Source organism: Cajanus cajan, chromosome 3, assembly GCF_000230855.2.
Source record: "Cajanus cajan strain Asha chromosome 3, NIPB_CcT2T_4, whole genome shotgun sequence".
NCBI classification, from domain to species: Eukaryota; Viridiplantae; Streptophyta; class Magnoliopsida; order Fabales; family Fabaceae; genus Cajanus; species Cajanus cajan.
Window position 1 is genome coordinate 5,340,290 of NC_138519.1, and position 72,089 is coordinate 5,412,378.

General features: G+C 32.3%; 5 protein-coding genes and 1 long non-coding RNA gene across 8 annotated transcripts in view; 2 read left to right on the forward strand and 4 right to left on the reverse strand.

Moving 5' to 3' along the window:
- Positions 1-20,486: 20,486 nt before the first annotated feature.
- On the forward strand, positions 20,487-21,272 carry LOC109802309 (uncharacterized). The gene has a single exon (XM_020363623.2). It carries the CDS (start codon positions 20,487-20,489, stop codon positions 21,270-21,272), a length of 786 nt encoding a protein of 261 aa, XP_020219212.2.
- A 6,000-nt stretch (positions 21,273-27,272) lies between these two features.
- LOC145955474 (uncharacterized) lies at positions 27,273-31,831 on the reverse strand. 3 transcript variants are annotated; one of them, XR_014432093.1, is made up of 4 exons: positions 31,246-31,830; positions 30,962-31,131; positions 28,550-28,724; positions 27,273-28,382 (listed from the first exon to the last, which is right to left on the reverse strand). It is a non-coding gene; the product is annotated as an uncharacterized LOC145955474 (long non-coding RNA). The 3 variants fall into 3 exon arrangements; XR_014432092.1 differs by having other exon boundaries at positions 27,275-28,382; positions 28,550-29,679; positions 30,962-31,087; positions 31,246-31,831; XR_014432091.1 differs by having other exon boundaries at positions 27,276-28,382; positions 28,550-29,679; positions 31,246-31,831.
- An 8,988-nt stretch (positions 31,832-40,819) lies between these two features.
- On the reverse strand, positions 40,820-43,804 carry LOC109802324 (glyoxylate/hydroxypyruvate reductase HPR3). The gene is made up of 2 exons (XM_020363645.3): positions 43,300-43,804; positions 40,820-41,752 (listed from the first exon to the last, which is right to left on the reverse strand). The coding sequence occupies exons 1-2, from the start codon at positions 43,801-43,803 to the stop codon at positions 41,162-41,164; spliced, it is 1,095 nt and encodes a 364-aa protein (XP_020219234.2). The 5' UTR covers position 43,804; the 3' UTR covers positions 40,820-41,161.
- A 15,030-nt stretch (positions 43,805-58,834) lies between these two features.
- LOC109796136 (glyoxylate/hydroxypyruvate reductase HPR3) lies at positions 58,835-61,697 on the reverse strand. The gene is made up of 2 exons (XM_020355793.3): positions 61,199-61,697; positions 58,835-59,571 (listed from the first exon to the last, which is right to left on the reverse strand). Exons 1-2 carry the CDS (start codon positions 61,646-61,648, stop codon positions 59,038-59,040), a joined length of 984 nt encoding a protein of 327 aa, XP_020211382.1. The 5' UTR covers positions 61,649-61,697; the 3' UTR covers positions 58,835-59,037.
- A 4,087-nt stretch (positions 61,698-65,784) lies between these two features.
- On the forward strand, positions 65,785-69,104 carry LOC109798262 (glyoxylate/hydroxypyruvate reductase HPR3). Its single transcript, XM_020358472.3, has 2 exons — positions 65,785-66,438; positions 68,388-69,104. The coding sequence occupies exons 1-2, from the start codon at positions 65,809-65,811 to the stop codon at positions 68,904-68,906; spliced, it is 1,149 nt and encodes a 382-aa protein (XP_020214061.3). The 5' UTR covers positions 65,785-65,808; the 3' UTR covers positions 68,907-69,104.
- A 2,548-nt stretch (positions 69,105-71,652) lies between these two features.
- The window catches only part of LOC109796130 (Nucleotidyltransferase family protein), a 4,803-nt gene continuing 4,366 nt past the window's right edge, over positions 71,653-72,089 (reverse strand). The window contains exon 6 of the mRNA XM_083070263.1: positions 71,653-72,058. Within this exon, the coding sequence (XP_082926389.1) occupies positions 71,848-72,058 (211 nt within the window). The 3' untranslated portion in view covers positions 71,653-71,847. The remainder of the gene's footprint in view (positions 72,059-72,089) is intronic.

A 72,089-nucleotide genomic window follows, 5' to 3' on the forward strand; every position in this document is an offset into this window, starting at 1 on the left:
TTATTTTGCTTAAAAAAATTCTTATGACAAATATGTAGTTAGAACGGCCCGTTCCGAATTCAGAACGGCCCGTTCTGGTTTAACTAGTCATGTGTTATTTTTGAATCTGGAACGGGCCGTTCTGATTTCGAGGGTCGTTTTGATCCATTTGTCATGTGTTTTTTTTCATCTGGAACGGCCCGTTCTGATCCATTATTCATGTGTTATTGTTTCATCTGAAACGGCCCGTTTCGAAATCAGAACGGCCCATTCCGAACGTAAATAACAGTTAAGTCTGTGCATCGTAACACGTGCTTTTTTTGGATAATTTAAAAAAAAGAAAATAATTTCAGTAAAAAATTCAGAAATTTTTATCTTGTGTGATAGGGTGCATAATATTGTATTAGATTAGATTGATCTTATAGTTAATATTCATGGTGCTCCCATATACCACTTATATAAGTGGTCCTTGAGAGAATTCACCCGTAAATCCGTCCCTGTAAAATCGAACTCATTGTTTGGGCCTTTTAGCTGGAATGAACGCTAATACAAACATTCTTTAAGGCCTATGATTGGTGAAAACTAATTACTATTTGTACCTGTCTGATGGGTACACTAAGTCTTCTAGTAGTCCAAAGGCCGAACGAGAACTCCAATCCGATACGCTAGTGAAAGGGTTGGTACCTGCAAAAGGCACTCCAACGCTCAAGTCAGGACAAGCACGAATATCTAGGGTAATTAATGAACAGTGACGTTACCTTTTGACCTGAGCTATTTATACTGACAATCGTGGGCCCTGGACCTTATGGGCCCTGTAAAAACTTACCGTATCAGGTAATACTTCTTAATCAGCTAATTAACCTTTAATGATTTATTAAAGATAATTAATAGAGATAAGCCGAACCAGGTGACCGATTGGCAATCGGCCACCTGATTCGGTCTCTCGATAACCGATAAGAGGGTGGCTAAACGCCCCTACCCGTACACTATTATTATTGTATAAAACTGACATAGACTGGCATAAAAAACACAATTTACGTCTCTATATTTTGTTAAAAAAAATAATAATTAAAGCTAAATATGTGTGAGTAGTTCATAATTGTGGACAATTCGTAGTAGTTATTTAAAGGATGTGAAGAGTTTGTGTACCAGTAGGTAAGTAATATCTAGATACGGTCGGATACATTTTTTCATGATCAAATATGGCATAAAATAATGTTTGATAATTACATGATATAAAAGAGGTTCTGAATGCACTTAAATATTATATCCAATAACGGTAATATTTTCTTTTATATATATATATATATATATATATATATATATATATATATATATTCTATTCAATTTTGCTAGAAAATCAGGTTGTGCATTGTCTTTTCAATAAGAGACCATATAACTCTCTTTGTTCATGTATTATATATACCCTGCTAGGATATTATAGTTAGTAGATAAACTAGGAGTTGATTTATAATTACAAGCAATCATACAAATAAGAACAATCCTTCACAATTCAAAGTTAAATATAAATGATATGTGTATATGATATTAGTAGAATTATGACAAGTTAAGAAATATAATACTAGTAAAATTTGTAAACAATAAGCACCCAATAAAAAAAAGTGGAAATCAATTTTTTCTTGTTAAAATTTCATGTGAAAGTTTGAGTATTAGTATTTTTTTCTTTTCGTAAACTTGTAAAATTTTGACTAATTAATCACTAATTTTTTTTGTGGAATCAAAATTTCCATATGATAGGATGATGAAGTTTGAACATGAAAAGACTAATTTTCTCAAAGAAAGAAAAGAAAATAAATAAATAAATAAATTTAGAGGTAGTTATGAGCTCATAATAATATATAGCTCCTATCAGATAAATTCACCAAGAGTACATGACAACAAACACAATACCCAATCTATTTGAATTCATAATAACAACAAATAAATGATCTTGCATTTCCTTAAACAATTCCGTTCTCAAACCCTTCAACAAGATACCATGAAAATGAACTTCACTATAGTAATAAAAGTCATAATCTCGAGCATCCATTTCAACTCATGGGAGGATCCATTTCATCTTGAGACTACAATAAAGAATGAAGTAATAAATTAAAATTAAGTGGATTAGTAAGCAAATCTATAAAATAGAACACTTGACTCCTAACATAACACAGCACAAATCACCATAAACAAATTTTTCTAATCCCATGGGAAGTCATTGCATATAAAAATGAAACAAATGGTGATTTTAGTTACCTTTGAAATAAGTTATAGAGGAGACTCAATCTTTATATCTACCAATAATCATAAGTGAATAAAGATAATAAAATAATCAATCTAACTGGAACTTCATGATAAGTACCTTGTTTCAGCCGTAGTATGATCCATTTCATTATATCTTTCAACAAGTATTGAAAAAAATTCAAGTCTTACATCGACTAGAAATTAGACAATTATATAGTATATAAGTAAAAAAATAACCCTTACCTTACAAGTTAATTTTGTAGGGTTGAGTTAAGCTCAAATCCACTATTCTAAGATGGTATCAAAGCCATCATAGATCCTTAACAAGAGTCACCTATCCTAAATCATTAAAAAATGGTCACTCACCATTTATCCACGTACCAAACCCAATAGTACTGGACATGAGGAGGTATATTGGGAAAATCTAAGTCTCACATTGACTAAAGATTAGACAATTATATAGTATATAAGTGGAAAGCGACTTTCACCTTACAAATCGGTTCGTAGAAGCTTCTACCGATTCTTGGTAGTATATTATACAATCTTGCATTTCTTCTCTACAATTAAAAAAAGTAACAAAGGTAATCAAAATGTTACTTAGAAGAAAACCATTTCTGTGCAGAATAAAATTGAATTAAAACTTATAGAATAAAAATCTTGGGAAGCACAATAGCTCGAATAACAGAAATCGTTGTTAAGAATAATGCAATAATTTTTTTTTACTTTCTTGTTCAAGATTTGGAGGGTTAACATATTGGAGACTACTTGTTTACTTTCAAAATTTTGCTCCCTCATGTCCCTAGTGAGATAAACAAGTAATAAGAGATAGAGGTGTTCAATATGTCAAAATGTGAAAGAAAACTTTGCAGAAACGTTGCCTTCTTCTTCTGTTATTTTTTCTACAACTTTCCATTTTTTTAGAAAATAATAAAATAAGTTGAAGATATTTACTCTAAAATTATTTTAACTGAAAGGCCATGGAGATGAAATGTTGTGCACCTCCTCTGTTAGTTGACAGATTAGGTTACCATGTTGAAATTGTATAGATTTTTTCACGAATATAATGCAGTCAGATCTTAATGTTAGCCAATTCAAAAGTAACTGACCCTAATAGAAATGTATTCTGTTTATTTAACTTTTAACATGACAATAGACATAAAATATAAAATAAAAGAAACAAAAACTAATAAAGACTTCCTATTATAATAACTGTATATACATGAACAGAAGAACTTTAAATGGATTAACCATACACAGCAACACTCATAACTTCAATGAAGAAGACCTAATACGTATTGAAGCATAAGTTAGATAGGTATTAAAATTTGGAAAACGTAAAAATACAATATAAAGAAAAAAAAAAAAATGAAGCTAATTGAGGAATGCTTGAAATGTTGTATAGGTATTAATGCTTGAAATGTTGTATCACACTCTTTCAACCATTGAAATTTTTGTCTTTTTGAGTAACTTCATAATTAGTTTTACTCTTTTTGCTAATTGAGGAAGAAAACGTGAAAATGATGTCAACCTTTTTGCTAATTGTTGAACTTCCTTCAAGGTCCTCAGACTTTGCATTTTTAATATTGCATGGGAATTGTAGGGATTAGCTTGTATGCCTTGGGTCGAAAGCATAAAGCCCAAAATCTTTCCTCCTCAGATCCTGAAGGCTTATTTTTTTCTGGATTATTCAACCTTATTTTTTGTTTCCGAACATCATGAAACACTTCTTCTAAATCCTTCACATGTTTTTTTTCCGCTATTTTACATATCATCTACATAAATTTCAACGTTTCTCTTAATTTGTTTGTCAAACACTTTGTTCATCAGTATTTGGTATGTCACATTAGCATTATTCAAATGACATTACTTTATAACAATAATTAACAGACTTGGTTATAAATATTGTCTTCGATTCATTCCTTGGATACACCTAAATTTGTTTATACCTTGAATAAACATCCAAAAAACTAAATATTTGATGTCTTTCCACGTCGTCCAGCAATCGATCTATGTTCAACAACAAATACACATCTTTCAGATAAGTCTTATATTGATCTATATAATTTGAGCACATCCTCCATTTGTCATTAGATTTCTTTACAATTACCACATTTGCTAGCTATGTGGTTTAATTTACTTCTTGAATAAATCAAGCACTTAACAATTTTGCAACTTCTACTTCCACAACCTTACATCTGTCCTTTCCTATTTTTCTCTTTCTCTAAGCTATATATCAGCCTAGCTTCTTTACAGATGACCAACTAATAACTAATAACTCAAATCTATCCCAAGCATTACCACAACTATCCATGCAAAGAGCTCGACATTTTCTTTCAAATTTTTCTCATTTTTACTTTAGTTGACTATATCAAGTTGAGATCCTATATAAATGTTTTGTTTATCTACCTTCCCCAGTTGAAAATATGTCATTTCCTCATCAAGCTCCATACGACATTCTCCACTCATATCCTACAATCTAATTCTAGAAATTTGCTAACCCCTCGACACCCGAAGCAATCATATTCACATCTTTATATTCTCTTATTTTCTTATTGGTTTTAGTTTCAAACTTTCCATGTAAGATTCTCTTGTTGTCTTTTGGTTAGCATGTATGGTGATAATCCTTCAAGATGCAAAGGGAAACTTCATAGCCAGGTGGAGTGTTGATATTATCGCACATAATGCATTGATTGATGGACATCCGGTGAGAATATTGTATGAAGTATTTGCATGTACTACTATTTACATGACCTTTACTGTCCTATGCTCTTCATAATCAAACCCAAAATAAATATGCAAATCAATACATCTTATCGTCATCATCATTTTCCCCCAAGAACCCAACCAAAGGCTCATCGTAGAGCATTGGGTCTTCCTCAGGTATATTCATTTGCTTAAAAGTTTTATAATATAATATGTTTGTTGAGTTACCATGATATATAAGGGTTTCCTAAAAATACAATTGGTAATCTCAACACTAATAACCATAAGATCATCTTGCATTGGATCAACTCCTTCAAAATCAACATCAGTAAAGGTAATACTAGGCATTCTTGACTTTCTTTTGACCCCAATTGCATCGAAAGATCTAACTACGCTAATATGCATTTTTTTAGCAAAAAAGGTAGATCATCCTCCTATAAATCCCTCGGTTATAGTGTTAATTACCCTTTTTGGCTCATCATGTGAGTTATCATGAGAATCCACCATTCTTTCTCGTGACTTACTATGCTCACACTCAGTTTTCTTTTCACCTCTCTATTTCTTATCCTCGAGATGCATAGCTTTCTCCTCAGCATTATTCCTTCCCTTTATAACTTGACTCATTCTGATACTAGCCGACAAATTTCTTCAATTGCCTTTGTTTAATAAGGTCTTCAACCTTGTCTTTTAGAGTTGCATACACCTTAATTGAATGTTCAATATTCTGATGATATGAACAAGATTTGGAATGATCAACACAGGTGGTGTATAAGCTCATTTAGGGATAGTTAATGTTCTAAAGTTAGTGCCTATTCAAAGAATTCTTACATCATTTAACAATGCATAACTTGTATTTAGGACCTTGGTATGGATAACTTCTAGATGAATCTCCATTCTTATTCTTTTAAAACTATTATTTTTCTTTTCTTTATTCGAATGAATAGTCTTAGACCTAACTTGATTACAAGATTCAACCAACTTTTCCATCTGCCTATACTTCTCAACTCTTCATCTTAAAACATTCATGTCGATGGATAATTTTGTTTTTTACACAGACTATTTACTAAAGGCCTCAATTTTAACATTGTATTCAATCGATCCATTGCTACAATTGGGCTTAAATTCTTTATGTATTTCCATATCATTGTTATTGAATCTATCCATGGAACACTTGAGACTCTTGGTCTTGCTACCTTAGGTTAGCTAAGGCCAAGTTAGTTAGTTGATAGGGTCGGCTTGTTGCAAACTAAACTATGAAAAGGGATGGCTAATCATTCAAGAAATCAACTAAGCCAACAAGCATTTTGGCAAACCAACTTAGAGCTTCACCTTTCAAAGATGTCGGGAAAATACGACACAAAGTTACTTTGTATTGTGTGGATAAAATGACTTGCATTAAGTATGAGTCAAGACACTACAACGAAATATTATATATAATGACATACAAAAGGTGTCACTATAAATACAATATATGTATGTATGTATAAATTTATTTGACATATAACTACCCATAATTTTAGTGTTGATTTTGAATGAGATTCAATAGCATATATTGTATATCACTATAGTTTATATCTACACTTTTTAATAATATATAAACATATATTATATTTATAGTGTAGGTAAGTTATTTTTAGTGATATGTATTGTGTCATATAAGATGTATTAATACATGACATTTTTTTGTAGTGAGGTGCTCATTAGGGTTAATCAAACTGTCATATTTCTCCAGTGGAAAGCTCTTCCAATTTTTCAAAAAAGAAGCACTCATAATTCTATGTGTGAAAAGGTGTCTTAATTGCCCCACCACAAGTGAAGGTGTTTGTTGTTGATGAAAATAATGTGGAGGTGGAGGAATTTGCTTAGGCATAACCAAATGTTGCACAACATTAATTATTTGTACCTGGGTTGTTGACATCAATGTATGCTAAGAAGATACTTCATAATTTGACTGGTTAGAGGCAACCTAAGATTGGTTGAGACTTTTCAACTTAGGGTTGAGAGCTCCCATGCATCCCTTTCTCTCATTTGACATATAGTCATCATCTTCTCCTTTAGCAGTCGTACTACTTTAGAGAGATCAATTTCATCTTCGACCACTACATGCTCTAGGTCCAGTGCTAGTAATGATAATCCAATATTCCTTTTTCTAGTAACATCTTGTTTCCGAATCTTCCTTTATATCTGTTAGAATAGTGGATTGAAGCCTAACTCAACCCTACAAAACCGGCTTGTAAGGTGAGGGTTGCTTTCCACTTATATACTATTCAATTGCCTAATCTCTAGTCGATGTGGGACTTGGGTTTTTCCCAATACACCCCCTCACGTCCAGCACTATTGGGCTTGGTACGTGGATAAATGGTGGGTGTCCCTTTTTAATGATTTAGGATAGGCGGGGACTTGGGTTTTTTCCCAATACACCCCCTCATGCCTATGGCACATGCATCAATGGTGGGTGGCCCATTTAAAGTGGATCTAAATGGCTCTGATACCATGTTAGAATAGTGGATTGAAGCCTAACTCAACCCTACAAAACCGGCTTGTAAGGTGAGGGTTGTTTTCCACTTATATACTATTCAATTGCCTAATCTCTAGTCGATGTGGGACTTGGGTTTTTCCCAATACCATGTTAGAATAGTGGATTGAAGCCTAACTCAACCCTACAAAACCGGCTTGTAAGGTGAGGGTTGCTCTCCACTTATATACTATTTAATTGCCTAATCTCTAGTCGATGTGGGACTTGGGTTTTTCCCAATAATATCTCCTACAAAAAAATGAAACGAGGATCTTCAAACTAAACTCCATGGTAGGCACTAAAATGTATATACAAGAGGGTAAAAAAGTAATTTTATTATTGCCCTTCGTACTCCTTGTCTTTGTTTCCATGGTTTTCGGGCTTGCTTACCTAAGAGTGAAAAGAGTATACCTACAAAAAGTCATCGCTCATGTTATTACTCTGCCTCAATTGAGATGATGTATTAAATATTGTAATAAATATGATCTAAAAGTGTCAACTTTCCATCTTACCAAAGGTAATTATTTATACTATACACTTATTAGGCATGGGCCTTGATGATAGCGCATTCCATCAACATGTGATCATAAATATACACATTACACAACACATGACAATTATATATATAGAACGTGCCAAAAAAAATGTACATAAAAGAATATCCAAGGATTGAAATAACTACCGGAATAATTGAATCCGTTTGTTGTACATTTAAATAATCAATTAATGGCAGATCGTAATATATCAATTTAGTTGATGAACTTTTATTTATTATATATATATATATATATAATGATTTATTAATTTATATCTACCTATTTTTTTAAAAAATAATAAGTTAGTAAATTATACCAAGATAGATTTTAAAGAATAATATAGTTTTAACTTACTATATATTCCTAAAAAGAGAAGCAGTTGAATGTTAACAAACCACGTAAGATTGTTAGGTTACACTCATTTATTATTTTAAAATAAGTAAGTTAGTCAGTTATATCTAGATGTATTTTAAAAAAATGATAAATTATATTTTTAATCCTTTATCTTATTTTGAAGATTCATTTTGATTTTATATCTTTTAAAATATTTATTGTGGTCTTTTATTTTTTAAATTAGAGTTGATCTGGTCTTTTGGAAACAAGGATTGTTTTTTAATTTTAAGACAATTTTAAACCATTTTTTGACTGATTTAAAACTTCAAATTTATTTCATTATATTCACTTATATGAAAATTATTAAAAAATTTATTTATTTGATCACAAAAGAGCCTTATACAATAAAAATTGTGTGAAAAGGAGTCCAAGCAACAACTAAACGTTAAAAAAATATATATAATTTTGAATTATTTTTTAGTTGCTCGTGTGATATTTTTTTTCATGTTATTTACACTATATTTATTATTCTTTTAGGATTGAGTGTCAATTGAATTTCATTTTCATATAGGTGAAGATAATGAGACCAATTTTGCATCTTAAATAAGTCAAATAAAGATTCAAAATCATGTTGCAAAATTGAAAATGATGACTTTTAAGAAGACCAAATTGACTCGAATTTAAAAAGATAAAGGACCAAAATGAACATTTTAAAAAATAAAGGACCAAAATGAATCTTAAAAATAAGATAAATGACTAAAAGTATAATTTAGCTTTTAAAAAAATTGTAGTTATAACTTACTAACTTCTAAAAAAATAAGTGAATGTAATTTAGCAAATATGTGTGTGTAATATATTTTTATCCCTTCAAATTTAAGATAAAATTTGTTTTTGCTTCCTCACATTTCAAGTTTAATATTTTAGTACTTGTAATTTCAAAAAATATATATTTTAATCTCTCAAAGTCACCAGTAGAATAATTGATAGTAATAGATTGATATATTTATGCAGTATCAATGAATTTAATGTGTTCACTTATAAAGACATCAGTCGATACATTGTATGTGATAGACTTAGTAATATATGAGTTTTATTTTACATATTTACTTACAACATTTAAATAGAGAAACTAAATTAATATTGCACCCCCTCTATTTAATAGTGACTACAATTTAAGGTTTTTATACACAGATTAAGAATAACAATAAATATATCATTTTTATACAAATTTATTAAACTATTTTCACTCCCTCAATAAATGTTTTACTTTTAATAATGGTGTTTGAATAATTAATGAAAAATAAATTAAAAAAATTAATTAATACAACATTGAAAACAAATGAGTAAATTACACTAATATATCTTGAGATTTTTTGAAATTACAAATATATCATTTGCTTTATTGATTTTTATAATAACATCTATTACATGATGTTATAGTATAATTTTTTTCAAACAATTGTTGTTGTTGTCATCTGAATTTGCAAGTGCTCAGGCAAAAGGGATGATGACATTCACTCTCCAGCATCGACAGTATAAATCACCTACAAAGAGATTATGACGCTCAAGTTAGAGAGTCTAGGAGGTAGAATGTGAGTTAGGATTATAGTGATATTTGGTGTAACATCCCACTTTTTATAGTAAATTAATATAAGATTTTTCGTTAATTAACTAATAGAATATTATATTTTGAGTGATATTTTATGATTATATTGATTATTGTTCAGTGGGTTATTTTCAAAAAAAATGAGGAATAATTAATTGGACTTTTTGTCAATGGACTACGCAAGGGTTATCATTTTATTTAAATTTGTTACTAGCAATAGGGTAGCCTTACTTCACTTATTCCTAACTTGTGCATCTTGTGATTTGAGGAAGGTGGAGAACAAAAAGAGCTCGAAAACCCAAATCCATATTTTAGCATTCATCAAGGTAAGGGGGGTAAGAACCTCATTTCAGAGTGTGATTATCTATTGGATAGCAAGATTAACCATTAATCCCATAGGTTGAGTGTGAATGTATGTGTGATGGATGAAATTCAAAATCTTGTTAATGTGCTCTAAATCTATGCATATGTCTCTATTTATTAATTTGAGTGCTTGTGAGTTCTGTGAGAACTCTAAAGAAGCACTCTTTTCGTATGAATCAATAGTTATTAGAGAAACAATTTCAAACTTGAACCCCTTGATGAAAAAAAATTAACTAAACTATAGATGCACTCTTTTCGTATGAATTCATGTAGATTATAGAACCCATCGAATGTGAAAATCGCAAATTTTGCATAATTGAAATTGTTGATACCTCGTTAAGTGCCATATTGGGTTCACCGGGTGTAGATGTCTAAAATGTTTGCAACATCATTGACGTTAGGTGTGAACTTGGTCTTGTCGGGCATAGAAACTCCAGGTGGCACCATGTTGTGATTTCACTAGGCATCATCCTTCTAGAGGCTCGTGACCTCAATTGTGTTGGGCACAAGGCACCTCACGTTGGGCATTGTCCTATATCTAAGAGTGGTATATTTAAAATTATGCTTTTGATTAAATTAGCATTAATTGATGAATCACATGAATAAGTTGAATGAGTTAGTGAATTACATGTGTAATAAGAGTAAATGAATGGTATGTGATGTGTCTAGGGATGAGAATTGAGAACGTATGAGAAATATTGTAAGCCTATTATATTGTGAAACGTGAATTATGTGATATATATAAGTGATCTAGTGAACAAGTTTAAGTATAAATTAACAATGAAGAGAATTGTGAATGGAGAGACTATTTGGATATCATTTTCGTGTCCATACATGAAAGTTTGTATGTCATTCATCATTTGCATAATTATGTTTTAATGTGATGGGTACAATGTGAAATGTTCTGCCAAGGAATGTCTCCTTTGTGTAAAAGCTTGGAGATTCCATGACCATAAGGATAACTAGGTTTGGGACTTCCAATCCTGTCACTTCGTGTTCATGGGTGAAACTCGATCAACATAGTTATCTTGATGCGCCATTGGTGTATTTTTCTAATGTAAAGTAATGTGATGGTTTGAACTGACGTGTATTCATAAACTACTTAGCCTTCGAGATGATAAAGTATTTTAATAGTATCACATGCATGTAGTTAGGAGAGTCTTGTCCTTGCATAAGCATAACATACCTTTTTCTATTGACTAATGATGATATGTGGTGTGATAGGATATGAATGAATGTTCATTCTTTTACTGCTACATTGTTATGGATATATTATTGTTATTGATTATATATATATATATATATATATATATATATATATAGGGGAATGCTAATATACTCCCACCTATTTTTTAGTGGGAGTATGTTAGCAACCTACACCAAAATTTTAGGACAAAAAAACCACTCATTTCTTTTGATTTAGTTAATTTGTATAAAGGATATTATAGTAATTTAATTTAATTTTAAATAAAAATTAAATATTTTATCTCTTATTAATTTCTTTCACCAATTCATTTATTTTTTCTATTAATTAATTTTTATTTGTTTAGAGAGAGGGGGGAGGCATCATGAGAGATGAGAGAGAAATGAGAATAAGAGAGAGATAAATAAATTAGAGAAAGAATTTAATAGGAAAGAGAAATATGTTGGAGAAGGAATTTAATAGGAGAGAGAAATGACTTGGTAAAAGAAATTAATAAGAGAGAGAAAATATTTAATTTTCTTTTAAAATTAAATTAAATTACTATAATATCCTTTATACAAATTAACCAAATAAAAAAAAATAAATGATTTTTTTGTCCTAAAATTTTGGTGTAGGTTACTAACATACTCCCACTAAAATATAGGTGAGAGTATATTAGCATTCCCCATATATATATATATATATATATATATATATATATATATATATATATATATATATATATATATATATATATCATGATATGTGTTTTGCTTATGCGACTACCTGGCCATTTCCTATGCTGATAACTGAAGTGAAATATATTATCACTTCCCGTTGTCTTTTGTGTCTTGTTTTTTGTATGATTATATGTTGGTGACTTTAACTTTGGGAGAAATTGAATTATTGATAGGATTGTCATGATAGGATGTGGCATTGGGACTTTAGTATAAGAATTTTCTTTTTGATTTATTGCATTAGGGATTTTAGTTTCTTTTCTTAGAAAACATTTATGCAACATTTGATATTCCTTATTATTTTGGAAGAATTTTGGATGTGATATCTTTTACCCTTAGTTTTTAATTACTAGGTAAAGTAATTTTTAAACTATTATTTTATGATATATATGCATGAAGAGTAGAAAATATCACACTTGGTGTCTCTTATATATAAGTGATTAATTATTATAATTAAACTTGAGATTAGTTATTTAAATAAAGAAATATCTTATCGATTAAGGATATTTTTTAACTAATTAAGCAAAAAATAATATATTTGATTTATGACAATCTCAATTCATGGTGATGATTCAAAAGTCCATTGTAGACGAAGAAGAGAGAGTAACTCAATCTAATCAAACTAAATATTACATGAATTAATATAAATATTTAACGAGTGTGACATTGTTGATGTAATATTATTTTGATAAATAAAGTAAAAAGTGTAGGGTATTAAAGAAGTAAGAGACTTAGTGCAATTTAAAAAATGTAATAATTTGTCCATTGTTTGATGTTAACAAATGAGATCCCATGTTAATAAAAGTCCCACGTGAAGGGAGGAAAATGGGTACTTATAGTGATAATTTGTCGACCACATAATTAGAGGTGAGTTGTCATAATTGTATCCAATAAGTACGATCATAGTTGCACCTAGCGTATCAAAAGGAACAACTTGCTTCTCAACTTGTTCAGAGACAAACGGGTTGGCTATGAGTTAAACCACTTTTTTCATTATATCCAATAATCCAGATCTTGTCTAACAAATTTTAGACTGCAAAAAGTTTAATAAAATTTTATTTCCAAATAATTGATAACTTTTTGTTTTAATTTTTTTTACAATAAAATTATTAATTAAATTTAATAGTTAAAAAATTTTAACATCTCACTTAATGATAATTTATTTAATAACTATTTTGTAACATAGTCTCAAATTAATATAAAAAATAATTTTAAAAAATAATTATAACAATACGTACAAATGCTATTTATAATATTCTATAAATTAACATATATTTTACGTATTTAAAAATAATTTTTAATATAGCTTAATATTTGTAATGAAACACTAATTTGTTTGTTAGTATTTTTTAGTAATTTTAATTTAGAGGAAAAAAATCATAATCTCTAATAATACAATTTTTTTAAATCTTATTTATTGTAATTCAAATAAAAAAGTTTCAATTTGATTTCATATTTTAAAATATTTTTAAATAAGTTGTGAAAAAAAAATAACATAATTTGACATTTATTCAAAATAATTAAATTAGAAAAATATTTTTTTTATAAAATTAAATAGAATTAATCTTTAATCAGATGTGTTATCATTATATTTATTATCATTTTTGTTATTTTTAAAATATAGATCATAATATTTTTATAAAATTTAATCTTTATATCCATCACAATAAAATAAGTCTATCAATAAAATAAATTAATAATAAGATAAAAAATAATCCTAATAAATAACAGAAAAAAGCATGTAAGAAAATATCAATAGAATAAAAGCGTAAAGTAAATGAACTAACTTAATGAATTAAGTGAACATCTTAACCTCATCGATAAAATTCTACTCAACCCGACATTTAACATTCTAGAATTTAGGAGTGATAAGGGTGGTCCAAGTGGCTTGGGGGGAGGGACATAGGGTTGGAGTGATAAGGAGGGTGTGGGTTCGAATCCCCCCACTAACAATTAACAATTAACATTTGCTGTTTCAAACAAAAAAAACAAAAAAAAAAAAAAAACATTCTAGAATTTTAGATTGACGAGTTATATATAGATCGAAAAATTGACATGTAAAACAAGATCCAACTTATTAAATGAATTATGAGGATCAACCATGGGGCTGAATTCATTGTAACAGTCCTTGTCATTGCAATTAATGAAACTCATAGAACAAGTATGCAATTAATGTCCCATGGACATTACCACCTTTCTACTCAATCTCAGCTTATAAGTGATCGTTTATCGTTTTGCTAGAGTCTAATAAGTGATCATATTCATCCAAAAAAAAATAAAAAAAAGATAGGTTATAAGTGATCGTACATTATATATTATTTGGATTGAATTATTGTTGATATAATGATTCATTTTGACACCGATGTTAATAGTATTATAGTAGTCCCACGTGGAGAGAGGAAAAGTGGCTGATTTGAGGACCACATAATTTGAGCTCAAGTGTCACAATTTAATTGAGTATGAATGATCACATGAGATGAGAGGACCACATACTATCTACCTACTTTCAATAATGCTCAATATATAATAAAACAGATCACGCGCTTATTACAATCGCATGTAAGATTTTGGTCTTGCAAAATATTTTTTAAAAATTTGTGAATATTATTTTTACTATATGTAGAATAAGTAAAATTTAGTTTTAATTTGTAACGTAATTAGTAGACTGGAACGGGGCGTTCCAAAATTGGAACGAGCTATTTCAAACTACTAAAACAAGAGTGATTTAGTAGCCCAGAACGGACCCTTCTAGACTATTAAATAAGCGTGTAAATCCTAGTTGAGAAGGGGTCTTTCCAACTCCAGAACGGGCTGTTCTAGTTTAAGAATGGATCGTTCTACATGTGAGTTTTACACATGATGAAGGGGTGCAGAACGGGCCGTTCCGGATTCGAAACGGGTCGTTCTAGCCACTCTAGACTTCTATAAATAGGCCAAAAGCGTGCATTTGAGGAGAAGAGAAGAAAAGGGGAACTTGGAAAGAAGTTTAGAGAGAGAGACTCTGGACTAGGAAGCTTGCTTTTGGAAGATTGAAGTTCTCGGGTTGAGCTTCGGAAGGAAATTCTAGTTCTTCTCAGTTCTTGGCTATTTTTGAGCCAATCTTCAGGTTAGGGAAACTTTATGCATTGTGTTTTTTTGTTGAAATGGTTGAGTTGTTGGGTGTTTAAGTTGATTTAAGTTGTTTACATTGTGTAAGTTGGCATGATAGATGAATTTTAAATATGTTGGTTGATTTGTAATTTGTGTCGAATATGTTGTATATTGTTGAAGTTGTTTATAAGGTTGTAAAGTTGTTAAGTTGCCTGATGAAGATGAGTTGAGTAGTTGTTGGCTTAAGTTGTTTATATGTTGTGTGGTTGATGAAACTAAGTTGTTTACATGTTACTTATCGTTGAATTATTAATAATTCGAGATGTATAAGTTGAAGTAGATTATTGTTGTAAAGTTGTTAAGTTGCATTAAGTTGATTTAAAGTATCAAGATGACTATTATTGTCGAGTTGAATGAAGGGTCTCTATAGTTGTGTAGTCGTAAAGTTGATATTTTCATGACTAAAGTTGCTTATTGTTGTAAAGTTGTAAAGTTGTCTATTGTTGTAAAGTTGAAAAGTTGGGGACATATGGTGAAGATATATGTCCTATGTTGAGATACATAATACTAAGGTGATGAGTTGAAAGTTGTTTTAAAGTTGAATCCCTTAGTACTATGTGGGCAACATGGAAGTACTTGATCAATGTCCTAGTTGAATGACCAATTTGAGTAAGGTATCTAGTTAGAGATGTAGCCTTTGACTAGGTACCGGAGGGTGCGTGGTACTTGGAGGGCAGTAGGTGGGCTAACTCCATACACTATAAGAAAAACTCAAATTTCCGATGGAAAATTTCTGACGGATATGAATCCGTCAAAAAATCTAAATTTTTTGACAAAAAATTTCTAACAGATATTTCTGTCAGAAATTTCTGAAAGATTTATATTTCTGCCGGAAATTTCTAACGTAATTTTCCGACGAAAATTTTCAAAAAAAATATAATTCTGTCGGAAATTTCTGACAAAAAATTTACAATGGAAAATTTCGTCAAAAATATAAATCTGCCGGAAATTTCTGACAGAATTTTTCGACAAAAATTCTGTCAAAAATTTTCGACAGAAGATTCTGTCAAAAACTTCTGACAGATTTTTGTTTCCATTGAAAAATTTTAGACCGTAGCACACTTCCTAATGTCCCTTGTTCGACCTTCGGGAATCCGATGATCGTTTTTTTGAAATTTATAAATATTATTTTTAATATTATAAAATGAATAAATTTTAATTTTAATTTTAAAAAATATTTTTCTTCAATTTTATCTTTTAAAAATGACTTAAATATGTTTTTAATCTTTATAAAATTAATAAGTTTTGATTTTAGTTTCTGTAAAAGATTTTTTTTTTCATTTTTTAAATATGAGGGGGGTTATAATTACACTGGTGTAAATTTTATTAAGTATTACACCGCTTAATAACTTTATATTAAATGTGAATTTTGTAAATCCAACCGTTAAATTGAAAAAATTTTACTTTTAAATCATATATACAAAATGTTATATTAATCAAAGATAATTTCTTATAAAACAAAATTAAATCTATCGGAAAATTTATATTTTTGATGAAAAATATTTTTGTAGGAAAAACTATATTATTGATGGAATATTTCCGATAAATTTATATTTGTTGAAAATGTAAGAACTGATTTTAAATTTGATATGAAATTATTATGATATAATTAGATAAAATTTTAAGTTAGTATTTTATTAATGGTTGATAATTAGAAAATAAAACAAGAATAAATACATTTTTTTGAATTTTATATGTTTGATTTAAGATAACTTACAAAATAACTCTTGGAAAAGTTATTCCACTCAATAACTCATGGTGTGTGTTGAATTTCATCCATCCAATTAATTGTTAAATTAAAAGTTATTAAATTTTACTAATAATTAATATAAAAAAATTAATTAACTTTAGAATATATTATTTGCTAATTAACAATATAATTGAAACATTAATTATTTTAAATTATTTAACTAAAATCTTATTGACAATTTACTATATGATCGTAATATTTTTGTATATTAATATTAGATAAGATTTTAAGTTAGTATTTTATTAATGGTTGATAATTAGAAAATAAAAAAGGATAAATATATTTTTTGAATTTTATTTGTTTGATTTAAGGTAAATAAATTTATTAAATTATTTAATAATTTACTTAAAATGTTAAAATTTAATTTATAAGTATATAATAAATAAATATTTATAATTTTATAAATTATATTATCATTATAAATTATAAAATTAAATAATTTAAATTATAATTATAAATAGAAATAAGTAGATGTTAATTATAAAAGTAAGTACATATAAATAAAGAATAATTAAATATATTATTATTATTATTATTATTATTATTATTCGTAATATAAAATTATTATATTATTATTATAGTACAAGTATGAGATTGTATATTTGAGGATGACTTAAATGAATTAATTTGTACAAGTTATACACTGACAACATACATATACATTTCGGTAGCTTACTCATCAGAACTTCACAGTTAAGCATGCTTGACCTGGTGTAGTATATGGATGGGTGACCTTCTGGGAAGTTTCCCAGAAATTGCGCAAATAAGGATAAAACACGCTAAAAAGTGAAATGTCGTGAAATAGAACCCTTGAGAGGCCAAATATGAGGGTTGTTACATTAATAAATTTATTAAAATTAAAATATATATATATATATATAATTTCTGACGGAATTTTCTGTCGAAAATTTTTTATGGATTAAATTATTTCTGACGGATTTTTTATTCTGACACCACTTTTTCCGACAGATTTAAATCCGTCGGAAAAAAAATGTAAAAAATTAGCATTTTTCTTGTAGGGATATGTAGATTGGTTATGCAAGCCAAGGTCGTGGTAGGCCCATACCCAAACCCTTCTACCTTGACAATAGTACTGGACCTCCAAGTCTAAGTGGTACACTTGAGTAATCGCCTATTGTTGTCTATACCTTGTTCTCTTCGGAGTTCCTAACGTTGCCCTATACTTGACCTGGTTGAGATAGTTCAAACATTGGTTTCGGTACGGTTTATGCCACCTAGACTACTCAACCTCAATTGTAGGAGATCTCCTAGTTGTATATGCGTGACGACGCATTAGTTGATGTTGCGTGGGTTGTTGCATTCAAGTTATATATAATGTTGTGATGAGTTGTTGATCACTAGGACTAAAGGAGAAATTTTCAAAGTTGCTCATCCCATTGTGCAGATTGAGATAGTTGTGGTGTTCTAAGAGTCCAATTTGTTTAAAAACCCTCCTTGGAAAGTTGTCCTTGGAGTGGATGATGTGTTATTCTCCTCTACGACTTGCTTAGTCCCGTGTGTGGGCAAGGTCGAGGCACACGTGTATGAAGCGACCACGATATAGGGGTCAGGCCGAGTTATACCGATTACAAGTGATCAATTTGAGTAAAGTACGATTTGGGGATTTTGATGATGGATGGATGCATGTTGTAAAAGCTGTTATTTTCGGGTTGTTTGATGAAAATGTCATGCTTTGAATCGTTTGCATGTGGATTTTCTATAAGTTTTTGCAGGTTTTGGGGCAAAATTTCAAACTTGATAGGTTGCTGCTGAGCCTCGCGTTGAGCACTGTTCTTCGCGCCGACCGCGTGACAACCTGGGGGCTCCTTTTAGACAAGCCCGCTAGGCGCAAAGATGTGTGCGCTGGGCGAGCTTGAGAAGGTGAGCCTCTGGTTGGCCCATGCCTGGCGGGTCAGGGATCGCGCCGAGCGTGCAGGCAGTATGTGACTTGTTTTTGGGCGGTGATTCTGCGCTGACCGCGACCCTAGTCGCGTTGGGCGCGAGACTCCTTGGGAGTCTCTGCCAATAGGGCGCTAGCGCAATTCAAATTGCGCTGCGCGCGATACCAAGGGGAGGTCTCTGCCTTCCCCACGCTGGGCGCAGGCCTAGGCACGCTGAGCGCGTGAGACTCCATGGAGTCTCTGCCTGGCAAGTGCTGGGCCCAATTCTAAATTACGTCAGGCGCGTGAGGGGTCACGCCGGGCGCGAGCAGTCTTGCGCTGGGCGTGCTGGCCCCTGGTGCCCTTTGGATGTGCCACGCCGGGCGCAACCATGGGTGCGTTGGGCGCGCATGGGGATGTTGAATTGGTGTGCTATTAGCTGTTAAACTTTGCTGAAATTGCTGAGGGAGGTTGTTTTATGCTGAACTAAGCTGAAATAGATGTATAATACTATGCTGAGCTGGGCTGTTATTGATGATTTTAAATGTTGTATTATAATTGATGAATATTGTTGTGTTCTAGAATGATGAGCTAAGTTGTGAGTAGTAGGCTGTGTTGAATACTACTAGCCGTGTTGTATGCTGATTTGTTGTGCTGTGCCGTGAAATGCTGAGTTGTATGTTGTGTTTGGCCACTATGGTGGTGCTGTTCTAGCCGCTATGTCGGTGTTGTTATTAGCCACTATCGTGGTGCTGTTATAGCCGCTAAGTCGGTGCTGTTATTGTCGTTAAGCGGTGCTGTTATAGCCACTTAAGTGGTGCTGTTATAGCCGCTAACTCGATGCTGATATTACCGCTAAGCGGTGCTGATGTTGCTGAATTGCTGTGGTATAGTATAAGCTGTGCGGATGTGCTGATAGCTGTAGCTGTTTTCTATCATATTGTTATATATGTATGTTGATTTCTTTACACTAGCTTACCCTTTGTTGTTTCCATGATGTTTGAAATGTGATGATCATACTATGTATGGGAGCAGATCAGGGATAGGTTGGTGGCTAATGGTGAGTCTGTAGCGGGCATGCGGAGTTGATCCTTTAGATCTTTTGTTGTTTAGCTACCCAGTAGTGTAGGCTTTGATGTATTTTGTACACTTTAACTCTATCCATACTTGGATCATGTATATGTATATATTCTAGACCCTATATGTATACACTTGTTCCTTTCTGTGTGGTGTTTCTAGTGTGTCGTGCCGTGTTTAGTGACTAGCCGGGTCGTTACACTTTAGTGGTATCAGAGCAGTTCGAGTCTAGTGGACACTCTTTGGGGGTGGTTCCTTTAAGCTTTTGTTGTGCTGAACTCTGTGTTGTGCTGTCTTGCTGTGTTGTTGTTGTGCTGATTGATGTGATGTTTGTTGTTCTGTTGATTTCTGTTTGGTCTAGTTATTGTGTACTAAAGATGTTGTTACTTTTGTAGACAATGTCTAGAGCCAACGAACAGATAGCCCTGCCATGGAGATGATGGCCATGGCTATGCAGCAACAGAATGCCTATTTTGCTAGGGTAGAGGCGGATAGAGCTGCGGCTGGTGCAGCAAGGCCCACTGGGTCACTGGAGAGCCAGGACCTAGCCGAGTTCCGGAAGTGCCATCCTCCACAGTTCAGAGGAGATGCAGATCTAGAGGTAGTTGACCACTGGATTCGTGAGCTGGAGAAGATTTTTATAGTGCTGGGCTGTTCACAGGAGAGGAGGTTGACATATGCTGTATATATGCTGGTTGGGGAGGCAGAGCATTGGTGGAGAGGTACCCATCACATGCTGACCGCCAGAGGGGTGGTTGTTGACTGGGAATGCTTCAAGAGGATGTTCCTGGAGAAGTATTTCCTCGAGAGTGTGAGGCATGCCAAGGAAGCTGAGTTCATGCGGTTACACCAAGGACGGATGACTGTTTCTGAATATGCGATGAGATTCGAGCACTTGGCTCGTTTTTATTCGCAAGGTATAGCTGAAGCCTGGAAATGTCGGACGTTTGCGGAGGGTCTGAAATATGATCTGAAGAGGGTGGTGGTGCCTATGGCCATCACAGAGTTTCCAGCCTTAGTGGAGAAGGCGAAGATAGTTGAGCGGTTGGAAGGTGGTAACTGCGGGGTGAAGACTGCTGAGGGACTAGCTGGGTCCAAGAAAGGCGGGAACCAGAGGAAGCCGTATGATAGGCCCCAACCTCAACAAGGGAGTCATGTTATTAGACAACCTTCTGGTGCTGCAGGTGGAGGGAGGCAGGGTGGAGGGGAAGGGTAGAGCTGCTGGTAAGGATGTGATGATTCTTTTTGACTCTGGTGCTTCACATTCCTTTATATCTTATGCATGTGCTGCTATGCTGGGTGTGTAGACACCCAATTTCGTCCGGGGGGCATACAAACGAAGAAATAGACGTCTATTATCGAGAAAAGGAGCTCCCTATCATGGAAATAACAGGACATGACATCAGAAGGCTAAAAGCTCAAAAAAGCTGGTTTTAGTAGCCCGGAACGGGATGTTCCAAAACTGGAACGGGTCGTTCCAATTTACAGAAAAGAGCCTAAAACCCTAAACTGGAATGGGTCGTTCCAAAATCAGAACGGGCCGTTCCAGACTCTTTAAAAAAAAGGCTAAAACATACATTTGGAACGGGCGGTTCCCAAATTGGAACGGGCCGTTCCAAATAACAAAAAAGGCTTAAATCCTTAATTTGGAACGGGCCGTTCCAGAATGGCATTTATGTGTTAAACGTGACTCTGGAATGGGCCGTACCGATTTCAAAACGGCCCGTTCCAATACACTAAATTAACACGTAACGGCCAGATCCAGAACGGCCCGTTCCGATTTCGGAACGGGCCGTTCTGGACCCTGTCTGAAGCCTATAAATAGACAGCTTGGGCACATTTCTAAGGGACTCCAAAAATTTCGTCTAGACTCCCTAGAGCACGAAATTTCTCTCTTTTTCTTTCTCCCCCTCTCTTTGTATTTCTTGAGATTTTTGTGAGGCATTGTAGTGTGAAGGGTTGCCAAAAAGCACCCAAATCTCCATCTTTGAAGATTAATAGAGCTCGTTCAAGAGGTATTTCAGCTAATTTTCTTCTCTCTCTTTTATTTCTTATTTTTAATAAATATTATTTATAATAAAAATAATCATGTAGACATTTTAGGATTAATTGTATAATTTCAATTTCAAGCATGTAAATAATTATTAATAAAAGGGGATTTAATATTTATATTATTATTATCATTTATAATGCTAACTTCATCATAGGGTACCAATTAAGGGCGTTGTATGGGTGCTTAATACCTTCCCTACACGTAATCGACCCCCGAACCCAATTCTGGTTATCAAGGCCATTATTGGATTTTTTAAATAAAATCTTTTCTTTTTCCAATGTTTTGAGTAAAACATTGGTGACGACTCCATAAACTCATTTTTAAAACCATTAATTAAGGATTAGTCTGGTGTCTGGGCATTCCTTAATTGATGAGACTTTTAAAAGGATGTTTAAACCATTAGTCGCGAGATCGGAAATTTTCGGGTTGCGACAGATGGCGTCTCCGCTGGGGAAGTTTTAAGAGGGTCAGGTCCATTTAATTGATGAAGTTAATAAAATAAAAATAATAATTTAAATATTTTTCCCCTTTACTTTGTTTGCTTTATTTGTTTGGCTTTAATATCTATTTGCTTGTTTAAATTCTGCACTTTTTGAGATAAAAATTGTACACAATCCTTTGCACACAACAGTTCCCCCTACACCCGGGGGCATGAGGGTAATAAACATAGGGAGTGGTTGACGTACGACCGGCCCAAGTTTGGCCTTGGAGCCTGCGAGCCTTGTTGGAAATCACACTCAAGGTGATAACCGGTTACTCTAGCCCGAAATACTGCGACAGACCTTAGAGTTTGTCAGGTGATGGCGACAGAGATACTGGATCCCTATAATGGGGGCACCTTGGGGGCCTTAAGACCAGTGAGATTAGAACTGTCCTATACAATGCACTTTTCTTGCAGGGACCACAGACCAAGGATTTAAACGTGACTGTTCGTGGGTGTATATTTGTTTGAGCATATGTGTGTTGCATTTGTTTGTGTTTATTTATTTCAAATGGATAAGAATTACAAACAAATAGATATTAATAATAAAAAAATATGATAAAAATTTTAACTCCCTTCTGTATACCCTAACTCTAAAGCATCATATAGGGTAGTTTATTTATAAAAAAAAAAAGTAAAAACAAAATATAGCAAAAATCATGCATCATTCCCCTTTAGTAACAAAAAAATGATAAAATTTAGGCAAAAACAAATATCATGCATCTTTCAGTTTAGCTTATACATTCATTAGAAAATGGAAGGCACATAGTACGTAAAGATTTTTGAGAAATGAGAACATTCTTAAGTACAAGATTCGTGTGCCCTTATATTAAGGAGGCCTACTATATTTTGGATTCTCGTCATCTTTTCAACAAAAAGCAAAGTCTACATCTTCTCAGACTTCTTCCGATTTAGAAAGATGTCATTCCGCAACTCAAATAGGAGATTATTTGAAATTTTGAAAAGGAGGCACGCAAAAAAGGAAATTGAAGCAAAAACAAAAAACAAAAAAAAAAGAACAAGAATTTGCTTCAAAAGAACATAGTTTGGGAAGCTAAAGAAAACTCCGCTGATGAACGAGAAATCATGAACCTATGGAGTTTAAAAAAAATTTGATGATAAGCACCCTTACACCTCCAATTCATTATCAAATCACTCCAAACCGCATCTTTCTTCTCTGACTCATCAAACTCGTCAATAAAGATGAAAATTTTGGCAATCACCAAAATAGTGGGGAACTCGAAGATCCTATTGACAGTTACTTCTGATTGGAATAGCAAGAAGAGAATCTAAGAAGAAACGAAGATTAATTGCAAGTCAATGAACGAGCAAAGATGTCTATAGGGATATCATTCAAGCATGAGCTTCTGTACCCTGCAACAATATCATCAAAGTGCACCAAAAGATCTTGTACAAAGAATGTTCTCTAAACAAACACATCAATGAGAATGATATTTGTTGAATTTCTCAATCATCTTTGCATCCTATTTTGCACTTCAGATAGATAATATGTCTTCCTTTTAAATAATAAACAAGAATAAAAAGGGAAACCGAACCTGTGCATGTTAATCAAATAATGAGATCACTGGTAATCAAGTGCAAACTCGATACATCAAATTGAAAGCACTTAAAAACCAGTAATTGTGCAAGAAGACTGGGGGGCATAACACGCCCAAATTGACGATTCACACAACGAGAGTTCCCCATGCAGAAATGACAACTGTTGGGATAGGAAGAATGATCAAGAATGAATGAGTCCTTGCTTTTAGAGAATCACAACAAAACCCAATTGAAGAATAAAGGCATTGCAGGACAAAACCCACTAGGACGAAAATTCGTAAAGGGCGTCCTAGGCAAAAATTAGGGTAAAGAAAAAAGAATCAAAATCCCGATAGGATACGTCCTATGCAAAAGTTAGGGATACATAAAAAAAAGTAATGCCTGCTTGAGTTGAAAACTGAAAGGCAACTTGAGTATTCTCTTTAGAAAGCAAGAATTCATAAAGGTTTCACTCCGAAGACGAAACACCCATATTCAAGCAAGTGGGAATGCATTCCTAACGTAGTTCAACCAATCGTCAACCATGCCTCTCTAGGGGGCAGCCTCGGTTAATCTCTCTGTGTACGAATCACGAACTCGGGGCATGCCCGGGCCTTCGAGCTTTGCTAAAGGGGCATGTTTAAATCGAAAGTACTGTTTTAAATGCCATAACACTCTTTCGTTTCTCTTCTCCCTCTAAATATCCACTCTAGGCCTCATCCATCAACCCTTAATAAACAAAATGTATTTGCAACAAAGACGTTACTCAATAATAGCATGGAAAGGATAACAAAGGAACAATCAAGAATTCAAACATGACTAGGGTTTGATAAAATAAAGACATCCCATACCTCATGAGTGCTGCAAAAAAAAATGAAGGCCCGGCAGGAAACCCATTAAGGGGGCTGCGCAAAAGTTAGGGCAAGATCTGCTAGACAACCCACAAGTAAAAATGGGTAACCTAGGCAAAAGAAAAGATCAAAAGAAAAATGTCCGCTAGGGAACACATCTCAAGTGACCTAGGCAAAATTTAGGACGTTAAAGCAGCAATCTGAGTTGAAAACTAAAAGGCGACTCAAAGAAATCATCCAATTAGAGTACGACCCCGAGTCATCACTTCACTTTCCAAAAAAAGCTAAACACAATGATAGCTTCTTTGTAGCAAATATGCTTTGTTTAATAGCCATAAACACTAAAGCCCACCTTGGCCAGCCATTCTTCTAAAAACCCTTTTTGAAAAATCCCTTCTAACAACCCTTTTGAAAAAAAAAATAATAATAATAACATTCCTTCCTTCTTTTCTCTTGACCCTTATGGCATTAAAATAGCACTGAAAAGATACACAGAAAATGCACAGTGAATACTCACAAAGGGAAGGCCGAGATGTCCTCAAACAGAGGTTAGAGACGCTTGACCACACATCGACTGGATAGTCAAGGAGCCACTGAAGCTTGGGCTCAAAAGAACATATCCCGACAGTAGTCAAGATTGACATGGATAGAAAGAAATCGTCAACATTAACCTTAATGCATACAGGTTAATTTCCCGACATAAAAAAATTGAATTGCAACTTTAGGAATAAACACATGAACATAAACTGCATCACATACATATGAGTTAGGGGCATATGGAAGTGCGTTACACAAAAAAAAAATAAAAGAATCATTCTTGTCTTGCATTTTCTTTGCATCTATGCATCCATGCATTCTATTTGCTATGGGTCAGAAGGACTCATCAGGACAAAGCACTCGTAAAAGCTCAATAGCCAAGCATGAGTCGAAGCTGTGTCAAATGGCAACCCCAAGTGATTCTATGTGCCCACTAAGCAAAGACATATCAATAGTGGAATAGAATGGAATCAACCAAATAAGCAAACCCATAAGCATGAAGAGGCCATCGCGCCCTACTCCTCAACTGAATGAAGGATGATCCAAGAGAATGCCAAGACCAGGAATGCTTTCCTTACCAAAGCCAGGAGTGGCTTCCAAAATAATACTTGTCAATAAAGATTCAACAAATAACATCATGGGAATAGATCCCTCCACTAATGATTACAATAAAAAAGCAAAAACAACATGAGAAAAAGGCAAGCTTCGTAAATGTTGAAAAAGTCGAAGCATTTAAAAAAATAATAATAACAAAAAAAAGGGCAAGCTTCAAACATAAAAGAGCCGAAGCTAAACAAAAATGAAATTCAGAAAAAATCTACCAAAAGCAGGCGCCTGGAGAGGCATCACAATACTCAAGCGGCAGGGGCCATATTGGAATCCCTGCCAGTCATCCATTCTCTACCCACCAACACAGGGGCACATCAAACATCTCCTGCCCACCAACACAGGGGCACATCAAAACGTCTCCTACCCATCAACCTGGGGGTAGTCTTTCATCTCACAACACCAACAAGAAGATATCAAGTACAAGATCAGTAAGGGTTGCTAGATCCCTAAAACTAGTACAAGATCGCAAAAGGTTGTTAGATCCTCAAAACTAGTACAAGATCAGTAAGGGTTGCTAGATCCCTAAAACTAGTACAAGATCAGTAAGGGTTGCTAGATCCCCAAAACTAGTACAAGATCAGAAAAGGTTGCTAGATCCTCAAAACTAGTACAAGATCGGTAAGGGTTGCTAGATCCCTAAAACTAATACAAGATCAGAAAGGGTTGCTAGATCCCTAAAACTAGTACAAGATCGGTAAGGGTTGCTAGATCCCCAAAACTAGTACAAGATCAGTAAGGGTTACTAGATCCCCAAAACTAGTACAAGATCAGTAAGGGTTGCTAGATCCCTAAAACTAGTACAAGATCGGTAACGGTTGCTAGATCCCCAAAACTAGTACAAGATCGGTAAGGGTTGCTAGACCCTAAAACTAGCAGTGGGCCGGCTGAAGCCCTAAATATCAGTCAAGCTTGGAGAGGCTAAGCTCAGAATATACTCCCATCTTTAACAAGCCACAAATAAAGAAACACACTACCATGAGACAAGCAGAAGCAGTAGGAAGCATCTACATCAAGACCAGAAGCTTAGATGTTTCGGTTTACCATTCTTATCACCCGACGGAGCATATAAACCAACACTCAGTTGCTCTTAGGGACAAGGATATAGGTAAACACCATCTACCCGAAAGAAATGGTGTGGGGGCATCTACACTGCTGAAGTAAAGGAGAAGATTTGGACATACACTACAAAAAAAAAGGATTTTAGCGACCAACAAAATCGGTCGCTAAAATGCTTAAATCGGTCGCTATTTAATTTAGCGACCGAATTAGCGACCGATTTGAAGTGGTTGCAAAAACCCTGGTCGCAAAGTTTTTTAGCGACGGAAATACGGTTGGTCGCTAATTAGCGACTGAATTTTCGGTCGCTAAGTGGTCACTATGATTATGGTCGCCATACCATATGGGGACCAATTTAGTGACTGAATTATACGTCGCTAAATCGGTCGCTAAATGTATAATTTATTTTTTATTTTTTTTAAAATGATTTTCCTTTCCGTCGCTAAGTCGGTCGTTAACATTTTTTTTAAAAAATCATTTTTCATTTCGGTCGCTAAAATCGGTCGCTAAAAATGTTTTTTTTTTTTAAATTGATTTTAATTTTGGTCGCTAAAGTGGTCGCTAAAAATATTTTTTAATAAAAATTTAATTTTAATTTCGGTCGCTAAAGTAGTCGCTAAGTGTTGTTTCTTTTTTATATAATTTAAAGTTTGGTCGCTAAATTTTATTATTTTAAAAAATAATTTTAATTTCGGTCGCTAAATCAGTCGCTAAATATATTTTTATTTTTGAAAAAAAAAATAACTAACTTTTTTACAGTCGCTAAAGTGGTCGCTAAGTATATTTTTATTTTTAGAGACAAAATATTGGTCGCTAAGCTTACTTTATTTTTAGACATGATCGTTAATTTTATAACAGAAATACTATATATTTTATTTTATTTTAATTTTCATTTTGAACCTGTTTAACAATCAAACAATAACACTAAAATTGATAATGCATATATAGTCCTAATATCACAATAAAAGTAATTAAAATATATAATATATAATACAATCTACAAAATCACAACTAATAAAAAGAATCCAAAAAAGAAATGAAATTTAACTGATAACTAATAGTAAAAATCAAATAAAGTATTCTAAACCAGAATTAATATAAAACATCCAAAATAAGTCTTCAAATATACACATCCCTTTTGTGCCTTCTTAAACCTACTTGAGCTTCTAAGAAGCTGATCAATTCACATCCCTTTTGTGCCTGAAAAGTTGCCCAAAGTATAATTTAGAAAGAGTACACAGTAAAGGTAAAGTAAAGCAAAGAAACAAAGATACAAAAAAAAATCCAACTATCCAAGATGGAAAAAGAGAAACATAGCTACAAAACAAATGTACCACCAACCAGAAAATTTTTACTTAAATGTTTACATGAGTCAGAATAAGTCTAATTAGTAAACAATCACTGATGATTGGTTTGTTGGTTGGAGAGGCTGATAGAGTGAGCAATGATGCAGTTGCATACTCCTGCAGATTTGGATTTTGTGATGTGAGGAAACTAACTATCGGCTCTAATGCACCGGCTTCCACAATGTTAATTTTGTTCCTGTTTGTTAGGAATAGGAATGAATTATGTTGAGCCATATTAATTACATAGCAGAAACTTAAACATCATTGAATCTAAAGCATTTGATAAAGGAAGACTAAGTTTTTAGTGCATGTTTAACTGCTTGAATAATCCTTTTATTTTTCCAATTAGATTATCAGATTTTCTTCAATCACAAGCTGGAACATATTAAAACAGGCATCAGATGCAAGATTAACATTAGATCCCCTGATTTACTCTCTTAATCTTATGATGATGGCTAGAGTTTGTAAATAATTAATTCCTTGCTGAAGTTGAATATGAAGATATTTTCTATGATCATAGCTCATTTATGGACCCGACAATCTATCTATTATTAGATAAATTATAAGCCTCAAAATCCCTACCCACCCCAGGACCCAAAAAGAGAGAGAAGGGAAATTTGAATATAGAACACATAAAAGTATGGTCTTCTCTTCTCAAAAGCGTTTAATATAAAAGCTAATTAGGAATCAAAACACAACCCAAAACTAGAAATTTTTGGTTATGCTTTTTTGACTACATGGAAAATCGAGGCGTGAAAATTTTAAATACTTCAAACTTAATGATACAAAAAAGAAGGAAAGAGAGGAAAAGCTTAAATGATTCACATCCCAATATAAAATGTTGGCCACTCTTACAGGCTGAAAGTGAGATATGAAAGTGATTTCACCAGGCAACAATTAGTAAAACCAAAACATTCTATTTTAATATTTTTTTGTCTTTCCGTTCCATCTTTATTTTCCATTCCACCTACAACCACAAGCATAACCTTAATGAAAAGAAGAGTACGAAAGTTGAATAAAGCAATTCGGTGATTGAACACCTAAATCATATCTCATTTGTTTGAATTCTGTTTTCTATTTGCTAACCTGTACAACTTTTTGCAGACTCCTCCTAGCTAATAGTATTTCGCCAACAAATGATATCAGGTTAACTTCATGAAAAGAAGACAAATCTAAAACGTTAAAAAGGTAAAGTGGACCATTTGTACCAAATAAAAACTACCCTACAATTGGATCAGAATCTACTGTTAAAGCATCCAATTATTTCTTGTTAACTAGTTTATGCACGCATCCAATCCATAAGAAACAACGATAAATACAGTATAAAAAAGTGAAAAATATTAAAATTGAAAAGTATGACAAGCAAATACTCAATCATCACCTCAATTTTTCTCTTTTCCTATCATTCTGACTTATTCTGACTCATGTAAAGTTACAAATTACAAATTTACTGAAAAGATACATATGAACAGCACAAGCAGATCAAGTACACATTGACACCTTCACAACAATTAAATCAAAACAAGTAGACAATTGCAAAGCATAAAGCAAGTCCAAGATAAAAAAAAGTGCAGTAACAAAACGAATGATATAAAGACCAAATCAAATATGAAGTATGTATATGATAAAGCCATTGATGCCAGTTGTACTGGGATCAAGAAAGCCCAAGTTTAAGGGGAAAATGTCTAAAGTGTTTCCGTTACCCTCCAGTCAGTGTGCTCTTTTCTCACAACTAAGCTTGTGAGTAGCACAACAATCTTTCAGCTACGAGCTTAACCAGTTAAGTAAAGATTACCAAGAATTTCTTTCTTCAGTTAAGTAACCTTATTAATCATTTTTTAAATAAACAATGAAACACAATAGCTTTCTAAAAAATATTATTAGAAGGTAAGGTAATATATATTGCATTAAAATAAACTAAAATGAAACTTATTTTTCCTTCTTACACAACACAACACTTACTGTGAAATGGAATAAATACAACTTAATACACAAGTAAGCACCAAATTTTAAAGAGTAACTTCTACAACTACAAGTGAAGATATTCATTTACCAATAATATGATGATCGATAAGCAAAATGAACCACCTAAACTTAATGGAGTGTGGTATAATACTTTGCTTCCAGAAGCCTCCTATTTAAGATTTCCACCTTGTTTTTATTCACCAAAACAGATATAATTTCCAAACATAACCAATGCAAACATGAATATGAAAATTAACCCATCCACCTCATCTCTCTCATCCCCAACCACCTAAAGGTAAGCAAAACAATTTCTAGTCACATGCTAATGTACTAAGAATCCCAAAAGCATAGCAAGCAAATTCCAAAAATTAAAATAGGCAAATATGCGTAATACAAGCTCAATCTGCATATCTGTAAAGGCAGTGACATATTTTAGTTTCCAGTAATAGAGAATCTTCAATGGTTTACCTCAACACGTGGCTGTCCAGGAAGCAGCTTTGCAACTGCAGTACCTACCACAGCATGACCAGCCTCATGTCGTGCAACTACAGCCTTCTCACTTCCTCGTAACTTGGCAGTCTTCTTTTCTATGCCCTAAAACAAATAATTTGGAACTAAGAATTTCTTTAGCAACCCGCCTGAATGTAGCATAAACAAGAATTTCTTTCTTTAGTTAAGTAAAGCAACATCAAAATTCAAAGCAGAGCAAAAATGTTGGGAGAAAAAGCAGAGCAAAATGTTTGGAGTCGAACCCCTTTTTCTTTCTCAGCCACCGAATTCCAAGTTCTCAGAATCCCGCCATGGATCTACAGGAGCAGACCGAAATGTTTGGAGTTGAAAATGAGTGACAATGGCTGAAACCCTAGCGGCGCGAATATAAGGAAAGGGAAATATTAGGAGGGAGTGGCGTTTTAAAACCCTTAGCCCTGGGTTGCTCTGAGTTTATGAGCCCGAAAGTAAAAAAAAATTATAAAACATTATAACTCAAATTATAATAAATATTTTAATATTAAATTTATTTTATTTTAAAATTAATTAAATATTTTTATCAAAGAAATTACTATAGATTTTAAATTTTATTTACTATGTTTTATAATAAAAAAAATTTAATATTATATCAAAAGATAATAAAAATTATAACTAAAATCATAATAAAATATAATATTGAAAATTAATTATATTTTATCACTTTTTAATAAAGTGAGTGAATAATAATGAATTAATTAAAATTCTAAAACATATTTTATTTAAAAATATTTTTTTAACAATATAATGACTAAAAGTATTATAATAAATAATAAAATTAAATCTTATAATAGTTATTTTTTTAATGATACTAAATTAAATATTATAATTATTTTACAATAAATTAAAATAAAAAGATAATAAAATATTTGAACTGATAAGGCATTCACATGGATCTTGAAGCCTAGATGTTTCAGTTCACCATCCTTGACAGCTAATAAAGCATACAATCCAACACTCAGTTGCTCCATGGGGCAAGGATATAGGGGACACCGTCTACCCGAAGGAAACAATGTGAAGGTATCTATTGTCAAAACAAGAGTGAAGATCCAAATTTTCACCTCACTATCACAAGAGAAACAATGGAGCTTTTACTCAAAGACTGAAGATCAGGTGTACAGTTTGTCAGCCTTGTTAACCAATAGAGTACGCAACTCCTCTAAAGGGTGAGGACACGAGCAAATACACCTATCCAAGGGAAGCAACGTAGAAGCATCACACAAAGAGACAAAGAGAAGACCCGAACGAAATGTCTACGTCTTTACTTTCCTTTGGAAAAGCAACACATAGCTATTCCAAAGGGCAAGTAAAGAGGGGCAGCTGTAGACACCCAATTTCGTCCGAGGGGCATACAAGAAATGGACGTCTATTATCGAGAAAAGGAGCTCCCAATCATGAAAATAACAGGACATGACATCAGAAGGCTAAAAGCTCAAAAAAGCTGGTTTTAGTAGCCCGGAACGGGCTATTCCAAAACTGGAATGGGTCGTTCCAATTTACAAAAAAGAGCCTAAAACCCTAAACTGGAACGGGCCGTTCCAAAATCGGGACAGGCCGTTCCAGGCTCTTTAAAAAAAAGGCTAAAACATACATTTGGAACGGGCCGTTCCCAAATTGGAACGGGCCGTTCCCAAATTGGAACGGGTCGTTCCAAATAACAAAAAAGGCTTAAATCCTTAATTTGGAACGGGCCATTCCAGAATGGCATTTATGTGTTAAACGCGCCTCTGGAACGGGTCGTTCCGATTTCAGAACGGCCCGTTCCAATGCACTAAATTAACACGTAACGGCCAGATCTAGAACGGGAGTTCCGATTTCAGAACGGGCCGTTCTGGACCCTGTTTGAAGCCTATAAATAGACAGCTTGGGCACATTTCTAAGGGACTCCAAAAATTTCGTTCAGACTCCCTAGAGCACGAAATTTCTCTCTTTTTCTCTCTCCCCCTCTCTTTGTATTTCTTGAGATTTTTGTGAGGCATTGTAGTGTGAAGGGTTGCCAAAAAGCACCCAAATCTCCATCTTTGAAGATTAATAGAGCTCGTTCAAGAGGTATTTCAACTAATTTTCTTCTCTTTCTTTTATTTCTTATTTTTAATAAATATTATTTATAATAAAAATAATCATGTAGACATTTTAGGATTAATTGTATAATTTAAATTTCAAGCATGTAAATAATTATTAATAAAAGGGGATTTAATATTTATATTATTATTATCATTTATAATGCTAACTTCATCATAGGGTACCAATTAAGGGCGTTGTTGGGGTGCTTAATACCTTCCCTACACGTAACCGACCCCGAACCAAATTCTGGTTATCAAGGCCATTATTGGATTTTTTAAATAAAATCTTTTCTTTTTCCAATGTTTTGAGTAAAACATTGGTGGCGACTCCATGAACTCATTTTTAAAACCATTAATTAAGGATTAGTCTGGTGTCCGGGCATTCCTTAATTGATGAGACTTTTAAAAGGATGTTTAAACCATTAGTCGCGAGATCAGAAATTTTCGGGTTGCGACAGGGTGTGCCTGTGTGTGATTTGGGGTTGAGACTGCTAGTGTCAACGCCCACTTCTGCTTCGGTAGTTGCTTCTGAGCTGTGTGCTAGTTGTCCGACTGTGGTGAATGAGAAGAAGTACAAGGTGAACCTGATTTGTTTAGCTTTTATGGATATTGACATAATCTTAGGGATGGATTTGTTGTCTGCCAATCGCATTCTTATAGATTGTGCCAATAGGAGGTTGATTTTTCCTCAGGTAGAGGATGAGCTGTTGATTTCAGCTGACCAAGCTGAGGCATTGCTGGGAGTTGGAGCAGAGTGTTGTCTTCTGCTTGCTACGTTAAGTGTTGAGACCGAAAGGGTCATTGTTGAAATTGATGTGGTGCGGGATTTTGCTGAGGTGTTCCTGGATGAGGTGCCAGGGTTGCCTCCTGTGAGGGAGATGGAGTTTAGCATTGACTTGGTTCCAGGTGCAGGGCCAGTGTTGGTGGCTCCCTATAGGATGGCTCCTATTGAGCTGGTTGAGCTGAAGAGTCAGTTGGAGGACCTGCTGGAGAAGCAGTTGGTGCGGCCGAGTGTATCGCCGTGGGGTGCTCCTGTGTTGTTGGTAAAGAAGAAGGATGGAGGTAGTCGACTGTGTGTTGATTACCGGCAGTTGAACAAGTTGACCATTAAGAACAAATATCCATTTCCCCGGATAGATGACTTGATGGATCAACTGAGGGGAGCATCGGTGTTTTCTAAAATTGACTTGAGGTCAGGCTATCACCAGATCAGGGTGAAGGAGGGTGACATACCGAAGACTGCCTTCAGGACTAGGTATGGTCACTATGAGTATGTTGTGATGCCGTTTGGTATCACCAACGCCCCTGTAGTGTTCATGGATTACATGAATAGGATCTTCCGGCCGTTCTTGGATAAGTTTGTTGTGGTGTTCATTGATGACATCTTGATTTATTCAAGAAACCCGGAGGAGCATGGTGAGCACTTGAGGTTGGTGCTGGAGATTTTGAAGGCGAAGCAGTTGTATGCTAAGTTTTCAAAATGTGAGTTCTGGTTGGATGAGGTGAAGTTCTTGGGACATGTGATCTCAGCTGAGGGGATTTTTGTTGATCCGGCTAAGGTGGAGTCGGTGTTGCAGTGGGAGCGTCCAAGAATTGTCACGGATATTAGGAGTTTTGTGGGTTTGGCAGGTTACTATAGGAGGTTCATTAAGGGATTCTCCAAGATAGTGGCACCTTTAACCCAGTTAACGAGGAAAGAGCAGCCGTTCATATGGACAGATGCCTGTGAGCGGAGTTTTGATGAGCTGAAGAGGAGGTTGACTACTTCTCCAATGCTGGTGTTGCCGGATTCTGGTGAACCTTTGGATGTGTACTGTGATGCTTCTCACCAGGGTCTGGGGTGCGTGCTGATGCAAAATAGGAAAGTGGTGGCATATGCTTCAAGGCAGCTGAAGAATCATAAGAAGAATTATCCCACTCATGACTTGGAGTTAGCAGCGGTGGTGTTTGCCTTGAAGATATGGAGATATTATTTGTATGGTGCTCGGTTCAGTGTTTTCAGTGATCACAAGAGTCTGAAGTACTTGTTTGATCAGAGGGAGCTGAACATGAGGCAGAGGTGGTGGATGGAGTTTCTGAAGGATTACAATTTCCAGTTGATGTATCATCCTGGTAAGGCCAATATTGTGGCAGATGCGCTGAGTAGGAAATCCATCCACATGTCTAGTATGATGGTGAAGGAGCTGGAGCTGGTTGAGGAGTTCAGAGATCTGAATCTCCATGTGGAGTTAGCTCAGGATCACATTAGTTGTGGGATGCTTACCATAACTAGTGAGTTCTTGAGGCAGGTTGGAAAAAAGCAATTGCAAGACGTCGAGTTGGTGAAACTTCTTGGGTTGCTGGGTACCGAGAAGGCTGTTGATTTTGAGCTGGGAGAAGATGGAATCTTGAGGTTAGGGCAGAATTTGCCTACCTCAAGATGTTGAACTGAAGAGAGTTGTACTGGAGGAAGGCCACAAAAGCAGACTTAGCATACATCCTGGTATGACTAAGATGTACCAAGACCTCAAGAAGACTTTCTGGTGGTCTGGTATGAAGAGAGAGATAGTTGAATATGTGGCGGCCTGTCTGACTTTTCAGAAGGCGAAGGTTGAGCATCAAAAGCCAAGTGGGTTGATGTAGCAAATTGAGATTCCAGAATGGAAGTGGGATAATATCACTATGGACTTCATCGTCGGGTTGCCTAGGTCAGCTAGGAATAGTGATGTTATCTCGGTGATTGTTGATCGGTTGACCAAGTGTGCACATTTCTTGCCTGTCAACATCGAGTGGTCCTTGGAGAATCTGACGCAGATGTATGTGAGGGAGATAGTACGGTTGCACGGGGTGCCTTCCAGTATTATTTCTGACCGGGATCCGAGGTTCACTTCCGGATTTTGGCAGAGCCTACATCAAGCCTTAGGCACGAAGCTGAAGCTGAGTTTTGCTTATCATCCGCAGACGGATGGTCAGTCAGAGAGGACAATCCAGTCCTTGGAGGATTTGCTGAGGGCTTGTGTGTTAGACCACTTGGGTAGCTAGGAGGAGGTCCTACCGCTAGTGGAGTTCACGTACAATAATAGCTTTCATGCTAGTATTGGGATGACGCCGTTTGAAGCCTTGTATGGCAAGAGATGTAGGATTCCTCTGTGCTGGTATCAGGATGGTGAGACAATGGTTTGGGGCCGGAGCTGATCCTACAGACTACTGAAAAGGTGAAGATAATTCAGGAGAAGATGAGGACTGCTCAAAGTAGGCAGAAATCATATGCTGATAAAAGGCGTAAGCCTTTGAAGTTTGCCGAGGGAGAGCATGTGTTTCTGAAGGTGACCCCGACTTCTGGTGTGGGTAGAGCGCTGAAGGCTCGGAAGTTGACATCGAGGTTTGTGGGTCCCTATCAGATCATACAGCGTGTGGGTTCGGTTACTTATCGGTTGGATTTGCCACCGTCTCTTTCAAACCTACACCATGTATTTCATGTATCCCAGCTGAGGAAGTATGTGCATGACCCGAGTCATGTGATGGAGCTGGATGATGTACAAGTAAAGCAGAACCTGACCTTTGAGAAGTTGCCAATAGCTGTGGTTGATCATAAGCTGAAGGAGTTGAGGGGCAAGTCCATTACTCTGGTAAAGGTTTTGTGGGATGCAGCTACTGGTGAGGCTACTTGGGAGGTGGAGCAGTAGTGCAAGGAACGGTATCGGTTTCTTTTCCTGAGTAAGTCTGTTTTCGGGGACGAAAACTCTTGTTGTTGGGGAGGTTGTGAGACCCCATTTCTTTCTTCTTCCTCACTACTCTATTTTTCCTCAGTCTAATTGTTGCTTGTTTCTTCCTTCTTGGGTGAGCTAGGTGCTGAGTAGCTGGTGATCTTGCGGAGACTTCCCCTCCTTCACTTCTTCTTTCCCTCAAGCTTGTTCTTCCGCTCCGTTCAAGCTCTTTTTCACTATTCTTCTCCGTTCAAGTTTCTCGGAGCTCGGATTTTTTCGCACCAAGGTAAGGGAGGCTAGGATTCATGCAGGTTGTACGAAATTGAGTTTAGAACTCATTGATGGTTTGATGATTTGATGATTGTTGGCTGTTTTTGAGGAAAAATGGGTTTTCGGGGTTTCGGGGTTATGATGAAAAAATTTGGGGTTTTTGATGATGGATGGATGCATGTTGTAAAAGCTGGTATTTTCGGGTTGTTTGATGAAAATGTGGTACTTTGAACCGTTTGCATGTGGATTTTCTATAAGTTTTTGCAGGTTTTGGGGCAAAATTTTGAACTTGATAGGTTGCTGCTGAGCCTCGCGCTGAGCGCGGTTCTTCGTGTCGGGCGCGTGACCACCTGGGGGCTCCTTTTTTACAAGCCCGCCAGGCGCAAAGATGTGTGCGTCGGGCGAGCTTGAGAAGGTGAGCCTCTGGTTGGCCCACGCCGGGTGAGTTAGGGATCGCGCCGAGCGCACAGGCAGTATGTGACTTGTTTTTGGGTGGTGGTTCTGCGCTGAGCGCGACACTAGTCGCACTGGGCACGAGACTCCTTGGGATTCTCTGCCAATAGGGCGTTGAGCACAATTCAAATTGCGCTGGGCGCGAGACCAAAGGGAGGTCTCTGCCTTCCCCGCACTGGGCGCGGGCCTAGGCACGCTGAGCGCGTGAGACTCCATAGAGTCTCTGCCTGGCAAGCATTGGGCGCAATTCTAAATTGCGCCAGGCACGTGAGGGGTCATGCCGGGCGCAAGCAGTCTTGCGCTAGGCGCGTTGGCCCCTGGTGCCCTCTGGATGTGCCACGCCGGGCGCAACCATGGGTGCGCCGGGCGCGCATGGGAATGTTGAATTGATGTGCTATTAGCTGTTAAACTTTGCTGAAATTACTGAGGAAGGTTGTTTTATGCTGAACTAAGATGAAATAGATGTATAATGCTGTGCTGAGCTGGGTTGTTATTGATGATTTTAAATGTTGTATTATAATTGATGAATATTACTGTGCTCTAGAATGATGAGCTGAGTTGTGAGTAGTAGGCTGTGTTGAATACTACTAGCCGTGTTGTATGCTGATTTACTATGCTGTGCCGAGAAATGTTGAGTTGTATGCTGTGTTTGGCCACTATGGTGGTGTTGTTCTAGCCGCTATGTAGGTGATGTTATTAGCCACTATCGTGGTGCTGTTATAGCCACTAAGTCGGTGCTGTTATTGCTGCTAAGAGGTGCTGATGTTGCTGAATTGCTATGGTGTAATATAAGCTGTGCGGATATGCTGATAGCTGTAGCTGTTTTCTATCATATTGTTATATATGTATGTTGATTTCTTTACACTAGCTTACCCTTTGTTGTTTCCATGATGTTTGGACTGTGATGATCATACTATGTATGGGAGCAGATCAGGGATAGGTTGGTGGCTGATGGTGAGTCTGTAGCGGGCAGGCGGAGTTGATCCTTTAGATCTTTTGTTGTTTAGCTACCCAGTAGTGTAGCCTTTGATGTATTTTGTACACTTTAACTCTATCCAGACTTGGATCGTGTATATGTATATATTCTAGACCCTATATGTATACACTTGTTCCTTTCTGTGTGGTGTTTCTAGTGTGTTGTGCCGTGTGTAGTGACTAGTCGGGTCGTTACATAGGATATTATTCTCTACTTTCAGTTATATATATTATGAGACTTTTTAGTTGTGTATTCTTATATATATAATTGTTTAGTAGTGATATTTTATTTTATACTTGTATCTAGATGCTATAGACAGTGTGAGACCTGGCGGATCGTTACATAATTTTTATAAAGTATTTTTTTAATTGTATTTTTCTAAAATTTAAAGTCATTACTTTTTTTTCCTAATGATTATTTTATGTACATATATAATAATTATTTTAAGGGCATATAAAATAATTTAGAAGCGTCACATAAGGATAAAATATCTCACACAATCAACAGTGTCACGGTCACATAATTTTTTAATGAACATATAAATAATTAAAAATAGTCATATAATAATAAAGACTAAAACAATAATTATGAATTTTAGAGAGATAAAAAAAGTAATAAAAAAATTTTACATGAACAAAAAATAAAACATGTTTATTTTGCATGAATTAAAAATATATTTATTTCTTTTATTTTATATACAAACATTATTAGAATTTATTCTTTCTTGTTCTTATAATAATACATTTTTAACCAAATTACATAGACAAATATGAATAATTATATTAGTTAATTTTAATAATTTATAAAATAAAATTATAATATATCAATTTTATCTTTCTTTTTTATCATTAAATTTTCATAGGAGAGATAGAGATATTACTTCACATTGATGTTTATATACTAATACAAATAAAATTGATAAATAATAATTAAATAATTAAAAAAAATAAAAGAAAATATTTGCTTATCAAATTATTATCCGACAATAAAAGATACAGAGTATCACAATCTTTAATGATGAGACAAAGAATTAAAAATAAAATTAATATTTTATAAAAAAATTATAAAATATCTTATAAAAATCACTATTTGATTCTAAAATGTATCTTATAATAAAGACAGAAGAAAGTAATATTTTATTATATTAAATTGAATAAACAATATAAATATCAATAATTATTATCTAGTCATTAAAAAACTATTGCACGTGATGATTTAATTATTTTTTTAAAATTATTTTAATAATAACTTTTAATCAATGAATAATATAAAAAGTTATGCCTTTTTTTGTTCTGCTACGAGTAAAAAAAAAACAGAAGCTTAGTTTATTGCCCTTTTAAAATTTATACTTACTTAAAAACTAGTCGAGTTGAAACAACGAACTCTACATAAAAAATTTACTAAGTCTGTGATAATAAATTAATATATTTTACATCGATAGAAAAAGCGTTTGGTAATATATATATATATATATATATATATATATATATATATATATATATATATATATATATATATATATTATATTCTTTCAGAAAAAAAATAAAAGAATATGTATAATGTCTTCTAAAGATAACTATTCGTATAATTAACAGTAGAATAGACTTATTTAATTTAAAATATTTTTATTTTTAATTTTATAAATAGTCGTAGAATTTGCTTTTTAGTCTTAAAATTTGTAGAAAACTAATAAAAAGAATATTTTAATTATTTATAAAAATAATTATAAATAACTACTGAACTCATGACTTAACTATTGTACATAATTATTTTGTAGTAATTTTATATTCGAACCCTAGTATGGATAAAAAAAATTCATAGTAATTTTACTTGACTTAGATGACAAAATGTAATTATAAATTATAAATTAATACTAAAATTCATAATTTACTATACATGCATTTGTATAAGTTCTATTGAAATTTAACCATTATATTTTTAATCTATAACTAATTCATAATGATGTATACGTTATCTTTTTGAAGTATGTATAACTACAAGAAAATGACCTATATTTATGAATGTTTTGTTCTTATATAAACGAATACGTGTAAAATAAAAGTTACTTCTACCTATAAATAGTGTAAATAAATTCAGATACTTATATTTATAATTATTTGGTACAAGTAAAACCTAAAATGTCATTGTTATATAATCTGCATAATATATGGATAGATCATTTATCAATATAAAATAAATATTTATTTATAAATTTTTAACTTTTTAGTGTTATTTTTATCATTCATAAGTAAATTTTTTGTTTAGTGTATTTAGCATCCTTTGTCTAGAATGACTTGATAAATTTGAAATGGCATGGCGAAATAGTACGTATAGTAACTTCTTCTCACAAATGTCGCACCAAGTTGCATGATGTAAACAATTTATCACTTCATATTGGTACATGTTACAAAAAAGGAAAGGTGTTCCTCACGAACATTGAACACAGTTGCCAAAACACACATCCAAATTAACTAGGTACATGCATGCTTGCCGTTAAAAAGAAAAAGACAAATTAATTTTGGAGACATGATCCGCAGGTAATAAGGTACAACTTATTCAACACTGAATTCTCAACATCTTAATAACCACGTTTGGGTAACCGTTTTGACCCTCACAAAAGCACGTCGAGAGCAAAAGTTGTAAAAGTACGTTTGACACCCCTCAACGAATTTCCAACGGTAATCCAAACAGAACCTTAAGCATAAGCAGGTTCGCCTGAAGAAGCGGGAAGACACTCAAAAGTTGGATAAAAATGCCTCTCATCAATCACGTTTTGAACACTAATCCTTGGGTTGCTTACAAAGAAGGCCTCCAAACTCGCAGCCACAAGATCACACTTCACTTGGCAAGACTCTTTGGTGTGTGCACCCGCATGAGGCGACAAAACAACGTTATCTAACGCAAAAAGCTCGTTTGGAACACTAGGTTCGTTCTCAAACACGTCCAAACCCGCACCTCCTATTTCCCCTTCCATCAAACAATGCACCAATTCCTTTTCATCGATCAAGGGTCCTCGTCCCACGTTCACGATTACCCCATCTTTTCCCAATGCCAACATCACTTCCCTATTGATTATGTGTCGTGTTTGTTTGGTTAAGGGACAACACACCACTAGGGCGTCGCAATTAGTGGCGAGGTCAACAACGTTAGAATAGTAATGGTAGGGCACAAATGGCTTCTCGTTCCTTGAATGGTACATAACTTTGCAATCAAAGGCCTCTAGCCTTTTCCCAACTTCCCCTCCAATGCTTCCCAATCCAACAATCCCAACTCTCTTGCCACCAAGCTGAAACGTACACAAACAACATGCAATACAAACCAGTTAATGTTTACGCTTTCAATCTTTATTGTATTTTATTTTTACACTTTACAATGCTAACTTAATTAGAACTCCATGCATATAAACTTGTAATTAAAACCGGTCAATTTTCCTTACTTACTCAACTATTAACTCAATCGATGAAAAATAGGTTAACCTACTCGCTTAATTAAATGGGTTGAAAAATCCGATATGTCTTGTTTGTTAACGGAGTTGATAAATCAACCAACTTAATAGTTGTTATTTTCTTTATATATAATAGTTATCTAAAATTAAATAAATTAACTAATTTTTTTAATAGTAATTTATCTAGAAACAATAAGTCAAATCAAATCAAATAAATCATAGAAATAATTAATGTGATTATCTACACTAAGTTAATGTGTACATATATAATTTTATGTACTATAATACCAAACATAGGGTTAAAATGATGAAAATTAATACTACTATTTTATTTAAATCTTATAATAATGTGATGCCTATTGCAAAAAATAAATAAATAACATAATATAATAAGGAAATGTACTTATAAAAAAAAAAGTTTGCATGCCACAACTCATCTTTAACTTGTTTTTTGGGAAGTCAAAATTATAAGGTGAGCTCTGAATTAGAAACCTCAAACTACGTCGCACCACAAAAAAAAAAAAAAAAAAAAAAAAAACGGAAGTTAGACAAGTTGATCTGTTGGATCGAACTTTTGCCACCTTTTTTTTAGAGAACTATTTTGCCTCCCTTAATGGATTAAAAAATATTTTCCATTCAATCATAAGATACAAGGTAAACACTTTTCCTATTTAAATTATTATTTTTATTATGACTAATATATAATTTAATTGAAATTAATTCTTTAATTTTTTTTCAATTAATATTCTTTATAGTCTTTTTCATGATTAATTCATTTACCTTAAAACTTGATATTATTTATTTTTGATTAAAAATATTCACAAATTAAACCGATTAAGATATTTTAAATCTCTTAAAAAAATTATAAAATTCCAAAACTTTCCTTTTTATTTTCGAAAAAATCCAAATTACATCACGTCTTGTTAAATCTCGTAACTAACGAATGTGCTGCACATGGCAGATTATTGTGTTATTAATGACTTTTATACCTTGCTTTTGCACGCATGTGCTTAAGCTACTTATTGTTTCTCCAATTTTAATGAAAAATACACGTGCAGATAAATGGACAAAGACAATTAAAAAAAAAAATTAAGCAAACTAAACGCACGTATCAAAACTATAGGAATATTTAAGTAAATCAACACAAACACGTACTTATATTTTGCGATAACAGCGAAATTTACTAGATTTAAACACAAACCCTAGGTTGTATAGTTGAGTTTTAGATAGTTTGTATTTATACCATGATTTAATAAGTGCAAGCATCATTGTTGAAATTGTATGTTGATTTAAGTTCAACCTTCATCCTTGACATTATATGCTAAGAAAGATTCAAAGATGAAGCACGCACAAAACAAACGTACGATGTAACACGAAGGAATAAGTACCTTAGGAGCCATAGTAAAATTCAAAGGTTTAGAAGCAACACATCTCCTAACACGACGATTATTAGCGGAAATTTTGTATAGTACGTCAATCAGCAATCCTATAGCCATGTCTGCGACATCATCGGCAGCTAGACTGCCGATACTGACAACCTGAATGCCGCATCTACGACATTCAGAAAGGTCAATGTGGTCCATTCCGGCAGTGGTTGTGAGAACAAATCCCACCGCCGGAAGAAGACCGAGGATATCGGCAGTAAGAGCTTGACGAGGGTCACAGAGAATGGCACGAATAGAAGAAGGGGCAACATTTTTGGTGGCTAGGAATTGAAGGAGAGGGAGCTTAGAGGAAAATGCTTTAAGGAAGATGTACTTGTGAGAGTTTAGTGTTTCGAATGCTGGGAATATGGATGGAAGGCCCAAGACAAGGAGTGGTTGAAGCTCCATATATGTTATTGGATTGTATGAGCAATTAATTCCCACACACTCTAGTTGTCTTGAGATCATGCATAATTGCCCTTTTATAGTATCATGTTGTGAGGAATTATGTTACATGGGCATACACACCGACACATGCTTTTCAAACCGACTTAATAATTTCATGGGGCGTATCTCATCGATTTATTAAATCTCACGCGCGATTTGTTACAGTGGTAGTGATTGCAACTAAACAAATCAGTTTCGCAAGAAAAATATGGGCAATAATGAGGATAAATTATTAGTTAATATGTATATATAATTTATTTTAATTTTTATAATTTTACTTATTTTATCTTTTAGTCTTTATAGTTTAAAACAGTTTTTTTAATCTTTATATTTTTCAATTCTTTTTAGCTTTTATATTTACATTTTTTTAATTATTTTAGTTTCTATGATTAATTTTTTGTAACATTGTGTGTTTTGTGTTGATATAATAAAGGTTTTCAATTTTGTGAGAGTAAAAAAAAATGTCTTAACAATGGCTGACACAAGTGAAGGTACCAAAAAGCATAGTATAGAGGCCTAATTTAGAACAATTTCAGCAAAATAAATTTGATATCAGACACACAAAGTTGAATTAATATTTTTGTCATGTCAACACATTACAAAAGAATTAATGATATTGACTAAAACGATTAAAAAAATTTATAAGTATAGAGACTAAAAAAATTGTCTTAAATTATAAGGACTTAAAAGGATTGAAAAAGATAAGTATAGGGCTAAAAAAGTTTATTTTAAAATTTAGGGTTAAAAGGTAAAGTGAGTGAAACTATGGGGACTTAAAAAGTATTTTAACCAAAAAATAATTAATATAGTCAGTGTGCTACCATCTCCCCTACATGCATAATTAAATAAATATAATGATTATTAAGGGAGAATATCATACTTGAATTAATAACTTCAAACAAGGTAAAGAGTATCACATTCAAAATTCAAAAACTACTAAACTAAATACCTAGCTATTACAATATTTTAGAGAATATACATTTTCTTAAAACATAAAACATAAACATATTCCCAGATCCCCAATATCACAATCCCTTCAATCAATTATACTCCTCCAAAAAGGAAGTCTCCTACAAACACATATTAAACTTCTACAAAAAATAGGGAAAATGATGACATATCTCACTCCGACTATCAGTGTATAATAAGGTCAAGTAGTCACACATAAATAATATATATATATAACAAATAATCATATTTTTCATCAATCGATACGATTATAATAAGACAGTAATTTAAACCACACAACTCATTTTATATTTAATCTCATCATAATATAAGTCAAATACAGTTTAAACACAAGCAATATGTTATGATTATACATAGACTAGACTCTCCTAAACTATATGCATGTGGTGCTAGTAAAAACACTTTTCCCTACCTGAAGGTTGAGTAGTCCAGGAATACATGTCAAGTTAAGTCATCATGGCACTATCACTAGAAAGATATACTATTAGGATCTCGTTGAGATATGCCCCATTCACACTGGGCAAGACTAAGACTTCTCAAACCAAGTTATTCCCAATGACGACTAATCCCTAAGGTTTTACATAAAGGAGTCTTCCTTAATAGTGTATTTCGCATTGTACTCATCACAAAATACATATGCACATGATGCATGACAAACAAGACTCAATGCATTTACAACATAAAATCACATATCACTTTACATTTCACACTTCATCACTTATCACATTATAAGTCATAACACTTCACATTTCATTACTTATCACATTATAATTTGTAACATTTCACACTTTATCACTAATCACTTTATCATTTCATAATTCATCACTTATCACAATTGCTTATATACACAAATTATTGTCACATACACACACATAAGGATTAAGTCCACAAATAAGCCACGAGCCTTTGGAAGGAATCATGCCTAACATGATCCTCCTTGTGCCCGACAATATACATCTAGAGGACCTCTAGAGCTCTCATGTCCTTGATATAATAAAGGTTTTCAATTTTGTGAGAGTAAAAAAAATGTCTTAACAATGGCTGACACAAGTGACGGTACCAAAAAGCATAGTATAGAGGCCTAATTTAGAACAATTTCAGCAAAATAAATTTGATATCAGACACACAAAGTTGAATTAATATTTTTGTCATGTCAACACATTACAAAAGAATTAATGATATTGACTAAAACGATTAAAAAAATTTATAAGTATAGAGACTAAAAAAATTGTCTTAAATTATAAGGACTTAAAAGGATTGAAAAAGATAAGTATAGGGCTAAAAAAGTTTATTTTAAAATTTAGGGTTAAAAGGTAAAGTGAGTGAAACTATGGGGACTTAAAAAGTATTTTAACCAAAAAATAATTAATATAGTCAGTGTGCTACCATCTCCCCTACATGCATAATTAAATAAATATAATGATTATTAAGGGAGAATATCATACTTGAATTAATAACTTCAAACAAGGTAAAGAGTATCACATTCAATAATACTACGCTCACACCTGGTGTCAATAATACCACTAGTATTTCGAGCTTCCATGCCCGACAAGACCCAACCAACACGCCCAACATGGTCGAGGCTACAAGCATTTTGTGTTTCTTGCACCCAGCGAGTCTAAGTTGTCGCCTAGCATGGTATCAGTAAAACATGATCTACATAATTCACAATTTTACAAAAATCTAATTTCTACAATATGTATGATTTTTAATTCATCAAAGGGGTATCTATGGTCTAATTAATCCATATTTTTAGTCATGTAATTACTAATATTTCAAATTCACTCCTACTCAAGAGTTTAGATACAACCTTAAGTTCCTCTAGGAACACACTGACACTCATAGATTTATAATTACATCATTATCAAAATACAAACAAATATATCATACACATATATTTCAAATTACTACATTCATACAAGATATACTCATACAATGATCAGGTTCAGTCCCTCTCCAACATAAATACATACACACAACCTAGGATTGACGATCAATCCCATTATCCAACAATTACCCTACACTCCAAAGCGAGGTTCGCCTCCTTCTTCAATTTAGAATTGTATGGTCAGATTACAACTAAGACAATCCTAGAGCAACTAATGTATTTAAAAGAAACTTTATCCCTCTCCCTTACGTTCAGCTCATTAATAAAAAAGTTCAATTAATTCATCTCACAATTTTTAATTAAAAAAAGAGATAAATACTAATAGTATCTTATCTTTATTCCCTCAGAATATATTATCCCTGTTTAATTAATTAGAAAATCTTTTAAAAGATAAATACAAAAAATAATTAAATTAAGAATATATATATCTCAAAAATAACAAATAAATAACTAATTATGTTAAAGTATCTCTCAACATATATCATTATCCAAATTAATTAATAATTTTTTTTAATTTATTTTGAAAAAATGAGATGTTACGGTTACTTTTAATTAATTACACTATAAATTCAAGTTTTATTCCAAATATACTCTTTACTTTAAATAGTTATTATATTTAATATTAATTATAAGTAAATGTATAGAAAATAGAGTTACCAATAAATGAAGGCTATAAAATAAATTTAACTTTGATTAACTTTAAAAAACAATAATTGTTGTTCATATTTAAGATCAAAGAAAAATTCAATTTATTGTTTATAATTAGAACCAAAAGTAATATTAGACTATCAAGTATTATGGTCTCAGTCAACCACTATATGATATGTATTTAAATTTTCAATTTATAGAAAAAAAAATTAATAACACTTAATTATTTGTCATATAAAAACTAATTTGGAATTGTGATTCAAAACTACCTATTATTTATGCAATAATGATCATGATAGTAGGAATTTTGGATCTTTCATTTAATGAGTCTATAATTATTAATGAATAAATAATACATGAATTTTTATACTATCATCTAATTACAAACTATATTATATATGCTCATTACAATACAATTATATTTTAACACGTCATTTTGCTCACTTCATTTTTTTTATTTATAAGAACCAAAATTATTAATAAAAAAAGTTTACAATCCTCACACACCCTACTCAATCAACTAAGCTATATATCATTTTACTCTATTTATACAATGTAACTGCTTGGTTGTTTATCTTCGAACTTCTCCATTCACATTCTACTTTCTCCATTCCTATGAATATATGCCGTATCAATCTTGATCCTTTAATGTGAAACTTATACTTTTCTGAAAAATTAATTATTGTTGATATATTAATAATTTACTAGCTACCGTTTCATCCGGTGAATGTATATGTACTCTTTAAAAGCTACCTAATTTGTACATTTGGTGTTATATCATATTTCCAGAATTGGATGGGTGGTTTGACCTCTTTATCCAATGGATTCCATCACAGATCACACAACCTATTTGTGAAATGATATATATGACAAAGTCTGTAACTGAGTTGGCAATTGAACAAATTTGGTAATGGTAACAAAAGATAATAGTAACAAAATACTAATAAATCAATAATAATTTATTTTTTGAAAAGTAAAATTTTTACATTGAAGGGTAAAGTTACATTGCATTTGCATATACTTACAAGAATAGAGAAATAATGGACCGAGAATGAACAACAAAAAGGACAACATCAACTAAGTAGTAGCTACATTAAGTGACAAATTGGGACAACTAGAGTGGGTTGATTGAAGTGACATCTATAAGGGATATTTTTAAGCATATCATTAAATATAAGGTTTATTTGTATGTTGAAGATTATTTTAATTAATTTTAATTGCAATCATTAAGTTTTTTTTTTTTCAGGGGAAGCAACTATAACATTAAAGGATATGAAGGTTGGTTAGGGTTATTCTAATATAGAAATCTTGTTTCTAAAAATCAATGTCAATGATCATCGAGGAAAAATGAAATTGAACAAAAACTTATTGTATTCAGATTGTTTTTCAAATCTTTAGCCAACTACTGAGCATATCATAATCAATGTGTACGTGAAACTTCTCATGAGAAATGAGAGTCAAGTGGAGCATTAGGGGTTTTTGGCGTTGTGATTGTCAAGGTTAATTTTTCCTATATATTATATCACAACCATTTTGAAGAGGGAAAAAAATCTCTATTACATTACATCTACTTAGAGAGACTAAATTGACTCTTACACTTGCTATTTTAGTTAGCATTTATAGGAATTTGTGTTTACTAAACAATAAAATCAAAACTACCAAACTACAAGAAATATGATTTTTAGTGACAAAAAAATAGTGATGAAAGTAAAACTTGCCACTGATAATATATTTTTAGTGACTAATATTTTCTTTGTCACTAGTATTATTTATAATAGTGACAAAAAAACAAATGGTCACTATAATTTTATTAATAGTGACTAAAAAATGTTTGTTACAAAAAGATTGACACTAATATCTATACATATTATTTTTTATTTTATAATTGTCACTAATACACATTTTACTAAACAAAAAAATGTATTTGTGCCAAAAAAAAAAGTTTACTTTGTCACAATATTATAATTCTCAAGTAATTTTTATAGAAGTTGACATTTAATTTTTTATTACTGATGTCAAATTATTCATCATTTAAAATTTGAAATATTTGTATTTATTATAATTTATCATAAATATTTAATATTAATATATTAGCAAGTTATTAAAATATATCAAATTGGAGTAGTTAGTTTGACATGAAAATGATTTAGTGATTAATTATTCAAAACTCAAATTCAAGTGGTAAAAAATAGGTTGAATTGACCTATTAAGCTAAAATTAGAAAATTTAAATGGTTTCCAAAAATTGGTTTTAATTAGTCACTTTTTATATATGTATTCCTACAACTAGCTAAACAATATTTTTCCCAATCATCAATCTCCATTACTCTTACTGTTTTTTATTTTTATTTCTTTTTATTTACTTTTATTAACAACATATTCGTTTATGTATAAAAAAAATCTCGTCACAATTTAAATTATGTATTATAAATATATAAGATTAAAATATAATTTTTATATTTTTAATATTCATTTTTATCAAAAATAAAATAATTATTTTTAAAAATTTTAATTATAGTTTAATTTATAAATATATAAATACTGATTTATTAAAAAGTATATTTTCATTATATAAAAATATTTATTATATATAATACACAAACTAAAATACTCAATGAATAAAAATAATTAAATTTATAATTTTATTTCAATATTAAGATTAAGCTTTTTTTATGAGGTTAACTTTATTATTGATTTATTCTATCGCCTATAATATAAATATTAAAGAATTCAAATTTGAATAAAGTTAAACTAGCATAAATAATATTTTTGAATAATAATTATTATTAAATTTGGAAATTTAATTGAATAAAAAATTTGAAAATAATATTATTTTTTATTGATAAAATTATAAACAATTTTCAATAAAAAATTTAAAACTAGAATAAATTTTTGTTCTGATTAAAATTGAGCATTTAGAAGGTTAAAATAAATATAATTACCATATTGTAGTTTATCTTTATTATTAATTTAGTCTTTTACCTATAATAATAATATTATGAAAATTAAAATTAAAATTAAAATTTCCATATTTTATATAAACTTGAAATGATATCAAAATCAACCTAAAATATATGCTTCGAACAGTAGATGAAGCAATCATCCCCCTTGGAATAAGGAATCATGGCGTTGAAAGCTTACAAAATAATTTGAATACATTATCATGTTTTAATTATTTGATAGTTTTTGTTTCCCTGCCACCTCCCTCGAATCTGCACCACCAGACAGAAAAAGTGACGTGGTGCATCTCCTTGCATCTTGGGTCAGATTCTCTCGTCTAATCGTAAAATCTCAATTAAACGTGGTTTTTCTTGTGTCAACCAAAACCAATCAACGCAAATAGACAAACCAAAACTACGATCACAAAACAGGCAACATGCATCACCACATGTGGCCGCGTGGACAACACATACAGTTTTATTTTCAAATAATTCATATCATATCATTCATTATTCTTATCTAATATTATATAATTATTCTTTCTATTTTTTAAAAGAGAAATTGCTCTTTCAAAACAAACAAAAGATATCATACTTACTTATTCTATTCTAATACAATATTAAATATTAAGTATCATAGTTACACGTAATAATTAATTCTTTATTTAAATGATAAGCTTGATATATATAAATATCTTATTATAAAAATATGTTACTTTTTTTTTTTGATAAGCAAAAGAAATTAATTAAAAGGAGTACAAGGGGTACTCCAACCCATTACAGAAGATTTCAAAACCTAATAAAAATTACGAAATACACAAACGTGGGCTAAAATACCAATTAGAGTAACTAAAAGAACAACCAGGGACAGAACTTTTAATCCACTTCCATGACCGCATTTTAATATTGTCCAACACTTCCTTGCAATCCATTACACCTTGCTGGAAAATTATAAAAATGTGTTAATTATGTTGTTATTGATAATAATATAGCATCATTGACGGATCTACGTTGAACATAGTGGGGGCAGTTGCCCCCACTAAAATTTTGTTTATTTTATTTATTTTTTATATAAAATATTAATTATTTTATAAAATATATATTATTAAATATATTTTAATCATTTTATTATATTTAATATAATAAAATATGTTAATATTTTATTTTATTGTTTAAGATAAAATTATCTTAATTTTTTATGAAGAAAAAATTTACTTACTCAAAAAGTAAGTCTTGATAAATCTACTCTATTTTATATCAAAATTTTAAAAATTCAACTATTAAATTAACAGTTTTTAATGTATAAATTAAGTTTACAAATTTAAAAAAAATGAAAATCATATGATACTTCATTAGATAGATTCAACCTAACATATAAAATGTTTTTTTTATAATAATCCATCAGTTTAAATTAATAAAATACAATATCAAATAATTTTTAATTTTTTTTCAAAAATTTTATAAATTTGATCTATATAGTAAATACTTTTAATTAATTGGATGAATACTTGTCGTAGAACATGAATTATTTAATGGAGTTAGTCTATCAATCCCTTCTTATTTTTTATTATTATGATATACTATATGTTTTTTACTAAAAGATTTATTACTTCTTTACTCATTAAATGAGTCATAGTTTAGTTTACTAATGTTGATTATTTTTCAATTTTTATTTTATATTTTAACCCTTTGGTCATGTATATGTGTATTATGTTGGTAGGAGAGGATCTAAATTAAGAAGAATGAGAGTAATTGTCACAATTTTTTTTTAACTTAAACATATTTAAATAAAGACATTTACTCCTATAAAAAACATAGACATAGCACTCATAAAATATTTCTATTTTAAATGAGTTTAGAAATTTAAAAAATACGTAAAGAAAACAAATTGATAATTTTATTATTTTTATCTTATTAATTTTTACCATTTTATTCCTCTAATATTAAATAAGTCAAAAAATATTATAAAATGATACTTAATTATAATCTCAGATAAAAAAAAACAAAATTATCACTCTATTTATGAGACAATTTAATTTATTAAAATAAGATATTTTAATTTTTTTACCACAAAAACATATTTTTCAAAAAATTATTAATTTTTTCAATAAAAATGATATAGAATATTTTATTGCCCCCACTTAATAAATTTTCTGGATCCGTCACTGTATAGCATAGTAATATTTTTAAAATTATTGGTTCATTAAAAGATTTATCGAGTATGATTTCATTATGAGATGCAATTGAACAAAAGAATATTATTTTTAAACTATTTATGGTCAAGTATTATTGTTAACTAAGACGACAATAATACATTGATATCATTTTGTAATTGATTGATGACCACATATCATAGATCATGAATATGAGATATCAATTCAAATACACATGTGTATTATTATGTACATAATAGAAGTAATATTTATAACAGATAAACTCGTTATGAGAAAACTTTATAATAGTTACACAAATGTCATAAACACTTCTCATGGTGATCATAGTAGACACTAGTACAAAAAGGATAATATACGTCGGTTATTTTAAGTTTTTTACATCAGAAAAAAGGTTCGACGTAAATGTGGAAGATGTAAATTTACGTTGATTGTGATAGCCGATGTAAATTTACATCGGACATTCATAAGAGCCGACGTAAAAAAGTTGTAAACAAAAAAAAAAATAACGCGTGCAAGTAGAACGGACCATTCTGCAAGCAGAACGGGTCGTTCTGCTTGGATAACGACCCGTTCTGCTTGGAGATCCACCCAAACACGAAGAATTTTCTACTTGGTATTAACTAATATATTAGCAAATGATGATCCACCCAAACGCGAAGAAGAAGATAATATTAACTAATATATTAATAGATCAATACATACATTTATTTTCAACATATTAGCTAATATATTAAGGATTTTCCAAACTGACCTCAAACGCGAGCCCAATGCAATCGGTCAAAAACTCAAGAACCACCCAAACGCGCAAATGTACACTCAGATGCAATACACTCAAACGAAATCTTAACTCAAAAGACTCGAAATGCACCTACACTCAAAGCTCTCTTGTTTATATCCGACGTAGATTTTCTTTTTTATATCGGTCCCTTTGAGGTCCGACGTAAAAAACTTGATTATAATTACAAAAATGTCACAACGATTTTTTAACATTGGATTGTTCTTTGTCCGACGAGAATACAGTGACGTAAATTACCTTTTTTCTACTAGTGAGAGTAATATTTCAACTTGAAGTCACTATATATGTTTTTACATGTAGAAGTTTTAGTCTTTAATGTTATCAAAAGTCCAAACAAGTTAACTATAAAATTAGTTAATTGAACTCCCAATAGATCATAGGGAAGGATGTGAGTGATGTTAAAAAAAAAAAAAATAACTCATCCTATGGACATCTAAAAGCTATGATTTGATTTAACAAGATCGACACTATTATAAAATCATTACATGTGGATATGGTGCACATGCTTTAATGAGGTGACATCAATAACTTAAAAAGAGATAGAATTGAATTATAATTATAAATGAGAAAAACTCACACTATAAAACCTTTAATTTTGAAAATATTAAAATAAAAAGACCTAAATTAAATTTTTGGTCTTTGTAATTTTTTGAGTGCAATCTAGGCCTCTTATTTATTGCAAATTTGGTTCTCTTAGTTTTCAAAATTAAGCAATGTTACTTCAGCACTAACATCATCCAAAATTAAACAAAATATATTTGTGAGTGATATTACCTGATAGTTATTTGGCCATATTGGCTTCCATGAACGTTGCTTTTTACTAGAAATTTTTTATATTTCCCTTTTATTTCAATTAAATTGTATAATTTATTAAAATAACTACATTTTTAATTTTTAATACTATTATTTGCGACTAACTAACTGCAAGTAGTATAACTCATTGACACTCCATAATATTTTTTTGTTTAATTTTGAATGACAAGTTAACAATGGACCAATATTGTTAAATTTGAAAATTAGGGATATCAAATTTATGATAAAAATTTTAAAGAGATCAAAATTGCACATTCATAAAACTATGAGAACCAAAAGTGAACTTAGGGTTAGTTTGTTTAAAGTTTTTAAAAAAATATTAAAAATAATTTTTTCTAACAAATGGATAAAATTTACTTCTTAAAAAAAACAAAAAGAAATACTTATTTTAAAAATGAACAATTTAAATAAATATACTGGTTCATCTCAACCATTAAGGCTATATCCAATTCTTGATCCAACTAAATCAAGTTTCACTATCTTATCAAAGATATAAATATTCTTTACCAAGTCACTTCTTATTCAATTCTAAGTATTATTAGTCTTGCCTCTTCAAGCAACTACTTAAGTATTCTTTTTACACAAAGTCTTTCTAGGCTTCAATACCGAATATTCTTTTATCAAAAAGTCTCTCTAAACTCAAACAACAAGTATTCTTTTTACAAACAAGTCTCTCCAAACTCAAACCCAATAACTCAAAGTTATAAAAGGCTTACAAAGTTGTTTCGTCTTTCTTTCAATACATGATATAACAAGTTAAGTACAAAGATGATTACAGAAAGAATGAAGAAATAATATTTTGTCTTAGATTGTCGTCACTTCTTTCTAAACTTCAAATTTTCTTTTATAGAGTTTCAGTGAAGATGATTGTTGCAAATTCTTGAGCTTCTCTCTCATGGCTTGCTCCATTTGTCTTCACGATTTAATTCTTGAGGATAGAAGTGTCTGTTGGTATAATAAATATTTGTGTTAAATACTTTTACCAAATTGTCACTTCTTATCTGATCAAAAAAGCTACTTATCACCTTTTGGATACTAAGCGGGTAGAGCCATGCGTGTGTGAGGACATTGCAATGATGAAACAACTTTTGATTACATTTTTCCATGTTTATAGGGATCTGCTTGTCCTTTTCTGACACAAAACATTTATTTCTTTCCTTTTTGTAGAACATTGGTACCAATGAAGTATTTTTAAATTTAATTTATTAAGGAAACATTCAGACATAATCAATTTCTTGTTTAGAGATCTTAAATAATAAAAAATTTAATGCATATCTCTTTTTATGACCAAGGATTCATCTTAGTCAGTAATAGAGCTGTCTTAGTACAGCTTTTGACTTATACAAGGATTCATCGTCTTACTAACGGATTGTGTCTTTGAAGGTTTGTCTTAGTCATTTTGAAAACTCTATATTGTTGATCAAGAACTTCTTTATTTGTTAACATCAAAACTTTAAATTGGGGAAATCTAAGATTGTCTTTTGACCTAACATAATTTATGAATTTATGGTTTAAGCTATATTTTCTACCAATGGTGATAAATAATTGTAAAAATGGTATTTGAGATTCATCATAAAGCATGAGAAAATTATGTGTACTTAATTATGTTGGATATGACCTCTGTGAAATATCTTGATATTTAAAAGAAGGATTACTAATTGAAAAAAATATCAATCCTTTTTTTTAGACAATCAAACAGGGATATTTAATTCAAAGATAATACTTAAGAGCTGAATTTTTGGATATTTGAATTTATATGATACAATATATAAGTATGCCTAAAAAGTTTTGTGTTTTAAAGTTGATTTAATATTTTGCTAATTTTTATGCATGTAATCTGGTATATGTAAAATTATAAAATTTGATTTGACTAATTACCTTTAGAGCATTATTTGATTATTTACAACACATGATTGATTTATTATGCCCTAGAGGGAGACCTATAGATATTATTATAAATTGTTCAATTTTCATTATTTAACTTCATTAAATTAGCAAGTTTGAAACTTAATGTGTTGTTGATTAAATTGGAGACCAGGAGGAATGTGGTCCTCGAGTTGTTTGTGTGTTGGGAACTCGAAAGTGTATGAATGAGTATTGGAAAGAATTTGGGTTTAGGTCTTCGTATGATACTTACATGCTAGGGTAAATAAGGGAACTATGGTATAAAACTTATGAATTAAGATAAATTTAATAAAAGAAATTGTAAGTGAAAGTTAAAGTTGAGAGGGTGAGAATTTCATAAAAAGCAATATGACATTATAAGTTAAATGGTTGGAACAATGCTCCATAATTGAGACCTATGATGAATTGTTGATATGCATTAGTACAAATATGTAATTGATTATCATGAATGGTTATAAAACATCGCGGATGTGATGACGTTGAGAGAAAATAATGGAAAATTTCATTCACCTTTATTCAAAGAGTACAATGGATATAGTGTAGTTTATTCATGTTACACTTGATGTCCTATTGTGGAAAATAAAAAAAGCAACTGCGCAATCATATTCATGTACAAACCCTAGTGGGGGAGACGAATTATGGGTGGGGCTAAGAGGCATGTATGTTATAGGCGTAGATTGAAGTTATGTACTTTGATTTATTGATTTTGGGAGATGAAATTGTGGACTTCTACTCAATTTTGCATGACCTTTAACTACCCTTGTGTACCTTTGAAGAATACAACTTTGCCCAAATCTTAAAAAGAATGTCATATGTGTGACGATGTCCTGAAAGGAGGACGTGAACGACCATAAAAGGTACCTGAGGTATACTCATTGGATTTGAGTCCTTGGGGATAGTAAAGTGCCAAGTTGTGGAGACTCGGTGAGGTTGGAGAATTAACGTATGCCAACTTGGCAAATCCCAACTAATGTGAGGCATAACCATGATTGGTGAGAGCATCTATGTCATGGTAGTAGAACATGTGCTCTCAAATTGTCATCCATACAGAAATTTGTAAGACCACTAGGTTTTAGTGGCATGGTGGGTCTAATCAATGAGGTTTCTACTATATTAGGATGCACATTAACACTATTGAGTGACAATACTAGAAAACCACAATATAGTAATATACAAGATTGTTGTGGAACTTTCAATTTCATTTTGTGTGTGATATAGTCAAGGATAGAAAAAATTCACTCCATAATTTCATTTTTTCAAAGGATGATGGATTGTAGCACACTAACTTTTTAAGGTATTCAACAATTTTGATGGTGATACAAGATGGAGATCTGTTGTTGATGAAGAAATTAATAAAGACCTTTTAAAGGGATCAATTTAGGTGTTTAGAGGTTGGAGTATAACACTATTGCATATATTGTGTACAAAGATAACTACTCTAAATTTTAAACTCTTTATTATTTATTTATTTGATATTTGTAGAATAGTACTCAATATTTTACATTTATCTTTACTAAGCGTGTTTATTTCGAATTTCCTTAAACGAACACTAAAATATGTGTACGAACCACGTAACTACACTATAATAAATGGGTACGAGATAACGCAACCAAAATACGCCAAGCTACTTCATGATTTCCATATCAATGCTTCCCGATCCAACCCATAAACTCCATTGCCTGATAACTACCGATGAAATACAATTTTCTTTTTTATTCCTTTTGATACATATTAATGATGTTTTATGTAATATATATTCATGTTGAAGTACCACCAGTTCACCATCCCTCTTTTAATAATTAAAAGGTCACAATCGATGAAGATTAAAATTTTCAAATATACATTGTATGTTTGAAATTGAACTGAAATTGCTTTATTCTTTACACGATGCAATGAATTTCTTATATTTTGATTACAAGGAATGGGGGAAAATCATAGTTTAAGATAAGAAGAAAAGGCACGTATTTTACTTTTTTTTATACCTGGAACTAGGATATCCCAATTGATATTAATTTAGAGACTAATTCATTCGAGATGTAAATATCACTAAAGAAGACATTTTCTCTTTGGATAAAGTCTTTTCCATGCACTAAAATAAATATCCAGGCATACTATATATAAATTTATAACCATTCAAATGGTAGACAATCATAGTGACATGCAATTTAAGAAAATAAATTATAACTAGAAATTTAAGGGATCTTTCGGTGCATTTGTTGAGGGAAAAAAATTGTTTATTTTAATTTACACATTTGATGAGGTGTTAGAATAAAAAATATTTAGAAAATAATATTTTTTTTAATAAAATTTAACAAAAAAAAAATTAAATGGGTAAAATATCATATAATGAAATATGTCAAGGATGAAATTATAATTTTTAACGTAAGATAGGAAGATAATATAATATTCATATCACTTGAATAGGAGTGTAATTTATTCCAAAAAAAAATATTCATGACATGACACAAAATATGTAAAATATAATTATAAAAATTCTATGATATATTTGGTTGAGTTTTGCGGGGGGAAAATAGGGAACAAAATGATTAATAATGTATTTTCTTCTATTTAGTTAAAAAAGAACGAGAAAAAAATTTGTTTTAAATTAGAGACAACCAAAATCAAACTACAATAGGAAGATGAACAATGAAACAATAGAGGAAGACATGCTGCAGAAGAATCTAAAGTAAAATACTAAAAATGGTCAATAAAAGCATTCCTTGTGTATGTATTTTTAATCGAAAATATGTATGAGGTTTGAAATGAACATTTTATTAGTCGATTTTAATTTTGTTGCTAACAGTTAGGTTTGGTTTCAGATCACTACCTGCCAACCATTGTTAGCACTTAGCAATAACTTCTTTTACCGTCATTAGAGACAACCAAAACCAAACTACAATAGGAAGATGAATAAAGATGAATAAAGGAAAAATAGAGTTTCCATATATTAAAATGAACTTAAACTGATTCAAATAGAGTTTGCCTCACTTCCTTCCCTTGATCAAAACACAGTTTGAAGGCACTTTGCTGAGATGGTTTTTACTTTATGGACTAGAACAGTCATTTACAACTTAGGAATGACATAAAACTGTGGCACAAGATACTAAGTTGTCAAAAGGGTAATTTATTCAACCATGTCCAACATTACTTGATTAATTAAGGGCCTATTTGAGAAGAAGGCTTCTAAATTCCCTCCCACAAGTTCACACATATCCATATTAGATTTGTCAGTTAAAGCAGCACAGTGTGGAGACAAAACCACATTATTCATTTGAAAGAGCTCTTTGGGAACATGAGGTTCATTCTCAAACACATCCAAACCAGCACCTCCAATTTTCCCTTCCATCAAACACTTAACCAATTCCTTTTCATCAATAAGACCCCCTCTTCCAACATTCACAATAAACCCTCCTTTTCCTAATGCCGAAATGACTTCCCTGTTAATTATGTGCTTTGTTTGCTCATTTAATGCACAACAAACCACAAGAGCATCGCACGTAGTTGCAAGATCAACAACACTAGAATAGAAAGGATACGAAACATTAGCTTTTTTATGCTTAGAGTTGTATGAGATAATGCAACCAAAAGACTCGAGCCTCTTAGCCACTTCCATGCCAATGCTTCCCAATCCAACAATCCCAATTCGCTTACCTGATAACTAAAACACCAACCCTCTCTTCCTTAAATGAAGGCCAATAAATACTACTAATCATACATTTTTTTTTTTAAACATTGCGATTGTTTAATGCATTACAAGGGTATAGTGTACCTATTTGCTCTGATTATGACTGAGAAAAAAAGAAAGGAAAAAAACTTCTTGGTTTACGGGAGAAGAACGTGCATTTTCCCTATTGTCACTTTAGATAAAATACATGGAACTTTATACACTAAACCTCAAAACATAAATTCACTTTAAAATTAGTAGTAATACTAATAAGGTCACATCAAATATACAAAGTGCATTAGAATTTCAGCCAGGAACTGCAAAATCATAGTTTGGAGAATAATTGCCTACACCATGATTTGAGTCTGTAATGAAATATTTTTGTCATGAAATTCTAGCCACGATTATATTTTCTTTGACGACCTTCGTTCATGTTACTTTGCGTATGCCTTTCTTAATAGAGTAAATATCAAATCTCAGAATTAATCATTAGGTACCATTTTTTTTTTCATTTTGAAAATTCGAGCCAGCGTTTCCGCGACAGTAGTTAATAAAACATTGAAAATAAATAAAATTATAATTAATATTGAGAAAAATATTCATAACACACCTTCTAAACCAATTATATTGATTTTAAATATCATATCACTAAATACTACAACACTTAAGTGTAGTGATGAGTTATAATTTAATGTCAACAAATATTAAATCAATTATAAAAAAAAAATATCTACTTTTAAAATTACATAGACTAAATATCATTATTTAAAATAAGAGACCAAAATTACGATCTAAAAAAATAAGAAGATAATATATATAATTTAGCTAAAAAACACAATAGGCATAAACAAAAAGTAAAAAAAAAATTAATTGTAAAAACGAAGAAGGTAAAAGTAGAAGTGAAAGTATAATTATAAATTTTTCACCCATACAAACACGAAAATGGATTAAGTGACTCTAGAGATTTAAAGTCATCGTGACTTTTTCATTCTTAACTATTAGATAAATGTTTTTCTTATAGATTTTTGTTAAATGTCCTAAAATATCATAAAATAATTAAGACACTCTAGTGAAATATAAAAACTATAAATAAAAAGAATTTTATTTTACATGCTTAAAATATTTTTTCCTATAATATACTTATTTTTCATTTTTTGTTCCTATAATTTTTTTGGTCTCTATGTTATTTTCTTTACTATTTTTGCATGGCATGTCCTTTAAAAGGATAGAATTTCAAGTGAATTTTTAAATAGATACAATTTCAAGTGAATTTTAGTTATTTTATGTTTGACATATGTATAAACATCATAAAAGTAACGGCAGAAATAATAAAAAATAAATAAAAAAAAGACCTAAAAACAAAAAACTCATATATTACAAAGACAAAAAATATTTAAGTCTAAAAAATAAAATTTATTTTATTTTAAATTTTTATATTTTATTGAAGTAATTTATTCATTTGAAAAAGTTTGCCATAATGTGAAAGAGAATTATGAATGTAATGAATGAAAATGGAGAAAGTGAGGTTGATTTTGATTCTCTAAAGTTGCTGTATCCGTTTCGCATAGCATAGTAGAAACTAGAAAGCATAAAATGTAAAAAAAGAAAAGAAAATGCAAACCTTGGAGGCGAAAGTGAAAACCTCCGATGGCGGATTCGCGTGATTCGGCGTCCTCAAATATCGATCCGCCGCGGAGATATTCCTGGTGACGTCGAGGAGGAGAGCGACAGCGGCGTCGGCCACATCCTGGGAGAAGATCCCTCCGGCGGCGGCGACCTGGATTCCCCGGCGGCGACACTCGCGGAGGTCAATGTGTTCGGTTCCGGCGCTGGTGGTGAGGAGAAGGCGGAGCGAGGGGAGGAGGCGGAGAACTTGGGCGGAGACGGAGTAATTGGCGCTGCAGAGAAGGGCGCGGATTGAGGAAGGGTGGTGGAGACGCAGGAAGTGTTGAAGAGAGTGGTTGGGGTTTGGGCTTAGGAAATGAAACTTGTGAGAGTAGAGTGGTTCAAGGGTTGCGAAGCACATTAGGGGACCCAGAACAAGCACTTTTGGAACCGCTTCTTCTGCCATCCACCCAAACTCACTATTTTCATTATCTTCTACTATCTACATCTACACACAAAAATATAACTTTATTTATTAAAAAAAGGCTTTTCCTTTGGTGCAAGTTTATTTTAGGGGTACCAAAACCCTTTGTGACTATGACCACACAATAGATGACATGTGGCTATTTTGTCAGCACTTGTTTTTTTTAACAATATTTTAATATTTACTATTTAACCCTCATTAATTGTATCTTTTTAAATAATAGTCCATGTTTATTTAAAGGTAACATCTCTCATACACCACTTTAACAAGTGGTGCATGGTAAACCATTAGTTTTGACCATAAGATTAATCTAAATTAATAACTTATAATACTACTGAAATTTTTTTTTTTAAATTACTCAAAAATTAAAAAATGAGGAACTGGAGGAACTACTACACACGTCCGGAACGGGCTGTTCTGAATTCAGAACGGGCCGTTCCAGATGATATAATAACACATGGACAACGAATGAGAACGGGCCGTTCCAGATGAAAAAAAACGAATGAAAAATGGACCAGAACGGCCCGTTCCGAAGACATGACTCATTAAAACAGAACGACCTGTTCTGAATTCGGAACGGGTCGTTCTGACTATATATTTGTCAAGATTTTGTTTAAGCAAAATATTTTTTTTTTCATTCTACTAAATTATATTTAAAATTTAAGTATAGTTTTTCAATTGATAATGTTTTTCTATTAGAATTAGAGGTTTACATTAATTATATGCGTAAAACCCATTGAGCTTAAAGCCCAAAAGCCCAAGTAAAGCCCAAATCTAAGCCTAATAAGCTTAAAGCCCAAAAGTCCAAGTAAAGAGAACCTAGGCCCACCAAACCCATTGAGCTCACTAAGCTCAGAAGCAAAGAAAAGCCCAAAGGTTTATGAAGCCCAAAACTAAGCCCAATAACCTTAAAGTCCAAAAGCCCAAGTAAAGACAACCCTAGGCCCACCAAACCCATTGAGCTCACTAAGCTCAAAAGTAAAAAAAAAACCCAAAGGTCCATGAAGCTTAAAACTAAGCTCAATAAACTTAAAATCCAAAAAAGTCCAAGTAAAGAGAATCTTAGACCCACCAAACCAATTGGGCTCACTAAGCTCATAAGCAAAGAAAAATCCAAAGGCCCATGAAGCCCAAAACTAAGCCCAATAAGCTTAAAGCCCAAAAGCCCAAGTAAAGAGAACCCTAGGCCCACCAAACTCATTGAGCTCACTAAACTCAGAAGCAAAGAAAAGCCCAAAGGCCCATGAAGCCCAAAACTAAGTCCAATAAACTTAAAACCCAAAAAGTCTTATACTAAGGCCCATAATACAAGACCAAACAATATAAACTCCTATACTACCAAATATATGATAAAGGTGGTCATCTATGTAAAGCTCAAGTAAAGAGAACCTTAGGTCCACCAAACCAATTGGACTCACTAAGGTTAGAAGCAAAGAAAAGCCCAAAGGCCCATGAAGCCCAAAACTAAGCCCCATAAGCTTAAAACCCAAAAAGTCTAAGTAAAGAGAATCCTAGGCCCACCAAACCAATTGGGCTCACTAAGCTTAGAAGCAAAGAAAAGCCCAAAGGCCCATGAAGCTCAAAACTAAGCCCAATAAGCTTAAAGCCCAAAAGCCCAAGTAAAGACAACCCTAGGCCCACCAAACCCATTGAGCTCACTAAGCTCAAAAGCAAAAACTAGCCCAAAGGCCCATGAAGCCCAAAACTAAGCCCAATAAACTTAAAACCCAAAAAGTCTTATACTAAGGCCCATAATACAAGACCAAACAATATAAACTCCTATACTACCAAATATATGATAAAGGTGGTCATCTATGTAAAGCTCAAGTAAAGAGAACCTTAGGTCCACCAAACCAATTGGACTCACTAAGGTTAGAAGCAAAGAAAAGCCCAAAGGCCCATGAAGCCCAAAACTAAGCCCAATAAGCTTAAAACCCAAAAAGTCTAAGTAAAGAGAATCCTAGGCCCACCAAACCAATTGGGCTCACTAAGCTTAGAAGCAAAGAAAAGCCCAAAGGCCCATGAAGCTCAAAACTAAGCCCAATAAGCTTAAAGCCCAAAAGCCCAAGTAAAGACAACCCTAGGCCCACCAAACCCATTGAGCTCACTAAGCTCAAAAGCAAAAACTAGCCCAAAGGCCCATGAAGCCCAAAACTAAGCCCAATAAACTTAAAACCCAAAAAGTCTTATACTAAGACCCATAATACAAGACCAAACAATATAAACTCCTATACTACCAAATATATGAGAAAGGTAGTCATCTATGTAAAGCCCAAGTAAAGAGAACCTTAGGTCCACCAAACCAATTGGGCTCACTAAGCTCAGAAGCAAAGAAAAGCCCAAAGGCCCATGAAGCCCAAAACTAAGCCCAATAAGCTTAAAGCCCAAAAGCCCAAGTAAAGACAACCCTAGGCCCACCAAACCCATTGAGCTCACTAAGCTCAGAAGCAAAAAAAAGCCCAAAGGCCCATGAAGCTCAAAACTAAGCCCAATAAGCTTAAAACCCAAAAAGTCCAAGTAAAGAGAACCTTAGACCCACCAAACCAATTGGGCTCACTAAGCTCAGAAGCAAAGAAAAGCCCAAAGGCCCATGGCGTCCAAAACTAAGCCCAATAAGCTTAAAACCCAAAAAGTCCAAGTAAAGAGAACCTTAGGCCCACCAAATCCATTTAACTCACTAAGCTCAGAAGCAAAGAAAAGCCCAAAGGCCCATGAAGCCCAAAACTAAGCCCAATAAACTTAAAACCCAAAAAGCCTTATACTAAGGCCCATAATACAAGACCAAACAATATAAACTCCTATACTACCAAATATATGAGAAAGGTGGTCATCTATGTAAAGTCCAAGTAAAGAGAACCTTAGGTCTACCAAACCAATTGGGCTCACTAAGCTCATAAGCAAAGAAAAGCCCAAAGGCCCATGAAGCCCAAAACTAAGCTCAATAAGCTTAAAACCCAAAAAGTCCAAGTAAAGAGAACCTTAGGCCCACCAAACCAATTGGGCTCACTAAGCTCAGAAGCAAAGAAAAGCCCAAAGGCCCATGAAGCCCAAAACTAAGCCCAATAAGCTTAAAGCCCAAAAGCCCAAGTAAACTCATATACTACCAAATATATGAGAAAGGTGGTCATCCATGTAAAGCCCAAATAAAGATTATCCTAGGCCCACCAAACCCATTGGGCTCACTAAGCTCATAAACAATCAAAAGCCAAAAGGTCCATGAAACCCAAAACTAGGCCCAATAAGCTTAAAACCCATTGGGCCTTAGTATGGGCCTTAGTATAAAACTTTAGTACAAGACTTTAGTGAGCCTAGGGTTCTCTTTACTTTGGTGGGCCTAGGGTTCTCTTTACTTGGGCCTTAGTATGGGCCTTGGTGTTATTTTCTAATTAGAATTAAAAATTTATGCATATAATTAATGTAAACTTCTAATTCTAATAGAAAAGCATTATTAATTGAAAAACTATACTTAAATTTTAAATATAATTTAGTAGAATGAAAAAAAAAATTATTTTGCTTAAAAAAAATCTTGACAAATATATAGTCAGAACGGCCCGTTCCGGATTCAGAACGGGTCGTTCTGTTTTAATGAGTCATGTCTTATTTTTTAATCTGGAACGGGCCGTTCTGAATTCGGAACGGGCCGTTCTGGTCCATTTTTCATGCGTTTTTTTTCATATGGAACGGCCCGTTCTCATTCGTTGTCCATGTGTTATTATATCATCTGGAACGGCCCGTTCTGAATTCAGAACGGCCGTTCCGGACGTGTGTAGCTGTTCCTCCAGTTCCTCGTTTTTTATTTTTTGAGTAATTTTATAAAAAAAATATTTCAGTAGTATTATAAGTTATTAATTTAGATTAATTTTATGGTCAAAACTAATGGTTTACCATGCACCACTTGTTAAAGTGGTGTATGAGAGATATTACCTTTAAATAAACATGGACTATTATTTAAAAAGATACAATTAATGAGGGTTAAATAGCAAATATTAAAATATTGTTAAAAAAAATAAGTACTGACAAAATAGCCACATGTCATCTATTGTGTGGTCCTAGTTACAGAGGGTTTTGATGCCCCCTAAAATAAACTTGCACCAAAGGAAAACCCTTAAAAAAATGCCTACAAAAATTACTTATTTTTCTTAATGACGTGTAGCTATTACAGGAAAGTGACACGTGAGACTACAGAAGATCTCAAAAAAGCAACAAAGCGAAAACCTGATTCAAGAACTCTCTATCTCATCGATCATCATCCTAAACCACTCACAAGTCACAACACTAAACTTCCATCAATGGCAGACCAAAACAACCTCAATAGCAACGAGCAACAACATGACCTTAATCTCCCCAAAGTCCTCATTCACGGTCCACAAGGATTCTCCTCTGTTCTCCAACCACCCTTTTCCCAAAACTTTCACATTCTAAACCACTCTTCGCTTCCCCTACACCAATTCCTCGCCACCCACACCCACCACTGCTCCTCCGTCGCGGCCCTCCTCTGCGACGGCGGCTACCCCGTCACCGCCGACGTGCTCCGCCTCCTCCCCTCGCTTCGTCTCGTCGTCACCGCCAGCGCCGGCACCGAGCACGTTGACTTGGACGAGTGCCGCCGCCGTGGAGTCAGGGTCGCCGGCGCCGGAAACATGTTCTCCGAGGACGTCGCCGACTTGGCGGTGGCGCTCTTGATTGACGTCGTCATGAAGATTTCCGCCGCGGATCGGTGTCTCAGAAAACGGGTTCCGCTTGGTTCAACGGGTTTTCCACTTGCTTCTAAGGTTTGCATTGCATTTCATAATTTTGTTATCGTTTATCATCTTGCAAATAAAAGTTTTATCATACAAATGATCATTTTTATTTTGTTTAAATTTTATAACACTTTTTTATAATAAATATATTATATTATAGTTAAAATTTATAATTGTGGCATAAATGAGATTAAAAAGAAATAAATGGATAGTGTAAAATAAACATTTATAGATTATATAAATTATATTTTAAATTTATAATAAATTATTTATATTGTGATACAAAGTTATTTATAATAATTAATATTTTTAGAAAAAAGTATTAAAATTTATTTTAAATTTAAATATACAGATTAATAAATAAAAATTATAAAAAAATAATATTCTAAAAATATTTCAATTAAAAAATAATTTTAAAAAACTCGAATTCTACTTAATTATTCTAATTTTTATATAAATAAAATCAAATTTTAAAATCTAGGAAATACAAAGTGTTAAAAATCAAAAGTTAACATTTTAATACAATTATAATTTATATATGAAGAAGAATTTGTTTATTAAGTTTATATAAATCTTAAATTTAGATTTATTTTATTTGATAAATTATATTTTATATTAAAGTTTAAAGAAGAAGAAGAAGAAGAAATTGTACCCATGTATCGTTTTAGTTAGGATGAATACTAGAATGAAGCAGTTAGATAAATGGAGTATGGTGGATGAGAATTTTGGGTCATAAAATTAATCTGAATTTATTGGTCTTATGATGTATGTCGTGGACCATATTGGCGTCAACCATGTCGATCATCACATACGAGAACAGTTAGCACCATCAAGATCGCTGTTAGGGGACCACAAATAAAATCTCTTTTTCATTTCATTCATTAGACCCAAACACTGAGTGAGATTAAAAAGAGGGTTTAGAGGTTGGCAATTGGGTGAAGATTGAAGATGGAGAGAGAGCAAAAATTCGGCAAAGAAGGTCTATTTATTACATCTCATATCTCATGCAAGCATAAAATCTAATGGTACAAATTAAAAAGAAATAAATAAATCACTTATCTTTTTAGATCATCTTAGAATTTATCTTTAGTTAAAGGGACAAAAATTAAACAGATACACCTCATAAATGAGGCATGTGATATCATATTTTAAGAAGATAATATGAATTGAGAATTCAGTGTATTAAGCATATTTATATTTATAAAAATATCTTTATTTTATGTTTTTGTTCATATAAAATATTGATTTATTTTTAATTAACATATTTAATAAAAATAACATGATTTTAACTTTTCAATACAAATTAAACACTATAACTATATTATAAAATAATATAGTTATAAAATAACATAAAAATTCCTATGATAAAAAAATAACTCTATTATAAATAACATGGAATATAAATAAATAAAATCTTTATTAAAACAAAAATAAATTAAGACATTCAAAATTTAGAATAATTATTGTTTCACACTCCATATATATTGGTATATTACATTCAAATAAGTATGAATTAAACTTGTTAATTCAAATGGTTCAACATTTGTATTCTTTAATTAATAATGAGGGTTGAAATCATAATTGATAGTACCATTTTAGTTATACAAGAGACAACTCCTTAAGAAGGATTATATATATAAATATATATATATATATATATAATTCATAAAAAGTTGTGTGAGAAAGTCACTATAAAATAATTGGGCCTCAGTATATTTGTAATTTGTTTTACACAGTGACATTCATGATGCATGTGAGGACACCTAAAAAAATAAATAACACATATTATTTTGTTTAATGAAATTTGATTATTAATTTTACATTAATGGGAAATTTTAGTAAAACAAGAACAAAGTTATTTCTTTAATGCGCCCATAGTAAAAAAAAATGTTAATCATTTTATGTTTAAATACTACAAGCTTATGCTAGTCGTGCCATACTGCTGAAGTAGATTATTGATGTTTCATGTGTTATTTCAGTTGGCAGGAAAGAAAGTTGGAATTGTTGGTTTGGGGAAAATTGGCTTAGAAGTGGCACAAAGGCTGGAAGCCTTGGATTGTATTATATCATACAACTCTAGGACCCAAAAGCCCTTAGTTTGGTACCCTTTCTACTCTAGCGTTGTTGAGTTAGCCAGCAACAACCAGGTGATCATTCTGTGTTGTGCTCTGAATGAGCAAACGAGGCACGTGATCAACAGAGAAGTGATGTTGGCACTGGGAAAAGGAGGAGTCATTGTGAACGTGGCAAGAGGGGCTTTGATAGATGAAAAGGAATTGTTGAGGTGTTTGGTGGAAGGGGAAATTGGAGGGGCTGGTTTGGATGTGTTTCAGAATGAACCTCTTGTTTGTCAACAGTTTTTTGGGTTGGATAATGTGGTTTTATCACCACATGCAGGTTTCTCCACGTCAGAGTCTTATCTTGGTATTTGCCAACTTGTGGGCCGCAATTTGGAAGCTTTTTTCTCAAATAACACTCTCATTACTCCAGTTATATAGTTCACTGGTTGGAAAACCCCTAATATTTGTTCAATAAGTAAAGTGAAAGGATATGTTATTTGGTTTTCAATTGGCTTTCATTGTAATGGAGTTTACCTCAATTTTTCTAAAGGAAGGGCTACCTATAAACTTTACAAAATGAAATTCATTCAAACTTAAATTTGTAAATTTTAATTTAAAGGAACACGAATTATTTTACTTCATTTCAGAAGGAATGTATGTTTGGTTTTGGATTTCCCTCCTACATTGTATCTCACTTAATTAAATGAAAAGAAATCAAATTATACTATGAGGGGAATTCATTATTTTGAAAATATACAACAAACAAAAAGAGGAGAAAATTAGTATGCAATATTGTACAATCATTTTGAATTACAATAAGAGACTTGTTCACCATTGAGTTGAGGTAGTTTTTGGACAACAAATTCATCAAGTATGATTTTTTGTTTTCAAGAGTTGGATGGTCAATTGAAAATCTAAAGTTGGAGTAAAGCAACTTGTATTAGTAACTATGATTTAGGATTGTTTCATCTTCTTGTTTCTCATTTATAAATATTGATGTTTAGGTTGTTTTGGTTGATTGTGTGTATACATTGATTTGTGCAATTTTTTTAGACTCTTTTGTACCTTTTAGTTATTATATAATGGAGCTATTTTTTTGTATGTTGTAATTCTTATTCTTATATTGTAGGATTTTTCACGTTCAAAATATACGTTTATTATGATTTGTGTATTTTTATTTTTGCTCTAATCTGTCGATATTTCTTACTTATTCTTGCAAGTGGAGAGAATTTGATGTTTCCTTATTATTGTTCTATTATTAAACTGTTATTATATTGGACTTTTCCGTGAATGTACTATGTTAATGTATATACGATTGTAAAATTTGTGATGCTTCGTGCTGTCATATTTTCTTTTCGAATTTCAACCATATATCCCCTGTTCATGCTAATTATTATTAATGCACATTCAGATCTAAAAATCTGTATACATCTGTGTCTGTGTGTAATTTTTTCACACCCCCTTTTATCAAATTAGTAATTCATAGAGGTTTGGTGATTTTTCGTTATTTTGCTCTTATTGTGAAAATCAATGTTGCTGTGTGAAAAGCATTTTGGCGAGAATTATTGTTAAAATGTAATTTAGCCGGTTTATGTTTTCCTAAACTCTGAGTAAATATTTATTTGCTTGGAGATGTGATAGCTACACAAACTCTTTGTTGGAAAATGTATTGGAACTGTATGTCTACTCAAATATCAAAGGAAGGTTAGGATGACATATTAATCTACACTTTTAATTGAGTTTAATTGTTTTTAACCATTAACAACGTTGTAAATGATTGATGCCAATGTGCGCTTGATTTATTTGATTAATTTTTTGTTTATGATTATAATGTTACTGAGGTTTAAATTAGGAAATATTAATTGATATACAAGTGTTTTATAATTCCTTGTAATTCGTTTATGAGATTTAAGTTTGCTCGTCTTAAAATAAGGAGAGGTCCGATACCTTCTTAAATATTCTTGTAAAAAAACATTGGATTCTACACTTGACACTAGATTTTGTTTGTCCTTATATGAAAAAATGGGGGAAACTCAATATCTGAATTTCTATATAAAATAACGTTTATGAAGTGAAACTTACCATTTATCAAAATGATAGTAATATTAAATTTGGTTCTTTTATTATTGGTTTAAACCCAACGTGAAAAAGTGATATTTCATTTTGGTTCTCTATGTATATATTCTACATTTTAATCACTACACTTGTCACATTTTTTGTTTTGATTCCGATATGAAAAGAAGTCTACCACTTATAAAATTAATAAATGATAAAGACTAATTTGTGAACAAACTTTTTTATGCAAATAAAAGGAAAAGCAGTATGAGATATATGAATTAAATTAATGAATCTAACAAAAGAATTGACAATGTATTGGGTTCAATTAATGTACATTATCGACAGAAAATAGGCAACTCTAATGACCTGGTTTGTATCAGTGACAGTGATCTCCATTAAGCAAGACTAGTCTAATCGATAGATTTAAGGGAAAATAATAAGACAATATTGCGGACTGAAGGCCCCCAACTGAGGTTGACTGCCACTCAACTGGAAAACGTCTATTTCAAATTCTTCAATCCCATTAATAAGGGTGTGATTAAGAATTTGTACATAAATAATTAATTTAATTATATTTCTGGTCCCGTAATATTTTTTTTTCACTTGTCTTTGTAATTTTTTTCAGACAGTTTTATAAAATTCTATCCTTGTTATTTTATGTTAATCCTTGTAATATATCCACATTTTTATCTGTCTCTAATTAATTAATTAGTACTTGTATATCAAATCTGCAAGATCCATTTTGGTGGTGAGGTTGAGCGACAACTTGCGAAGGAAGTGGTGTCAAGTTTTGCCCCATGTATGTATGTACCAGTACCTCTCACATCTCAATGAAAACACAGACAAATTGGCTCGGGGTAAAAACTTCGAATAAAACATTCCCCATTTTTGTGTATATCATCATCTTATGAGAATTCAATCAATGCAAGACAAATTGTTTTTGGTGCAGGGCATAATACTACTTACAAGTTGCACCTCAATAGAAGAGGAAGAAATTTTTATAGTTACCCACTGGTTCTAGACACCCTACACTCGAACTATTACAAAATGCATGCCCTGGACCAGAAGAGCGTGAATAATTTCATTGTGACGTATACAATCAATTAAAACCTCGGAAGCTCGTTAGTTGAACGTAACAAACAGTAAATTCTTGCCGTTCGCATAAAAAGAAAGAGGCCAAAAAAGTTTTTTACAGTGAGATGACATTTTGATTTAAAAGCCCTAACTAATAAGTAATAAATACACTTATAAACATGTTAATATACGAAATGCGGCAAGAGAAGCTTTACAAGCTGAGTGTCCATTACCTACTATATTCAAATCAACTAGGAACATGAGGCTCAAAAAGTTTAATACATGGATTTGGATCAAACTGCATGATTTCAGCAGCACGTTCAAACTCTTCCCTCAGAACTTTGATGCTATGTTTATCTACCACTCGTCCAAGATCATGAGATGTTTCAAAAGGATCCTCTATACATATCAAATGCCGATCATTACCAATCCTTCTTGTCCAGTCCTTCTCTCGCTTGCTACACCAATAAAACCATCATATATTCAATT

What these genes read in the sequence shown, in the direction of transcription:
- LOC109802309 (XM_020363623.2), top strand. Translation starts at nt 20,487, where the DNA reads ATGGAGATGATGGCCATGGCTATGCAGCAACAGAATGCCTATTTTGCT.
- LOC109802324 (XM_020363645.3), bottom strand. Translation starts at nt 43,803, where the DNA reads ATGATCTCAAGACAACTAGAGTGTGTGGGAATTAATTGCTCATACAAT. An exon ending in ATTTTACTATGGCTCCTAAG is followed by an intron (nt 41,753 to 43,299) that starts GTACTTATTCCT and finishes TGTACGTTTCAG; the next exon opens with CTTGGTGGCAAGAGAGTTGG.
- LOC109796136 (XM_020355793.3), bottom strand. Translation starts at nt 61,648, where the DNA reads ATGGCAGAAGAAGCGGTTCCAAAAGTGCTTGTTCTGGGTCCCCTAATG. An exon ending in TTTTCACTTTCGCCTCCAAG is followed by an intron (nt 59,572 to 61,198) that starts GTTTGCATTTTC and finishes TTGGTGTTTTAG; the next exon opens with TTATCAGGTAAGCGAATTGG.
- LOC109798262 (XM_020358472.3), top strand. Translation starts at nt 65,809, where the DNA reads ATGACGTGTAGCTATTACAGGAAAGTGACACGTGAGACTACAGAAGAT. An exon ending in GTTTTCCACTTGCTTCTAAG is followed by an intron (nt 66,439 to 68,387) that starts GTTTGCATTGCA and finishes GTGTTATTTCAG; the next exon opens with TTGGCAGGAAAGAAAGTTGG.